The 72,089-nt window shown below is 37.8% G+C and overlaps 2 protein-coding genes and 1 pseudogene across 3 annotated transcripts; 2 read left to right on the top strand and 1 right to left on the bottom strand.

The window, feature by feature from the left end:
• Nucleotides 1–255: 255 nt before the first annotated feature.
• Nucleotides 256–4,229, bottom strand: LOC113727193 (basic leucine zipper 23-like). 2 transcript variants are annotated; one of them, XR_011839337.1, is made up of 2 exons: nucleotides 4,099–4,229; nucleotides 256–547 (listed from the first exon to the last, which is right to left on the bottom strand). XR_011839337.1 is itself a non-coding variant. In XM_072075733.1 (2 exons), exon 2 carries the CDS (start codon nucleotides 2,655–2,657, stop codon nucleotides 1,860–1,862), a length of 798 nt encoding a protein of 265 aa, XP_071931834.1. In that variant the 5' UTR covers nucleotides 2,658–3,207; nucleotides 4,099–4,224; the 3' UTR covers nucleotides 1,401–1,859. The 2 variants fall into 2 exon arrangements, 1 of the variants encoding a protein (XP_071931834.1); XM_072075733.1 differs by lacking the exon at nucleotides 256–547 and adding an exon at nucleotides 1,401–3,207 and having other exon boundaries at nucleotides 4,099–4,224.
• A 4,252-nt stretch (nucleotides 4,230–8,481) lies between these two features.
• Nucleotides 8,482–20,368, top strand: LOC140035614 (putative disease resistance RPP13-like protein 1; annotated as a pseudogene).
• Nucleotides 20,369–23,061: 2,693 nt separating this feature from the next.
• Nucleotides 23,062–23,586, top strand: LOC113728972 (protein FAR1-RELATED SEQUENCE 5-like). The gene has a single exon (XM_027253312.1). It carries the CDS (start codon nucleotides 23,062–23,064, stop codon nucleotides 23,584–23,586), a length of 525 nt encoding a protein of 174 aa, XP_027109113.1.
• Nucleotides 23,587–72,089: the final 48,503 nt, after the last annotated feature.

Raw genomic sequence — 72,089 nt, forward strand, 5'->3', positions numbered from 1 at the left:
CTATTTTAGATTTTCATTTTTCCAATTCAATATTGTTATTTCAATTATAAATGTTCCATTACTTTTTGCATATTGAAATCCATTGGGTGCAACATGAAAAATTCTTTCCCTTTTGAATTGGATGTGTACAACTTATGTAATTCATCCGAGTAATGTTTCTCAAATAGTTTCACTGTTTATAACCTTAAGGAGATGTTTCTTTCTAAATCAATATGGTATGATGCAATTTAGTGATCTTAATAATCAACCACTCTGTTCTACCAAGCCACCCACAATTAATATTATATAAAACTTTAACCACAAATTAAGAAGGGCACAATTGAAATAACAAAAACTAAAATCATAACAATGCTCACACTTACACTTCAAAATACCAATAGAATACACCTGGGCATGTTAATTGCTTTGATGCAATTTCAAGATCTTCCTTCAAGATTGAGGGGAAACAGAACTCCAATTGTTGTCAGAAGAGTCGCTGCCTCCTTTCCTCTGTGGCTGAAATCTAAGATCTACCACACTTGAAGACCCTCAAGTACACAGTAAAATCCTGCAAAAGAATTTATGGAATGACCTGACCATATGCTAACTGCATTCTGCACATATTTTTCTCATCATTCTTATGATTTATGTGACAGGCATGAAACCTTGAATTACACCAAGGAAACTTAGCAGGATGTTGTTGGCATGAATATTGCCCACATTCCGGTCCCTGCAATGCTCTCTATCTCGAAATAAGTCGTTGCATCGCCTAGTCCAGTCCACAGTTTTAATCAACTACTTTTCTCGACCTCTCTTCAACATTTGTCCAGAAGTACCAGATTTGATTTGTTCCTTGTATAATCTACACATCTTTTTTGTTAATGAAAATTGTTTACCTCAAAGGATTATCCATTTTGTAACCTCATGAACTTGTGCCATATAGACTCGAATGGGTCAAGATGGTTAAGATGGCATTGTACATTTTAAGTAAATATCTTGCGTTTAATCAACATCTATTATGGGGAAGGATTAAATGTTCAAGAATTCAGGCGTTCATTGACCTTCAAAATCTTCATGGAAAACTTACTTATCAGAAAAAAAAAATGTTGGAGTAATTAACCACCCTTGCAAGGAAAGGAAATGACCAATGAATACTCTGTCCTTAAATAATACTGACATTCAGCAAAGTGGAAAGATTTGGGATGCTTAACCCTATCCATCAAGCTTGTCATCTGTATGGTCTTCTAGAGATACAAATTTCCTAGTCTCATAACCTGCACCAATCTGTGCTACACAAAAACCCTTCTATAGATACAAATGTCCTAGTTTCATAACCAGCACCAATCTGTGCTAAAAGGAAACTTCAGATAGAAAGTTGCTAGTGTTAAGAAAAAGAGCTTCTACTTCAATTGGTACCTAAATTCCTAATCAAAGAATCTTTGCATAATACAATCAAATCACAATTACACCAACGTAGAGAAAAGATAACATCCATTAAGTATTCTGGTAGTGTACCGGAAATCCCACCACATAGAGAGCTACTCAGGGGTGCTATTATACAACCACCAAAATGTTGAAAACCGCACTAGTGAAATAGAGATTTATGTACATCAATCAGTGCTCTCATACATGGAGGATACCATATCCTATAGAGGTCATTTTTTCCCCTTTTGAGTACAAAAATATCTACAGGTTCATACTTCTCTATAGAACAAAGTGTTAACCTGATTTATGACTATATTCTTGGAATGTTCAGTACTTCAGATGTGTATTACCCCAGCCAACCTAGCATAGTTCTATCATAAATTTAACTAAAGCAGAAGTTCTATAAGACTTGACGATCGGGAAGGTCATAATTGATATCTTGCCTTGGCTCTTGATTACTCTGCTTGAGATGCAGATGAAAGCCTTGTTTCCACGGAGTCCATACCACTTCTTTCTGCAGGTCCATTAGCTTTACAAGCAACAGTTGCAGACTGGCAGTTTCCTTCCCAAGATGAAGCTCCCATTTTATCACATCCACCAAAACCACCATCCTCTATGGATGAATCCCCGTGAGGATGGAAGCAAGTTAAATCATTCTCACACTGAAGCTCCATTGCCAGACCAGAATATTGCATCCCTGACTCCCCTTCTTTAACTTTAGTGCTTGCAGTACACTGCTTTTGTAAGGGATAAGCACCCAATTCAGTATCAATCTTCCCTCTAACATCGAGCAAAAGGCTTCTAAGCCTCGAGATTTCTGCTTCAAGAATAGCTTGCCTCTGCACTTTCCTAATCAACTGTTGGTTTACCAGTCTCAGTTTCTTAGCTTCCTCTTCCAAGTAAGCTGTATGTGCCTTTTTCTTCTCCCTATATTTCCTAACAGCTTCTCTATTTCCAGAAGACCTCCTAGTCTTTGATGTTGACTTTCTACTATCACAAGGACCATCTACTTTCTCACTAGGATTGTCCACTTTCTCAGATGGAATGACTTGGGTATGAGTATGGTAACATGTGTGAGTATGTGCAGCATCAGGGCCAGGAGGGTTGCAAGTATGGGTGTGAGTACATGTTTGGCCATTTCTTAACAACTCATCAAGAAATGAATCCACAGAGATTGATGCTTGAACACTGCTAGATGAATCGAAATTAGGAACCAAGACATGGTGTGATAGCTCTACCTCTCTATCATCCATCCTATCTTATTTCCTCAACAAACAAAAAGACTAGGATGAACATGTAAAACACTACTAAGTTCAGCCATTGGCACAAAAAGATGAGATACGAGTCAAAACTCAACTAAACTACTACTTTGAGTCCATCACTTCACTGTCTAAGAAGGACAAAGGAAGTGCTGCAATGGCAGCAACTACGTAAAACTATGGCATGTAGCCATGGATAAGGCTGGATTTGGGGAAAATTTTGCTATCATAATAAGTCGAAGTGTGCAGGTGTCTTGACCTCTGAAAATCATCTTAATTACCTGAAACGGCAGCACCTCTTTGAAGAGGAAGAATCCAGCCAATCCAGAAGAGAGAAAGTTCATTGCAAAGTTTGTAACGGTAGCTTGGAGAGATGATAGAGCTTTTAGGCTATTTACATAACACCCCCACATTAAAGCATTCAGTACTATGACCAGGCCATACCTAACAAGCTATTATTACAACAAAAACAAGTCAGTTGAGTGATAATAGATTATAGATAGGTTTTATTTGTACTCCCGCAGCAAAGACATTTAGATATCTCCTGAGAAGAAAAGAGAGACACACTCAGATAACTTGTACACTTTCTTGTATCTCTGTTCCTCATGAACACATGCAGGCAAACGATAGATACTAGCAGAAAATTAAGATTTCTACAAATAATCAAGGTTGACTCCTTCCCTGCTAAATTCCATAAGCAGAATTTGGATCTGAATGGATACGCTCTCAGGTATGTAATGATAAACAGCAACTAATAACATAAGCAATATTATAAGTTTTAGCTGATCTCTAACTTTTGTTGATGAGTTTGAATTTGACATGGCATGTATAATGTGTTATGCTAATTACATTTCAATCTTCATATTGGGAGGGAAAATAAGTACTCTTTTGCTCAAGATTACTAGGCACTCAAACTAACACTGGTATTCCTTAACGTGACAACTTGCATACATGAGCTGATCCGAGTAGGAAGCAGGGCCTTCAAAGAAGGAATTCCAGCTCGAGGCAACTGAACATATAGTAGAAAATTTAGGCTTCTAGAATACACAAACCAGGAGTGCCTCTTATAAACTAGTTGAAATAAAACAGTATGCAGCCGAAATGGGATGACCAATTACCCAGATAACATTGATATTCACATTTATACTGGGGCTAAAGAGTTAAAACATATTAGATAGAACTGAAGAACAAATTTTCATTTCTCACTACAAATCAACAAGACATATCTCTTATCAGGAGATAAATAGACGTCAACCTAATCAGATTCTCATTCCAGATCAACATGGAAGTTAACAAACTTAAATATAAGACGAATTTCTTGATAATTAACCAAATTCAAGCCATTAATGCTGAATACATTTTCTATTAACAACTATTAACGCCTCTTCTTGCTGATATGATTTAGTTGATTATTGGAGGATATCTCAAGAATCACCTGGGAAGAAAAGTGCTTGGCGGCAATGGCAGTAAGAGCAGCATTGAATCCAGCCGAAACAGCCCATGCGTACCCTTTCATCATCTTCTTGTAGAAGTTGTAGTTCAGAAGTTGTCGTGTTTCTGTCCGATCTTTACAAAAAGCAAAAGAGGAAGAGATTTTCAACTTGTTGAACTGCCAGACGACGACGTCGTGTACATTTCTGAACATGGGTTGGGCTGATGGAATTCAAGAGACTGTGGGCCAACTATGATCCCGGAGGCCTCTAGAGCTGTGAGGTGTGAAAATGAATTCGTTAATAATAATGGACCCTGTTCCAGGCTTGGTACACTACTAAGTGTAGCCGAGTCGTGTTAGTTTTGCTTACTTGGTTGAGTTGGAGCCCGAGTTGAATCTCGTTAAAGTCGAATAGTGACCATAAAAGTACTAATATTCGTTAAATTCAAGTTTAGGCAAGTTACTTTAAAACTTTTAACTTATCAATGTGATATACAAATATTATTATAGTTCTTACTTTGAAGCTTATATCATAAAAGATACATGTATTTTGGTCAAGAATGTTTTGATGTAGTGGTTAGAATTGAAATCTTAGAAACTAGAAGTATTGAGTTTAAATCTCCATTTTTTTCTTTCTATTTCTTAAATTTCACACCCTTTTTACTTAAAAAATATTTTAAAAAACCTGAAATTTGTTTCCTTATCGCATCTATAAATTCCTCTATTAACAATGAAAATGACAATTTATTTCTAATTCATTTTGGCATTTCTAAGTTTAATCATTTCTGCCATACCTAAGCTTGAATATGTAGTGTGTGAGTTATTAGAAAGAAGCCCAATGAAAAAAAAAAGAGTTACTAGAAAGAAAAGGAAATGCTGTAGATCTCAAAATTTAGAATTCTAATATTAATATTTTGCATGATCACAGAATTGAAGGAATTTTATAATCAAATACTAATTATGTGGGATGGAATAAAGAAATCAAATCACAATAATTTTAGATCTAAAACAATGAAGAATGTCACATAAATTGTTATCAATAAGTCCTTTAAACTCTGACCAGTGTAGTCGGTCTAATAAACAAAGAAGGGCTCTTGGACTTTTTCTCATTATTAGATTCAAAATTTGAATCTTAAACCTAACACTTGAAAGTGTGAAGGGTGTAAGCAGAGATGAGAAAGATAAAAAAAAATCTCATAGAAAAATACTATAAAATAGCCTATTTATAACCCAGAAAGCAATCAAATACGCAATCACCTAATATCGCACCAATTGCTAAATTTAAATTAACGAAAGTCCTAAAATGTTTTTAAATTTGTCAACAAATACTAACAGCTACAATATGACAATCGTTGCCAAGCTTTATGCTGATACGAAGTCTTGATTTGTGGTTCATCGACTTAATAATGGACCCTGTTGTTTTATTTCATTGTCTTTTCCTTGTCGTTTCCGGATGTGGCTTTTATTTTGATATTTTTCTACGCAGTTTTCAAGATATTAGACGGATTGAAATTCCTCTGTTCACTTTGTCTTTTGAACTAGCTTTCAAATCATGTAAATTACACATTAATTCTTCAAATTACTCTTGGAAAGGCTCTATGTCTTTTCTTTTAAGCCAAAAAAAAAAAAATGAACAGCATTGCTTCATTGGTCAGTAATTCCAAAGTTTCACTAGATCTCCATGCTTTGGTAGATTAGTTAACTCCTCAAATTAATATATTGCAAAGTAAATAATACCCCAGCACTTCTTTTTTTGGCATATGACAACTCATCAGTTTAAGATAATTAACAAGCAAATGATTGCATGAACTTGAAAGGAAGATGAGCTGTGTACACTTTACTGTTTTGGTATAGGTTCAGCGGATAAACAAATTATATTCGTTAATAGGTTGAAAATGTCAAATTCGTTTGTAACTATGTGGGGACACTTTGGGTTAATTGCAAATTATCAAATTCAAATCCCACATTAAAGGTTTAAGAAAACCCTATAAGAATTTGGCTCCTCTCCAATGGATTCTCTCTTCATTTCTTGTAGTGCGCATCTGAATGCATGACATGTATCTTCATTTATTAGGGAGGGATATGATCATATTAACTTTGACTAATTTTAACCTTTGTTAATAAAAAAAATTGAAGAAATTATCATGGGGTTAATTCCACTTTGTATCATTTAATTATACCCAAGTTTTCACTTTGGTTCTTAAACTTTAAAATAGGGCACTTTAGTCCCTGAATTATAAAATGTTATACTTTAGTCCCTAAAATATATAACTTATTCATTTTAATCCCTAAAGTATGAAATTTATTCCAATTTAATCCCTAAAATATATCCACTTAGGTGTAAAATCTGTCTCACTTCCAATTTATGTTCAGAAAGCATTTCCCGGGGGTACAACTCGAATCGAGAACTTAGGGTAAAGACCGATCCTTAGCTGATTAGTTGGCAAAACAAAGCAACTCTCTTTATCTTTTCTTGAAAGAGTACTATAGGTCCTGTAGCCATTTTTTTTTTAAATTAATCTTCTCATGGGACAATTTCTTTTCGGTTTGTCCTTTTCTTCATCACCACCAAAGGGAATCATTGGTTACTTTCCCTACCACCCACCATTACTTTTCTTTTTCATATTTTCTTCTTTCTCTTTCTCTTTATTTTTTCCGTTTTGCCAGTTAGTTGGAAAAACTTGCATTCCTGTTCTGCTTTTGTTACTTTAATGCAGGGAAGGTACCTAAGGTTGGTTCTCAAATGGTTTATGTACCTGTTTCTCTTTCGTTGCTTTTTTCACTAAGAAAACTTGCATTTCAGAAGCTTGCTTTTTCTATAGTGATGTGATGATTTTTATGTAATTGTTATTGGATTATACACATGATTACAAAAAGTTAAACTAATAATAATAAGGATAAATTATTTTTTCCCTTCTTGTGGTTTCGTGATTTACCACATAACTCCCCTATGGTTTAAAAACATATATATATATATATATATATATATATATATATATATATATATAATCTCCTTATAATTTAGATTAAAATATCATAGTTTTTCCATTAAAACTGACGATCAATAGTAAAAAGTTAAATTCAAATTAATAAATTGACAAATTTATCCTTTCATTACCTTTTTCCCCTCCAAACATAAAAAAGGAGAAATTGAAATAAAAAATAGATAAATAAGAACTAGAAAATACCATTAAAGATTTGGTTTGAACACCTATAATGATATTTGCTGTGGAAAAAGATTTCATATTTTTTGTTTCTTATCTATTTGTTTTATATTTCCCTTCCATCTTTTTTGTTTCTTATTTATTTTTTTATTTCTCTTCCATCTCTTTCGTATTTGGAGAAAATTAAAATTTTGTAGGTTTTCAAAATCATCTCTTCATTTCCAAAAAAAAAAACAAAGAGAGACAAAGAAAAGGAAAAAAGAAAAAAAAGTAGTGTAAGGTTGAATTTGTCAATTTATTAGTTTGATTTTGGCTTTTTACTATTGACGGTGAAATTTTAATCCAAATCATGAGCGAATTAAATATAGGATTTTAAACCATAGCGGGTAATAATAATAATAATAATCACGAAAAGGTATGGGTGTAAATAAGTCCAATAAAGTCGAAGACTCTAGTATTCAAAGTTGTTTGATTATTTTAATAAGGTTAAAATTTTGTTAAAATTTAGTTTGTTTATTTGTTGAACTTGTTTTTTTTTATTGAATTTAAATGTTATGGAACATAAGATGCTATTCAAACTGGCTTGACTAATTAGTGAACTAAGTTTGAATGAACTCTTACCAATCCAATCTCGATTCGAGTATCGGGTAGATTAGTTCATCTTTCAACCTTACAAACTAAGAGGAAATTACTAGTAATAGTGTATTTCTTGCATTTTTTTTCTCCAATTTTCTTCTGCCTTCTATTGTTGCAAAAGTTTTGTGCTAACCATTCTCATTTTTTAAACCGTTTCATTTGGTCTTTAGTCCATTTAACAAGTTTTATACTGAGTTTAAAATTCATAAAAAATCTATGTCAATAAAGAAAATGTAAAAATATACGAAAAGAATATGTGAAAGGCAAAAAAAAAAAAAAGGTTCCCCGATGTCTGAAAGTTCATTTTCATTTAAATAGAGACTCAAAATGCTAAACTAAGCGTATTAATTGGCCCCAGAAAAATTGTAAAACTTTTGTCAACTTAAAACCCAACTTATGGCTGCCGCTTACTTTTTTACCAATTCATTATAATTAAACTAAAGCCACACCTAATGAACTGATGTTCATGTTCTTTCTTTGAGCTTGACTTTCCCAAACAAAATTGATTATCCTCATTTATTGCAGGTCTCTGTCTCTCGTTGTTTTCCTTGTGCAAGTTTCTTTCATTTTATCTTCGCCTGGAGATATGGCTGCTGCCTTAGTGGGGGGCTCACTCCTCTCCGCTTTCCTTCAAGTGCTATTTGATAGCATGGCCAGACCTGAATTCCTGAATTTGTTTCGTAATAGGACGGCTGATGATGATCTCCTCCGGAAGCTCAAGAGAAACTTACACACTGTTGGAGCTGTGCTTGATGATGCAGAGAACAAGGAAATACGGAACCAATCGGTCAAGAAATGGCTTGAAGAGCTTCATGACACATTTTATCAAGCAGAGGATTTACTGGACAGAATCAACGCTCAAACTCTGCGAATTAAGGTAGAAACTGAGTACCAAAGCACTACCAGCACTTGGAAAAGTGCCTTAAGAAGATTATGCTTTGAAAGGATTCTGCCTTGTACATCTTCGGGTGATAAGCTTCTTAGGAAGATCATGCCCGAGATAGAAACAATAGTGGAGGGCCTGGAGGGGTATATAGAACAAATTAATCCCTTGGGTTTGCAAGTCATTCAATCAAGAATACAATCACATCAACAACATGAAACCCCTTTGGTTGATGAGATTGCTATTTTTGGGAGAGATGCTGATAAAGAGAAGCTAACTCAAATGTTGCTATCTGAGGATGCAAATGGAGACAATATCATAGTGGTTCCAATAGTTGGAATGGGTGGGCTTTGCAAGACCACCTTGGCTCGAATAGTTTACAAAGATTTGAGGGTGGAAGTGAGTTTTCCCACTAGGGCATGGCTCAGCATATCAGAAGAATATGATGCTACCAGGATATCAAAAGAACTCCTAAGGGAACTCGATATTTCTTTTGTCGACAGTGATAACTTGTCCTCCCTTCAATGGAAGCTACGAGCTGGCCTAACTGAGAAAAAGTTCCTTCTTGTTTTGGATGATGTTTGGAATAGTAATTACAATCAGTGGGATAATTTAAGGAGCCCTTTCCACGGTGGATCACGTGGAAGTAAGATCATTGTTACAACACGGGATCAGAATGTTGGAAGAATGATGGGTAAAGAAAGGTCAATTTATCATTTGGATTTGATAGCAGAGGAGGATTTCCCGTCATTATTTAAGAAGCATGCATTGAAAATCGAGATGCCAATGAAAATGCAGAACTCGAATTGATATGAAACAAAATTGTGAAAAAGTGTGGAGGGTTGCCTTTGGCTGTGAAAACAGTTGCAGGTATTTTGCGCTCCAGAACAACCCCGGAAGAGTGGGAAAAAATTTTAATAAGTGAAGAGTGGACTCAAATGCATAATCAAAATGGCCCCACACCAGCATTGAGATTAAGCTACATTCATCTTCCTTCTCATCTTAAAAGGTGCTTTGCTTATTGTGCTGTGTTCCCCAAAGATTAGCAGTTTAGAAAAGAGGGAATAATTCAATTATGGCAAGCTAATGATCTTCTAGGGTATCCAGGAGAAGAAGTGCTTTCATGAGAAGTGGCAAGCTAAAAGGGTGAGAAGTGCTTTCATGAACTGATAATGAGATCATTATTTCATCAGTCAACTGACCATACTTTCTCCATGCATGACCTTGTCAACGATTTGGCTAGGTTTATTTTTGGGAAATGTTGCCTTGGGTTGGAAGATCATCAGGAAGGCAATGCTACAATAGCTGGTGCAAGACATTTTTCATACTATCCTAGTGTGTGTGACACTTTTCATAAATTTAATCTCGAGGGGGTCTAAGGATATAAGAACATTCTTGCCATTGAGAATGGATCAAGATTTGGATCGTACGTGTTTTCTAAGCAACAAATTCTTAGAGGATAGCTTGCCCCAATTCATGGCTTTAAGGGTTCTTTCTTTGTCCTATTATGAGAATATTGTGAAGTTACCAAACTCATGTAGTGGTTTGAAACAACTTCGATTTCTGGATCTCTCTTCTACAAAAATAAAAGAGCTACCGAAGTGGATATGTAGTTTCTATAATCTACAAACTTTGTTGTTGTCAAAGTGCAAAGAACTTGAAGAGTTGCAGGCAAATCTAGGAAAGTTGATTAACTTGTGTTGCCTGGATATTAGTGAAACTCCATTGAAGAAAATGCCACCCCAAATGGGTATGTTGAGTGTGTCTTTGTATCTCACATCGAAACTTTTATAAAGAAGTATCTCCTTTTTAATTGTGCTAAGGGCACCAGCCCGAGTGCCATGTGCATCAGTCCAAGAGAGTTTTGGGGGCCCACGCCCCAATCTGAGAGGAGTTTTAGTTTGGCATCAAACCAAAAGAGCAAGTCATGGGCTTTTGGGCCATTAAGCATTTAGTGCTATTTAGACTCTTTTGTGTTTTCAATTTTAGGTGTCTTTTGGACTTGGAAATTATTTCTTAGGGTTTTATACTCTCTCTTTTGTACTCTCTGTCTGTCATAGTAAATCTGCTATCCCTTCGCCCATCGACGTAGGTAAATTGGACCGAACCACGTAAATTTCGTGTTTTCTCTGTTTAATTTATTTATTTTCTTATTGTCATTATTGAGTTGGCAAGAACCCTATTGTTCTCATTAGTTAATTTCCTGGGACCAGTCTAACAAATTGGTATCAAAGTTTCAGGTTTTGGGTCATGTAAGGATCGAAGACAACCTAAGAGGGGGGGTGAATTAGGTTTTCAAAACAATTGCTAAGATGTAGTCCACTTTTTCACAGACTACCTTTCTTTTCTCAAATACCTCCCAATGACCGAGATAACACAAGAGCACAGGTATTCGTGAGATGAAGAGAAGAACAGTTTATGTAGAAAAGCAGTAAATGAAAGTAAAGAACCAAACCAGGCTTCAAACACAACTGAGATTTGAACACCACTTTTATATACCAAGTTACTTCAAGTTGAACAAGCTTGCAACCAATCTTCTGTGTACAAGGAAAGGATCACTTCCTTCTTGTCCCAAACCACACTTGGTCAAGCAAGGAAGTTTTACAAGCACTCGCAAACCCTCACTATGCCACACTATTGAAGAAGCTGTGTCACACTTGAAAAACTGCACGAAGATTGCACAAGCAAAGAGTACAAAAGATCCTTTTTAGTATTCTAGCACTAGAATCACTCACAATCTAATGTAGTCTTGTTGTACAAAGTTGTCTTGAAGTGGTTGACTTTGTTCTATTTATAGGAGACCAGAGAATTCTTCAATTAATGATGTCAACGGGTAGAAGGCAACTGAAGAGTCAACTAGCCGTTGGTGCTGTCGGACGTCCGATACTTGGTTTTTATGCGTCCGAGAGTAGGATGCATTCTTGGACTTTCTTCTTCAATTCCTTCAGACGGCCGATGCATCCTGAGTGATTCGTCCGAAGAGCAGCAATACTTGTCGGACGTCCGATACACATGTGTTGAGCGTCCGATCCTGATCAGTAAACAAGTAACTCCTGTCTTGTCTTCTTCGGACGTCCGAGTCTGAGTTCTTCATTCGTCCGAAGATACTCAAAGAATGTCGGACGTCCGATACACTCCTTTTGTGCATCCGACATCATCCTCAGCAGACTTCATTCTTTTTGATCTTCTTTTTCTGCTTTTAAATCCACAGACCTGTTTGGTTCATTTCTGAAAAGGATCTCTACAAAAAGGTATTAGAAACATCCAATTATTTTGTAATCATCAAAAGATATATATGAGTTGAGATAAACAATCTCCCCCTTTTTGATGATGACAAAACAATTGGATAGAACAAAAATATAATAGCCCCCCCTAACAAAGTGCATGAGCAGTATACAGAAAGAAACGCAATCCACATCATCAGTGCTGATCCAACTTAACTCCCCCTGAGACTGACTCCCCCTAACTAGTTACTCTATACCATCAGTGTTAAACCAAATCCAATTCCAATTCTCCCCCTTTTTGTCATCACAAGATTTCGAATCAGTTTTGGTACTAGCAATACATCTCATTAGAAACAATATCAGTATACACATTTACAATGTACATCACAGTTTGGAATCAATCATTGAGCAGATATCAATCAGAAACATTCATTCAACCAGCAGATTGCACAAACACATAACCAATTATATCACCCAAGAAAAATATTCATAACAAAATACTTAGTTATAACATTCATAAGCAGTAAAGAAAATATCCAATTGTACAGACCCTGTGTCCAGCACTTAATACAAAAGTGCAATGCAAAAGATAAACTATAGTCCTAGATAAAGGTGCAGTGACTTAGTAGTGCCTAGATGGTGATTTTAGATGATCCAGGCCTTCTCCTTGCCAGACGATACTGTGCAGAATCCTCTTCTTCCTCAGTTTCTTCATCACTATCTTCATCTGATTCCTCAGTTGCTGGAGCCTTGCCTTTATCCTTGGTTTGAGAACTGGAAGCTTGTGTAGTCTGAGCACCAGAAGTTGGTCCTTTGGGCTCAGTTCTTGGCTCATTTACATTGCTCTTAGGTATTGAGGGGACAAGAAGGTTTCTTTTTTCAATGAAAGAGGATTTTTGGTCAGAGGTCATGGTCATCATGAGATCTTCTTCAATAAGCAAGACATGCTGTTTGAGATCTTCAAGCAAGGAAATAACTTCAGAATTGGATGCGAAGGATCTGCTAGCAGACTTCCTAGGATGAATGGTGAAAGGAGAGACAAGGTCTGACTGATCACGAGGAGTCCTAGGAGTGACAGGGGTTTCATGAAAATTTTTCCTTCTAGACTCAGCAACAGTCTCCTTATAGCACCAATGGCCTTCAAAAAATTTTAAGTTCTTTCGTTCAAAATAAGCTTTTGAGAAGACGGATGAAGCACTGTCTTTGGGAGATTTTCCAGAAAAAGGAATTTCAAAATGGGCAAAGATAGGGGTCAGAAATTTGCCATAAGAAAGCTTCCTACGGCTGTCGGTGCTAATTTTGAGCAAAAACTTGCACATTACAAATCCAAAATCAATGCGAATTTTTTCAACAAAGCAGTAGAACAGATAGAGTTCTATTTTGTTTGCATCTGTTCTGTGACCATCAGTTGGCACTAACAGATTTGAAATGATGGTGAAGATGATCAGATTCTGAGGACTGAGATCATCCAATCTTGCCTCAGTAGGGGTGTTGAATTTGGTTTGAAAATAAGTTATGAGTTTAGCATTGTAAAAATGATGATAGGCAGAAGGAAATTCCTCATACGAAAAGAAATTTGTAATTTTTCCTTTGAAACCAGATTCAATACTAGTTTTCAGAATAGAATTCACACTGTCAGGAGTTAACAGGATGTCTACAGAGTTGACCCTAGAGATGAGTTCAGTATGTGATGTACCCTTTCTAAGATTCGCAAAAAATTGATAAAGCATGTCAGGATAAAAAACATTAGGAATGGTCAGAAGATGAGTCCATTTCTGGAATTCAAAAAGTTTGATGACAGGTTCAAGATCAAACTTACGAAATTCAAAGGGAATGATGAGCCTTTGGGTGATGAACCCTTTTTGAGAGACTAATTCAAATCTATCTCTGGCTTCATCATCGATGAACTTTGGTAGAGGAACGGGTTCAGGCTGAGATACTGGATTCTTCCCAGAACGTGTCCCTTTTGAAGTTTGAGTGGCAGATGCACCAACATTTTGAGTCTCAGTCCTTGTCCTTGGAGACTTCCTGATGGAGGGTTCAGGTGTTGGCTGACGCTCAGTAGTGTTTTCTTTATTCTGCTGATCAACAGAGGGATCAGCAGATTGCTTTTTCTTGGATTGGGGAGTCCTCTTCCCCTTTGCAGTCCTTTGTCTTTTACTAGAAGACCTTGTGACAGTTTCATCACCTTGGGTAGCCTGCTCTGGTTCGTCATTTCCACCAGCAATGTTCCCTTCAGAGATCTGCCATTCCATTTGTTCATCAGATGATTCATCAGATGGAGTAACTAATTTTCTTTAGGCAGTCTGCTTCACTTTGCCTCTACGGGTCACTTTCTTCTTTTTAGGTGCCACAGGAGGAGGATCAACAACTTCAATGTCTTCAACCCTAAGCCTAAAAGTCCGTCCGACACTAGTAGATGCTCCCCTAATTCTAACCATGATGCAATGTGGATATGATTTTTGATGCAGAATGTTGTGTATGGAAGGAAAAAAACAGTAAGAGCCAACAAGAGTGCACTAAAATGCCGCAAGGAGAGGGTTATATGAAAATAGGATTTCGTATATAAATTGGGAATTTTGGGGTAGTTGGGTGTTAGGAGTGCTTTTTATGAGTAGTTAATGAGCAAGAGAGGTGTAATAGAGTAATTGGAATTGGATTTGGTTTAGTCAATTCCTCGGAACTTGGTTTGAGGAGAGAGGAATTTGAATTTGAATTTTAGAGAAACTGAAAGGTCGCGTCCAAGACTTATGGAAGAAAATGAACTGAGAAGAATAGGTAACTGCCTTATAGGACACATTTTTTGAGTGTCGGACGTCCGAACGAAGTGATGCGTCCGACGCAACCGTCCGAACCAGGGTTTTTCTGGAACTTAGATGAAGAACACTGTCGGACGTCCGTTTCAATTCATCGGACGTCCGATAAAGATTGACTAGAGATAAGACTTAGAACATTTTTTCTAAAACACCCAATTTTGTCCTCAAAGACACAAATTGATCTAGCGGAAGAGCTTTTGTGAGGATATTAGCGATCTGTTCTTTAGAACAAACAAACTCAACACGGATTACCCCCTTTGAGACAAGATCGCGAATGAAATGATGCTTTATATCAATGTGCTTAGTCCTAGAGTGTTGAATGGGATTTTTTGTTAGATTGATTGCACTAGTATTGTCATAGTACATGGGTACACATTCATATACTAAACCGAAATCATTCAATGTGTTTTTCATCCATAACAATTGAGCACAGCAAGCACCAGCAGCAACATATTCAGCTTCAGTAGTGGACAGTGAGATAGCATTTTGTTTTTTACTAAACCAAGAGACCAAGCAATTTCCAGGAAAGTTGCATATGCCAGTAGTACTTTTTCTATCTATTTTACAACCACCAAAGTCAGCATCAGAGAATCCACACAAAGGAAGTTCATGATATTTTGGATACCACAAGCCAAAATTTAAGGTTCCTTTAAGATATCTTAAGATTCTTTTTACCGCATTCAAGTGTGATTCCTTCGGACAGGATTGAAAACGAGCACATAAACACACAGCAAACATGATGTCAGGCCGACTAGCAGTTAAATAAAGTAAACTTCCAATCATACCTCTGTACTTCTTCTCCTCAACTTTTGTACCTTCTTCATCCTTGTCAAGTTTGGTAGATGTGCACATAGGTGTCCCAACAGGCTTTGAATCCTCCATTCTGAACTTTTTCAGCAACTCCTTGGTGTATTTTGTTTGATTTATAAATGTTCCATCTTGGGTTTGAATCACTTGGAGTCCAAGGAAGAAGTTCAGTTCACCCATCATGCTCATTTCAAATTCTTTTTGCAAGATAATGGAGAAGTCCTTGCACAATTTTTCATTAGTAGCACCAAATATGATATCATCCACATATATTTGCACAATCAAAAGATCTCGTGAGCTTTATTTTGTAAAAAGTGTAGTGTTTACAATGCCTCTTTTAAAACTATTTTCAATCAGAAATCCACTCAGACGTTCATACCAAGCTCTTGGAGGTTGCTTTAATCCATATAGAGCTTTTGAAAGCTTAAACACGTGATCTGGATAAGATTCATTTTCAAAACCAGGAGGTTGGTCAACATAGATTTCTTGATCTATAAATCCATTTAAGAAGGCACTCTTAACATCCATTTGAAATAATTTAAAATTCTTGAAACATGCAAATGCTAAGAACATTCTTATGGATTCCAGCCTGGCTACCGGTGCAAAAGACTCATCAAAGTCTATTCCCTCTTCTTGAGTGTATCCCTTAGCCACCAGTCTAGCCTAATTTCTAATAGTCTCCCCTTTATCATTCATTTTGTTTCTAAACACCCATTTTGTGCCAATGATAGGATGGCCTTGTGGTCTGGCAACTAGAGTCCAAACTTTGTTTCTTTCAAATTGGATTAACTCTTCTTCCATAGCTAAAATCCAGTGCTCATCATTCAATGCATCAACAACATTTTTAGGTTCAATATGTGACACAAAAGCGAGATTATCTACCAAGTGTCTAGAGGAACGAGTTCTAACCTTTTCAGAAGGATCACCAATTATAAGCTCCTTGGGATGATTATGAGCAAATTTCCAGGCTCGTGAAAAATCATTAGGAGTAGTGGTATCTCTATTATTTACTACTTCAGCTGGACTGACCTGAGCATCAGTGTCCTTTGAATCAGTTTCTGGTGAGACAGAGTCATGATCACTTATTGCTAGTTTCTTCAGTTCTTCTTGAACACCTGTGTCATCATCTTCACCACAACTCATAGAAATGTCACCATTAGATTCATCAAAAGTAATGTGTATAACCTCCTCTATAATCAATGTTCTACGATTATAAACTCTGAAGCCTCTTTTGTTTTCACAGTAACCCAAGAAAATTCCCTCATCAGATTTCTTGTCAAACTTTCCAAAATGTTCCTTGATATTCAGAATAAAGCATTTACAACCAAATACCTTGAAGTAACCGACAACAGGCTTTTTGTCATACATGAGCTCATAGGAAGTTTTGTTCAAAATTGATCTTAGAAGAACTCTGTTCATGATATAACAGGCTGTGTTTATGGCTTCAGCCCAAAAATATTTTGATAAATTGCATTCACTAAGCATGGTTCTAGCAGCCTTTTGGAGAGTTCTATTTTTTCTTTCTACAACTCCATTTTGTTAAGGGACTCTAGCAATAGAGAATTCATGAGTAATACCATTATGATCACAAAATTCTGAAAAACCACAGAATTTGAATTCTGTCCCATTATCACTTCTAATCCTGACAATTTTCAAGCCAAGCAGATTTTGTATTTTAGCAAATAGTGAGGTAAAATTCTTAAAGGCATCATCTTTATGAGCAAGGAATATCACCCAAGTATATCTAGAATAGTCATCAACAATCACAAAACAGTATCTCTTACCACCAAGGCTTGCAGTCTGTGTAGGACCAAACAAATCAAGGTGCAGAAGTTCAAGTGGTTTTGAAGTAGAAACACATTTCTTAGGTTTAAAAGAAACCTTGACTTGTTTTCCAAATTGGCAAGCATCACAAACTCTGTCTTTTTCAAATCTAATTTTTGGAAGACCTCTAACAAGTTCCTTTTTAGAAATTTCTTTCAGCAAATCCATATTGAAATGACACAATCTTCTATGCCACAGCCATGGATCCTCATTTGCTACTTTGAGACATTTGAGATATGAGGAATCAATTTTTTCAAGAAAAACTACATAAACATCATTAACTCTTTTTCCTTTGAAAACAATGTTGAACTTTGAGTCAAATATGAGACATTCAAGCTTTTTGAACAATACAAACAGATTCCTATCACACAATTGGCTAACACTTAACAGATTGTAGCTTAAATTGTCAACAAGAAGAACATTGTGGATAAAAGTTTGATCATTCTTACCAACATCGCCAATACCAACAGTCTTGGCTTTGTTATCATCTCCAAACGTTACCTTTCCACTTGCTTTTTGCTTGAGTTTAATGAACTGTGATGCATCACCAGTCATATGTCTTGAGCATCTACTATCAATGAACCATTTTGATTTTTTAGCAATGTTATCCTGGTTCACCTACACACAAATCCACAAACCCTCGAGTGCCATGTGCATCAGTCCAAGAGAGTTTTGGGGGCCCACGCCCCAATCTGAGAGGAGTTTTGGTTTGGCATCAAACCAAAAGAGCAAGTCATGGGTCTTTGGACCATTAAACATTTAGTGCTATTTAGCCTCTTTTGTGTTTTCAATTTTAGGTGTCTTTTGGGCTTGGAAATTATTTTCTAGGGTTTTGTACTATCTCTTTTGTACTCTCTTTCTGTCATAATAAATCTGCTACCCCTTCGCATGTGGACGTAGGTAAATTAGACTGAACCACGTAAATTTCGTGTTTCTCTATTTGATTTATTTATTTTGTTATTGTCATTATTGAGTTGGCAAGAACCCTATTGTTCTCGTTAGTTAATTTTCTGGGACTAGACCTAACAGGGTAGACTAATAAACCTTCGAGTCTTGACTGCTTTTGTCATAGGTAAAGACAATGGTTTGACAATTAAGGAGTTAGGCAAGCTGCCTATGCTACGTGGTAAGCTATTCCTTTCTGGGCTGGAAAATATTTCTAGCGGTATGGATGCATCCTTAGCGAACATGGAAGGCAAGAAAAGCCTTGAAAAGTTAACTCTCAAGTGGAACGGTGATGCTAACAATTCACAAGTTGCAAGGGATGTCCTTGATAAACTACGACCTCATTCAAGCATTAAGTATCTTAAAATCGAAGGATACTGTGGGATAACATTTCCAAATTGGCTAGTCAACCCTTCATTAAGCCGTTTGGAATCCTTGAGTCTTTCTAGTTGTGAATATTGTCATTCCTTGCCTACACTTGGGCAGTTAAGGTTCTTGCAATCACTTGAAATTGTTGGAATGCATCGTATATCAGCCTCGACACAAGATTTTTATGGAGATGTCAGTGCAACCAAACCATTCTAATCTCTAAAAAAGTTGAGAATTAATAAGCTGCCAAAGTAGGAGAGATGGCACATACCAGAAGGTGAAGTTTTCAATAGACTCGAAGAGTTTAGTATAATTGATTATCCCAAACTAATTGGAGAACTTCCCCAACAACTTTCATTACTGCAAAGCTTTGAGATATCTAACTGCAGCAATCTTGAGAGTCCCGATGGTCGATTGAGCATTTTCAATGAAGAGATTCAACCAAAACTCTCATCTCTTTGTCAATTGAGGATTTCAGCGCTAAAAAATTTGAGAGCGTTGCCCCTACGACTCAACCAATTTTCTAGGCTTGAGAAATTGACAATTGATGATTGTGAGTCACTTTTACCCTTGCACGTGAGTAGACTACCTGCCTCACTTAAATCACTTGAATGTTACAATTACAATTTGGAATTAGAGAGTGAAAGCTCGGAGGAGGATGGGACCTTGGACTACTTGAGATTAGAAAATTGTGACTCTCTCAAAGTCGAGTGGCTTGGATCGTTTCCCAAGCTAAAAGGTCTTTCTATTATCGATTGCAAGAGTATTGAGGTGCTCTCAATTCCTGCTGCATCTGGGATCGTGCGTAGTACAACAAATTCTGCTAGTAGTGTGATGGCATCATTGCAATTTTTAGACATCATCAATTGCGATAATCTGTTGTCTTTTCTAGAGGGAGGATTGGCGGCCCCTAATCTAACGGAGATTTTTATCCAGGATTGTGAGAAGCTCAAGGTGCTGCCGCAACGGATGGAATCCCTCCTCCCATCTCTTCGATATCTGCATCTAGAAAATTGTCCAAAAATTGAGTGCTTTTGAGAAGGGGGCTTGCCCTCCAGCCTACAATCCCTTAAGATCTTGAGATGCAAAAAGCTCACGAGTCGCCAGAGAGAGTGGGGTCTGGAGAAACTCCCTTATCTCACAGACTTGTGGATTGTGGATATCAAGGATGGAGTAGAGTCATTTCCAGAGAAGGATTGGCCGCTGCCTTGCACACTTGAAGCTCTCTTGTTGCAGTCCCTTCAGAATCTAAAAGTGCTAAACTATTCAGGTCTTCGACACCTCACCTCCATCCAACACCTAGTAATCGGCTTCTGCCATAGACTCCAATCCCAACCAGAAGAGGGACTACCTGCCTCTCTCACCACACTAGATATCTCAGATTGCCCAATGTTGAAACCAAGGCTAGAATGGGATAAAGGACAAGACTGGCCCAAGATTGCTCACATCCCTTGCCTGGTAATCGATGACGAGCTAGTTCCTTGATAATGACACCGATTACAGGTGAGGGCTTGCCTCCAAAAGTTACAAGACCTTCATCATCATCTATTTATATAATTAAAGGTACATGTTTGTTTTTCAATTTTTTTCTTTCCTTCATATATATTATTCTCTCGGAATACTCCGAAACCTCAAAAGGCAAAATGACAAGTAATTAGCGCATCATTTGTTGTGATTGCAGTGTGTATTGCCTGCTGTGAATAACTAGGATGTGCTGAAAGGACAGTTGAGGCAATAGCCTTTACTAGTGTAACAATCTCATAATATATTACTTTCTAGCTACAGATTTCACCATTTGTATTACTTTTTCAGCTTTTTTTTTAAATAAGAGCCCATGCTTTTGGTTTATTTCTGCACCCTAGTCATGTACGCCACAAATTTAGGCAGACAAATGTTTTCCTTGGTAACTGCTGATGGAGAACGAAAATGGATATGGGGCAGGAGCGGTCGTCCTGACCGACCGCTCCTGAACGGTCCCCTCACAGGCAAAAACATGAGGAGAAAAAAGATCCACGTCAGAAAGGCTTAAGAAAGGGTAAAAACGATGCCGTTCAAAATTAAAAAATTTTGACTTCCAAACAGAATCAGACGGAGCAAACGGTGGAATTAAAATTTTGAAAAGCAAGTTGAAATTTTGAAATAGCCGCAGAAAACAAAATTGAGGGAAGAGTTTTGGCATGCTCCGTTTGAAGGTAGGGAGTTGACAGAAAACTCTTATCTCAGTTTTCCTTTCTTAGAAAACTCTTTTCTCAGTTTCTGTCCGAGAGGGTTACCGAGAAACGGAGAAGAGACTTCGGAGACTGGGTCAGCAAATGTTGTATCCATTTAAATGCTTACAAGGCAGGCGGCAAGGTAGAGGCAAACAGAGGAAATTCAGCATCTCATAAAACACCAGATTTTGTTCTTCAACTTAATAGTAGACGCAGCTGCGCTCTCTGAGTTTGGTGAAACGTAGAGCGTATTTACAATACCAAGGTAATGTGACTGAACCATGTAACTAACTGTGGCCAATTATTTGTCACCCAAATGCACATATGTTAAATGAAGGATGAAATTAGATTTACTAAAGACATCATATGAAGATGATAGAAGAATAGTAAAGTTGTACCGTATCTGTGTGTATGTGAGCATTCAGCTTTTTAGTGATGGATTATAATGAAATAGTAGTTATCGGAAGACCCAGAGGTATGTATTCAAGTAAAGCGGAATTATGGAAAGATGAGAAAAATAAAGTCACATTTAACAAGTGAATGAATGTACATCCTGTTGTAAATTAGTTACAGGTTATAGGCACTGTATTATAATTGATATGAATCATTGTGCATCCAGCAGTTGGTCCATGCTCATGACACAATCTTAGTTTGCCCCTCTCTCATAACCATGCGGTGTGTGTAAAATAGAGGTACAGAATTGAATGAGGTGAAGCAAAGGAAAAGACCGACCTATGTGAATAATAAATGGGTGTACTTGATATTGTAAGTAAATTACATGATGTAATAAATATAATACAATGAGTAGAAAATGCTTGTTTGGCCCTCAAAATATAGAAATAGTAGAAAATGCGGAGTTGGTTTCGGCGGTTGTCATTGACGAATGACATAAGGTCCAGTGAAACAAAGTATCTAGAACCTAAATATAATCACTCGAGTGGATGAACATACAGTTAAAATATACTTACATCATATGACCAACACATTACAGTACGTATAACCTAATGCACACGGAGTTGTATTGTACATACATAATGCCGTTGTCTTAAAGTATAATTGGATTTGGTATACGAGTATTTGTACAAGATTAATCATATCGATTGGGAGTAGTAATAGGATTTGGCATACAAGTAATGTGTGTAACATAACACATTATGAATGATAATATACACTTATGTTGTCGTTTATGTACATATTATTCATGAACTGTTGTAAATTATGGTGTTTGATACATAATTGGTAGGAGCAGAAGTAATGGATTGTAGCAAATTAGCAGAAGGTGGGACTCCTGAGTTAGGAATGGAGTTCAATAGTGAAGAAGATGCGTACAAGTTTTATAATAAACATGCCTTTAAAATGGATTTTAGTGTACGCAAAGACTATTTAAAATGGGTTCTAGAAGCAAAGTTGTAAATTAGTTACATGTTATAGGCACCGTATTACAATTGATATGAATCATTGTGCATGTAGTAGTTGGTTCATGCTCATGGGGCACTATTAGTTTGTCCCTCTCCTGACCATGCAGTGTGTATAAAATGGAGGCGTAGATCAGAATGAGGTGAAGCAGAGGAAAAGACATATATATGAATAATAAATAAGTGAACCTTGTGTTGTAAGTAAATTACATGATGTAAGAAATTTATTACAATGAGTAGAAAGTACTTGTTTGGCCCTCAAAATGTAGAAATAGTAGAAAATGTGGAATTAGCTTATGCGGTTGTCATTAACGAATGACATAAGGTTCAGTGAGCTAAAGAACCTAGAATAAAAATATAATCACCAGCATGGATGTACATACAATTAAAATAGACTTACATCGTGTGACCAATACATTACAGTCTGTATAAGTTAGTGTACATGGAGTTGTATTTGTACGTAGATAATGCCATTGTCTTAGAGTAAAAGTAAGGTGATGTGAATCATTAATCATATTGATAAGCATAATAATAGGATTTGGTATACGAGTAATGTGTGATTCATAACACATTATGAATGGTAATATACATTTATGTTGTCGTTTATGTACATACTATCCATGAAGTGTTGCAAATTAGGGTGTTTGATGCATAATTGGCAGGAGCAGAAGTAATGGATTGCAGCAAATTGACAGAAGATGGGACCCCTGAGTTAGGAATGGAGTTCAACAGTGAAGAGGATGCGTACAAGTTTTACAATAAGTATGCCTTTAAAATAGGTTTTAGTGTACGTAAAGACTATCTGAATAAAGACAAAGACGGCGTGACTACGTTTAGGAGATATAGTTGCTGCAAGAAAGGTGTGAAGCGCAAGTACGAAGGTGATGTGATGCCAAATAGGACACGAGTGCCAACAAAAACAAGATGTAGAGCTAAAATAGTTATCGTGTTGTTTAGAGGGACAATGAAATACCGTGTGCATGACCTTATTTTAGAGCATAATCATGAGTTGCACATTGCTCAATGTGCGCACATGATGCTATCACAAAGAAAAGTGAGTGTGGCTCAAGGATTCCAAGCTGAAATAAGCGAGGATGTTGGGCTTTCATTGAAACAGAGCCATGACCTTATGGGAAAGGAGGCGGGTGGAATGGGTAATGTGGGATATACTCGGGATGATCTTAAACGATATCTTTGAACGAGACGTGAAAGGAGCTTGAAATATGGAGAAGCAGGTAGCATGTTGAATTATTTTCAAGAGCAAACACTAGAGAATCCATCATTTTTTCATGCCGTACAGCTGGACTGTGAAGAACAGATAACGAATATCTTTTAGGCTGATGCAGGAATATTAATTGACTACAACTTTTTTGGAGACGTAGTCACATTCGACACAACCTACAAAACAAATAAAGAATACCAGCCACTTGGAATATTTGTGAGTTTTAACCAGCATAGGCAAATTGTGATATTTGGGACTGCCCTTATGTATGATGAGACGATAGATTCTTTCAATTGGGTGTTTGGTACATTTCTAGAAGCAATGTGCGAAAGGCGTCCAAGTACCATACTAACCGACCAAGATCACGCCATGGCAGCCGCTCTTTCAGTTGTCATGCCTGAAACATTTCACGGTCTCTGTACGTTTCACATAAGGCGTAATTTTATGAAATATTTTGGCAATCACTACAAGAAAAATAGTGATCTTTCATACATGTTTGGTGCCTGCATGTATGAGTTTGAAGAAGTGGAACAATTCAATAGGGTGTGGGAGGCGATGGTGAAGAAACACAATCTTGAAAATAATGAATGGCTCTCCGGGTTATATAGAATTCGTGATAAATGGGCAAGGTACATGATGAAAGAAAGATGGACCGCGGGAATGCGAAGCACCCAACTTAGCGAAAGCCTGCAGCAATTAAAAATCATTTGAAACTGGATCATGACCTTGTGCAATTCTTTAGACATTTCAATCGGGTGGTTGATGAAAAGAGACATAATGAACTGATCGCAGAATATGAAATGAGGCAAAAGCTGCCCATGGTAGGGTTAAGGCAAACACCTATGCTTGTGCATGCATCAGAGACGTATTCACCAACCATATTTGTTGCATTCCAAAATGAATACGGCGAGTCAACAGCTATGGTTATATTGAGACAACAAGATGCAGCGATGTTTGTGGAGTTTGCGGTCATGAGGTATGATGGAGGACATGAAAAAATAGTGGTATTCAATCGGAATGATCTAAGTGTGCGTTGTAGTTGCAAAAATACGAGAATGAAGGCATTTTATGTGGGCACGCGTTGAAGGTGTTTGATACCGTGGGCATAAAAATAATTCCTCTTGAATACGTTAAGAAGTGATGGACAAAAAGAACTCGAGCTGAAAACTGTTTTGATCAGCGAGGACGGGAAGTTGTGGCTGATCCTAAAGTAATGATTTCAACTCGTTATCGGGAGCTCACTCCAACCATGATTAAGGTCGCAACTCGAGCAGCAATGTCGGAGGACACCAGCAAAGTAGCAATCACTGTCATATCCGATTTGGGAAAGAGAGTTGACCTCCTCCTCTCATAAAGCGAAGAGCAACCTTTGCAAAATGAAAAAAATCTGAATATGGAGGAACGAGATAAAATTGAAATTGTAAATGAAATGGGGAAGGCAGTAGTCATAAGAGGCATTAAAAAATGAGGTGGTGGGAAGAAAAGTAGAGTGATGCTGTCGCGCCCCACTTTTTGAAGGTGTGAAAGTAGTGTGTGGGAATATGTATGTGAACGTGTGTGAAAGTGAAAATAAAAGGCCGTGGGATTGTGAAATGTGACGGTTTGGCCAAACAAAGGGTTTTAGATAAAAAAGGAGTCGCCATTTGGTATAGAGTTAGGGTGTACCAAATCACCCAAAAAAAGATTTTTTTTGGAAGGAAAAGTAAACAAACCCTTTTTAAAAAATTTTTAGGTCTACGTAACCAAAAAAAGGGATCGGGGGTCACATTTGATAAGGGAGAAGGCAAAGGCACAGCCTAAGGCACTCCGTTACCCTAGCCAAAGCTAGTTGCGTGACTCAACCCTTCTTTTCCTAATTCTTCTACCCAAAGTATGTGTTGCATGTTGGATATGACTAATGGATGCGGAAAAAAAATGCAATCCTAAATCTAAAATGTCTCTTATAAGGCCTTTTGGTCCCAATCACATGAATTGTGATGGCCAGTAAGGGAAACCCTTATAGAGGTTACGAATAATACAAATGAAGACTCAAGTAAATGTGCAAATGGAAGTAAAGTGCAAGTGTGCCAATTGAGAAAAATGAAGGTGTATGTGTGCAAGTGGACAAAATATGGTATAATGATAGTAAATATATAAGTGCGATTGGGTGCAATTTGTGAGGTAGAAAAATAAATAAGTGATAGGAAAAGAAGAAAAATGTGCAAACATGGCATGTGGATTGAGAAAAATATAAGTAGTGAGAGAATGTGGATAAAGAAAGTGAGGAAGTGATACGATAAAAATGAGAGTGTATGAACCTAGAGGAATGCATCAAGTCGGGTACGGGAATAATTCCTAATTTCACGATTTTAATTTTCCCTTTGATTAGAAGGAAGAACTAGCGTGCTAAGGCTATTTTGTAGCCACACTCGCTTGTTTCCCTTATCGAAAGGGGACTTTCAAGCAAATTTACCTTATAACTAGCATGAAAATGCAAAAGTCCTAAGATGAAGGGGAAAGGATTGGGGGAGCATACCAAATGCTAGAAAACTAAGAAAAATGCATGGAATGTAGTGAGACATACAAAAAATGCACTATCGAGAGGGACGGGTCTAATGGGTCTAGCATTGGACTAACCCTTCACTAAATGCTTTATCACAAGGGTTGGACTTGTGAGGGTTAAAAGGGAGGACCATGACTAGCATTGGACTAGCCATGGTATACGCATTCATCCATCACATTCATCTATGACTATAGAAAGCAAATATACATGCAAGTCACCTATAAACACGTAGCACGTAACACTTAGCATGCTCGACTAAAATGCAAGAACCTAATAAAGCAAATTAACACATAGCAACAAAAGCAAGTAACCAAGCTAATGAACCTATTACATTTGCTAGCTAGGCACACGTCTTCAATAGGTCTTCATCAAATGCTCTCCAAATCCTATCTATTACAAGCCAAGAGGTGTACACATACCCCATAAAAGAATAACATAATAAAAGCAAAAGTAAATGAAATAAATGAAAGAAATTAAGGAAAAGCATGGAAAGCAAAGTAGACACGCAATTCTCACTTAACACGTTGAATCACATAGAGAAGAGACCAAAAAGGATAAAAGAAGTTATACCTCTCCGTTTGTGATGTTAGTAAAGTGAACAAGACTTAACTTGGGCTAGAGTCACCAAAAAAAGAGGTAACTTGGGCTAAAATCATCAAAGCAAGGGATAAATGCACCACTTTAAAGATAAGTAGAATAAAAGGCAAAAAAAAAACTCAGAACACCTTAGAAACTTCAAAACGAGTATTAACAAACCACCAAATTCTTCCCTAATTGCGACTTAAATGACCAAATAAATGCACAATTTCCAAACAAGTAAATTATTGATCAAATTTCTTAAAATAGAAAACTACCAAGGATCTAATTGCAAATATTTACCAAGCATTCAAACCAATTAACACATTTTGGGGAACTTAAAGGGTCCAAGAGCAAAGAAAAGGCCAAGCAATGGTTCAAATTGTAATTACTTTAGGACCTAATTGCAAGAAATTAGAATCTAATTGGGCCACAGTAAGATAAAAGAAAACTTGAGGGCCAAAGTGCAATTTTTGAAACACTTTCCATGTAGATTTCATGCAACTACCGAAAACATTCTCTGCATCAAAAACTATTACTAACGAAATCTTTCTGCAATCAAACAAACTTCCGGCAAGGAATTTCATGCAACAATTTTCGATAGACTGATGAAGCTCTCACAAATTTCATATCATGCTTCAAACAAAAGAGAAACAGTTAAAACCAACTCTCAACCCCCTTAAGAACTAGACCCTTTAATTACCCCCAAACCAATCATAAACTACAAACCATTAAAGATCCAATGGATGACCAAAAGGAAACATATGCTGCGGCAGCAAAGAAGCACTAGCTTTGGGAGTTTTATAGATGAAACTTTGTCACCCAACGCAAAGGCCTATATGAGAATAACTCAAATGGATCCTATTACATCATTAATCGAATCCCTCAAGCAATAACTTCAATCTCATCCTTGTTACTATCAAGCAAATGCCTTTACTTCTTTCAAACAGACACAATCAGGCATATAAAATGCAGCAAAATGTTAAGAAGGAAGCTTACAACAAATATATACATGATGCACCAGTTCTGAACAAATAAAGACCCCCATCAGCCAAACAGTTGAAACGACCATTGCTGTGCAATTCTTCATACCAGTAACTAAGAGACGACTCAATGCATTTATACGCAAGAACATGAAATGCAGCAAGGTAATGGAACAAGCTTATCTATACTCAACCGAAGTTCGGCAGAATATGAACATCTACTTCTAACTCAAACACTTTCGAGAAAGCATATCAAGGTCCGGACATGTCAACAAAACAGAATCACTCAACAAACTCTCCACCCATTTATTTTATTAGCATTCGTGTAGCTCAGCTGAACCACACTCCAAGCAAACAACAAAACCAACCGAGTGTTCATGATCATTTTCCTTCATACGTAAAACATAGGCAAAACCATCTTCAAGTGGATTTTTAATTGTGCATTCTATCGAACACTAACCGGGCATAAAAAAATCAGTGATTCCTTTGCTTAATTGAAGTTATACCTAGCCCCCAAAGATGTCAGAAACACAAGACATTCAACCCAATCACATATAGAGCATTCATATTCGAAACTACCAAAATTGCAACAGGTTCACAAGAGACATGCTTGGGGTTGAGATTTTCAGCACTTGTTCTTGAAAGACAAACTGAAATTCGAAGGAAGAGTGGCTTAGGGTACTTTCTCTTGGTGAAATCCGCAGGCGGCAATGGATGTGGTAGAAGGCGACGGCGGCGTTTTCCCGGTAGTGGCGGCAGCGGCTGCGATGGTGTCGGTTTCTTGATGGGCTTTGCATGTCTCTCTTTCCGCTACAGCAGCAGCTGCAATTCTGGGGGAGGCAGACCATAAAATGAAGAAACGGCTACGGCTTCGGCTTCTTCAGGTCATTTGGTCCAGAGGGCAGAGTTGGTGGCGGCGTCGTTGACCTGAGCATCGGAGGGTTTGGGTTGGGGTGATTGGCGGCTGTCGGCATGGTCACGGTGGACTGATGATGAAGGTGGAGTGGCGCCAGATTGAAGGCTCCAGAGGCGGAGCTCGCCGTCCTAGGAGCCGGAGAGAGCGTAATGACCATCAAAGGAGAGGACGACGTCTTGGACGAAATGGGAGTCCCTGATGAGGCGGCGGTAGCACTGCTTTTTCTTTTGTCTCCTGCCTCACGAAGCTATCTTTTTCTCCAAAACCCTTCTCGGCTCTCCTGTCCTTTTTCACCTTCGGCTGAAGCTTTTTTCTCCGTCCTTGATTTTTCCTTTCTCCCTCCCCCGTTTAGTCGGCCATCCAATTCTCATCCGTGGCCTCCCCTGGTTTTCTTTCCTCTGTTTTTCCTTAATGCCCGAAGCCCTGTTTTTCTTTCTCCGTCGCCCAACTTCAGCTTCTCATCAGACGCCCCCCCTTTTTTTTAATCCCCTCTCGGCTCTTCTCTGTTTTTTTTCTTTTTTTTTTCCCGAAGCCTTCTTTTCCCTTTTTTATTCCATTTCCTTTTCAAACCTTGGGCCCACCAAAAATCTAACACCTAACCCCCCTTAAATGCCTTGTTGTCCAAAACTCAAGAGAGACACTTGTCCCAATGCATGCTTGTCACTTGTAATTTTTACTTTTCTTTCCTTTTGTTTTTCCTGGAATTTAATTATGACGACAAAAATAAACTAGAACAAAAATAAAAGAAATAACAATAATAAAATAAAATAAAATAAATAAACATAAATAAAATGATGATAATAATAATAAATGAAAACCCTAAAATTGAATCAAATAAAGCTAAAATTAAATTAATTAAACAAATAAAGTTAAAAGTCAAAATTTGGTGTCTACAGTTTGCCTCTCTTTGTCTGAGTTTTGAAAAAACTTGAGACATCAAATACTCACCTGCGTTGTTCGGCTGCGAATGATTCCAACGATTGCCGCTCTTGAAACGAGGACTGACCTATTTATCAAAATGTTGAAATGGGATTAACTCAAATAGAAAATTTAAAATCGGGACTGACCCGAACAGGAATTTAAATCGGGACTGACCCGAACAAGAAATTTAAACGGTACTGACCCGAACAGACATTTAAACGGGACTGACCCGAACAGAAATTTAAACGGGACTGACCCGAACAGGAATTTAAACGGGACTGATCCGAACAGAAATTTAAACGGGACTGACCCGAACAGAAATTTAAACGGCTGGTGGCGGTGCAAAATGAAATGCCTTGACAATTGGTCAGTGGGATAGAACCCGAGCCTGCCGTGATAAATCTTGATTTGATTTTTGATTTTGACCCCTTTTTTTTTTTAAGAAACTTTCCAAAAATAATTTGCCCCAGTATGATGAATTGGTCAGTGGGATTAAACCCGAGCCTGCCTTGATTATTGGTCGGTCAGTGGGATAAGACTCGAGCCTGCCTTGAAAATCGATCGGTCAGTGGGATCCCGGTCCTGCCGAGATATAAACGGTTAGCGGGATAAAATCCGAGCCTGCCGAGATTGGCGGGATAAAACCCGATCCCAATGTGATAGAAACGGTCAGCGGGATAAAATCCGATCTTGCCGAAATATAAACGGTCAGCGGGATTAAACCCGGTCCTGCCGAGATTGACGGGATAAAACCCGATCCCAATGTGATAGAAACGGTCAGCGGGATTAAACCCGGTCCTGCCGAGGTTGGAGGGATGAAACCCGGTCCCAACGAGATAAATGGTCAGCGAGATTAAATCCGGTCCTGCCGAGGTTGACGGGATAAAATCCGGTCCCAACGTGATCGAAACGGTCAGCCGGATAAAATCCGGTCCTGCCGAGATATAAACGGTTAGCGAAATTAAACCCGGTCCTGCCGAGATTGACGGGATAAAATCCGGTCCCAATGTGATAGAAACGGTCTGCGGGATTAAACCCGATCCTGCCGAGGTTGGCGGGATGAAATCCGGTCCCAACGAGATAAACGGTCAGTAGGATTAAACCCAGTTCTGCCGAGGTTGGCGGGATAAAATCCGGTCCCAATGTGATAGAAACGGTCAGCGGGATAAAACCCGGTCCTACCGAGATATAATCGGTCAGCGGGATTAAACCCGGTCCTGCCGAGGTTGGCGGGATAAAATCCGGTCCCAACGATATAGACTAAAAAACAATACACACGTTAGTGAGATAAACTCGATGCTAACGGTGGTTGAATAAAACACACACGTTAGTGAGATAGACTCGATGCTAACGGCGGTAGAATGAAAATGTCCACGTTAGTGAGATAGACTCGATGCTAACGGTGGTGGAATGAAACGCACACGTTAGTGAGATAGGCTCGATGCTAACGGTGGTGGAATGAAACGCACACGTTAGTGAGATAGGCTCGATACTAACGGTGGTGGAATGAAAACGCACACGTTAGTGAGATAGAATCGATGCTAACGGTAGTTGAAGTCAGTGAATTGAATGTGGTTGTCAAGAAAGGAGGTAGAAGGGTGCGCGGCGTACGCTGAGACATTACCAACAAGAATTTAATTTGATTTTTCAAGAAACAAGAAATTGAATTTGATTTTTCCTTGATCTTTCTGATTTTGATTTTTTTTTATTTTCCTTCTTTTCTTTTTTTTATTTTTCTTGATTTTTCTTTCTTTTCTTCTTCCTTTTGATCTTTTTGAGAAAATCTTTTCAACAAAAATTTGCCCCAGTGTAGGGTCTTTTCCTTCTTTCTTCTTGTTTCTCTTTTCCAGTATCGACCTTCCATATCATTGGATGCTTCTTCATTATGTTCAGTCATGAATACCTGCACAGGGGGATCACCAAAGTACAATATGCACTTAAATTTCTTATTTTGAGAATTAATGCAACTGTTACTTATGAAAAGAGCAGCGTGGGTGACTCGAAATTCTCAAATGTATTACCAAAAAATCTGCTCCAGTGTGGGCTTATTTTGCGAAATCTCACAAATGAAGATTTGCCCCAGTGTGGGCCCATTTCATTGCAAAAATATGTTTAGATGATTCCCCATTTATTTGAACAAAGAGAAATCGCACTTTCTAAAACTTAGCAAGTAATCATATATACAACGTGGAGAAATTTGAACGTTGAGTTTGAACTCATGCAGAAATTTCATGATGAATCTCTTGAAATCAAATTACAGAAGATTCCTTCTCCACTTTAGCATTGATGCTTAGGGCAATAGGTCACCACTCCTTGCTAGCTCGTCTTTCAGGACCAATCGAGTGGGTAAATGAGAAGTTAGGATCTGTCTTATTCTTGTGCCCAAATTGCATGTAATCCATTCAATATCACATCTTAGTGAAAGCAAATAGTTTGTCACCCTTATTCCTTAAGAAACTTAGTCAACATATAAGATTTACTAAGCTTGCAACGTATAGGCAGAAGCGATAGCTAAACATGTGAAAATAGGTTATAGCCTTATGATCACAAATGATTGATGGACTGCTTATGAGCACAATCCTTACTTTGAGTTGTCATAAAAGATAAGTCAACGATGGACTTTATGAGCTTGTAATGTGGTTTGAAAGCGATAGTTAAAGGAATAAGATTCTCAAGAACATTGCACTGAAGATCGTATTTTTTCAAAATCGCCCATATTTGAACTCAAAGATCTTAGATTTGGTGACTTTCATCATCGCTTAATGGGGACTTCACCTTCAAATCTTTTCCATGTCCTTTGCATTTAGTTTTTGCTTTTTCCTTTTCTTTTCTTTTCAAAGGTGCCCTGGCGGATTTCACATGATGAGCAGTGTCAACCTCATTTAATCAATTTAGAAATACATCTAAAAAACTTGCTGGCATCAGTATACGAGCATCACTTGCCACAGTGCAAATGAAAATTTCTTGACATAGATATTGTAAAGAACAGAAATCAGGACTTTCGGCTTTTGTAATGGGGTCAGGTGAGGTGTTTAGAAAGGTTAAGGCTTGAAAGCGGATTTCAAAAGCGGTTTGAATTATCTGTGTCGCGCCCCATTTTTTTTGATAAATAAATAAAATGGTTTGAGAAAGATGTTTTTGATTCAATTGTGATTGGAGAATGATTTTTGTGAGTTGAAAAGACATGGGTCTCAATGGGACTTGGGAAAAAGCGACGATTTGACCCAAAAAATAGTTTTTTAAAAGGGTTTTTGAATGAGAAATTGGAGTCGCCACTTGGTAATGATTAAGGTGTACCAAGTCACCTAAAAAATAATTTTTTAAAGACAAAGTAGTAAAAACCCTTTTAAAAACGACTTCTAGTCCACGTAAGCCAAAGAAAAAGGTTCGGGAGTCACGTTTGACAAAGGGGAAGGCAAGGATAGAATCCAAGGCACCCCTTTGACCTAGCCAAGGCTAGTTGCGCGACTTAACCTTACCTTTCCTAATTTTCTACCCAATGTATGTATTGCACGTTGGATATGACTATATGAATGCAAAACGGAAAGGAAAATGCAATCCTAAATTCTACGATGTCTCTTGTGAGGCTTTTGGTCCCAAACCACATGAATTGTGGCGGCCAACAAAGGAAAACCACATAGAGGTCGATTAATGCAAATGAGAGTTCAAATTTAAGTGTGCAAGTGTGAAAGTGTATGAAAGATGCAAGAAATGTAAGTGCAAGTGTGCGAATGTATAAAAAGGTGCATGTGTGAAATTGTATAAAATTCAAATGTTTTTTGTGTGCAAGTGTGTAAAAATAGAATAATAGATATATAAGGTAAGGTGGAATTCCATTTGTGAGGTGAAATTGAGCACGTGATGAGAAAAATGTAGTGAGAAAGTATGGTTTAAGAAATGTGAAAAAATGTGGTTAAAATAGTATGTAGGTGATAAAAAATGAAAGTATGACCCTAGAGGAATGCAACAAGTCGGGTACGGGGGTTGACTCCTAACTTCTCGACTTCGATTTTCCCTTTGATTAGAAGGCGAAACTAGCGTGCTAAGGCTATCGAGTAGCCACACTCGCTCGTTTCCCTTATCGGAAGGGATTTTCACGCAAATGAACCCTAACTAGCATGAGATGCAAGTCCTAAAATGAAGGGGAAGGGGTTTGAGGAACATACCAAATGACAAACTAAGGAAAAATGCGTGATATGTGGTGATCATGCACTTAATGAAAAAAGGAAAAAAAGAACCTATTGGGTCTAGCATTGGACTAGCCCATTCTATGAATTCCGACTAGCGTTGGACTAGTGGAAACGATAAAAGAAGCCACAACTAGCGTTGGACTAGTGTGGTGACGTACATTCATCCATTCCATTCATCTATACTACAAAAAGCGAGTAGACATGCGAATCACTTATAAACACGTAGCACATAACACTTAGCATGCTTGACTAGATGCAAAATCCTAATAAAGCATTTAACATATAACACATAGGCATGCAACCATTACATTTGCTAACTAAAACAAAGGGGAAAGGGGAAATGGACCAAATTACTTGCTACGCCCTATCTATTACAAGCCAAGAGGTGTACACATACCCCATTAATAAAAATCAAAAGTAAATGGAATAATTGAAAGGAAATAAGGAGAGGCTAGGAAAGCAAATAGACATGCATATTCACATAACACGTAGGAACACGTAGGGTCAAATAAAGTGCAAATGAGGGATAGAGTGTACCTCCCTTGCAATGCTAAGCAAATGAAGGAGAAATGGCTTATTTATCCTCCAAAATAAAAGAAATGGTCAAGGTACCAATTTATTTGGAAAATTAAAGAAAATGTGCAACACAAAGCCGCTTGGTCACAAAGCCCTTAAATTCATGTATGAAGTGCAATTAAAACAAAGCAAGGTGGCTAGTTGGAATCAAACAACAATGAAGTTGCAAAAATTAAAACTACCAAGGACCAAATTGCAAACGTTAACCATTCGAATTCAATCAAAACATTTAAGAACTTCAAAGGTCCCAAGAGCCAAGGAAAGATCAAGTAATGGTTCAAATGCAAATATTTAGGACTTAATTGCAAGAAATTGAAATATAATTGGGCACAATGTAACCCAAGGAGACTTAGGGGACCAAATTGAAATTTTAGAAAATAGTTTCATGCAACTTTCATGCAAAAGACGTAAGAACTCATTCAGCAACAATCATTCATTTTTCTTTCCGAAAGCTTTCTGCAGTCCAAGACATATTGCTACTTTCATTTTTCACAAACATGTGTGAACTTTAACACAAACTTGATTAAAATTCTTTCAACCAAACATCCAAAAAACATGTCAACAACTTCAACATTCAATCAAACCAAAGCATAAAAGAAAAATCATGCAAATGCCAGGAAGAGAAATTCTGCAATAACAACTTCACAGCTTCAGGAAAGATCTTTCCTTCCACAACCATTCTCATGCAATTTATTCATGCACTTAGACGTATTCATGCAAACAAACCCAGAAGAAATATGATTGAATTGTCATCTAGATAGAATACTAGCTTTGGAACCGAAATGAAAGAGTAAACAAAACTGAAATTGTAAAACATAAGGTTCGGCAGGTTGATGTGCATTTTCCAGCAATGTTTGGACATGATTCAAATATTCTAAACGCCAATCATACAAACTCAACACCAAACCTCTCATTTCCTTCCCTTTAACATTAGATTAAACTAACAAAAGATGGCTGAAATCAGTTTCGTGAGTTGCAAAAGGAAACAGCAAAGTGTGAGGATAATGTGCGGCTTCCTACACTATTCCAGCCGTAGCTTGTTTTTCAATTGTGGTATTCATTCAAAACACAATTTTTCACCCCAAACATAGTTAAAATCCCAGCCCAACAAAATATCGATATCAACCGAACACCAAAGATAACATAAGATGTAAAACCAAAACTCGAACCAACAAAGAAAAGAAAGAAAATCATGGCTGCCACAGGTTTCAGCTACTTGTTACCATCCAGCTACTTGTTACCACTTAACGGACTCGAAAGGACGGCAAACATATACATAAGATACCAGGGAGCAACAAGCAAAACCCAAGAGGTAGCTTAAACCATTCTGGAAAATTTTTGACAACCGAAAAGATTGTGTTTCATCTAAGTTGCTATGATGAACCCGAAAACTACAAGATTGTTAAAACAAAAATTACTCTACACTTAAATGTCAGCCCAAGGCACTCTAAGCTCAAACCATGATATCAACAAGTATTGTTTTCAATTCTCAACATAGCTACTAGGATTCAAACATCCACAAGGAACCAAAACGCAACTCACGCACAGCCACAAGACTTAATTTTTCACTCACAATCAAAAACCCAAAATCTCATAGAACATGAGGCAAAAAGGGCGTAGGAGCAAAGAACAAAACAGTACTGGAAAGATGCCCTGAAACACATGCTCCGAAAGATATCCATGTCTTTGAAGAAATACTGGAATTTCAAGAAGAAAAACAACTTACAGTGCTCGTGCTTTCTTGATGGAGATCCGCAACTGCTGGTGGCGTGAAGGTTGGCAATTCCAGTGGCTCTCCTTGCTCTGCCGACTGAGACAAACTCCTGATTCTCCTGGCTTCCCGCTCGGCCCAAAGCCTTTCCTCACCCGTAAACCAAAACCCCAGCAATCTTCCTTTTTTCCTCTCAAACCCACGACTTCTTTAGCGTAGTTTTCTAGCCGATCCCAATTTTCAACCGTCCTCTCTCTTTTCTCTCTCTGATTTCCGCCCCCCCTTTTTATTTTTCTTTGTTGCTTTTTGTGTAAAGAAACTAGCCGGCATCAGACCCAAAACCTCACGGCTGAAACCTCTTCTTCCTCACCTCTCTTTTCCAATTTCTCCGCCGTTTCTTTTTTCTTTCTTTTTGCCGTCCCCCGTAACCTCCCTCTGTCATCCCCCTTGCGGCTGATGCTTTTCTTTTCTCTTTTATATCCCCTTCCAAATCTCCTAAACCCTTCCTTGAATGGACAGGATGAAAGCCAGCCTCTGCCTTCATCTTGCCCTTCGATGGCACGTACGAAGCTAACCCTTTGCAAGCTGCCAAAAATGCAGCTTGCAGGCCGCGACCCCTTTTTTTTTTTTTTTTTTTCAAGAAAATTAATTGATTAACATTGATAACTAATTTAACAAAATACATAATAATAAAAGAAAACTAATGAAGAAAGCTAAATTAAAATGAAATGCTAACGCAAATTATTCTTGTTTTCTTTTCTTTTCTTTTTCTCTTGTTTTTTTTTTCAAATTAATAGATGAAATGGTAAAATAAAGTAAAAAAAAAGTAATTTAATTAATCGTCAAGTAAAAATGAATAAACTAAAAATAAAAAGCGGCAAAACTGCTATTTTCTACTTTTCGCTTTCATTTTTATTTTCCACTTTCATTTTTGTTCTTTGCTTTTTTTTCTTCTTTTTTTTCCTTTTCAAGAAAGCTTTGAATAAAACAAAATGACTAAAATGGTTTTTCTTTTCTTTCTAAAACTCTATAAACTTAAAAACTAAAAAACTAAAAAACTAAAAACTAAAATCTAAAACTTAAAAGTGATTAAAACCTGAAATGACAAAATAAAAATGAATAGACAAACTAAAAGGGCAAAATGAATAAAACTAAAATAAAATAACAACTAAAAATGCAAAACACTCAACAATGAACTAAATGCAAGCGATCTAAAATAAAAATCGTGAAGTAGAAGCCACATACAAATTATTCAAAATTTGGTGTCTACAGTTTGCCCCTCTTTGTCTGAGTTTTGAAAAAACTTGAGACAAAGAAGTGGACACCAAACACTTACCTGTGTTATTGGGCTGCAAAAGATTCCAATGAACAAGAATTCTAATACGGGACTGACCCGAACATGAAAAATAAGACGGGACTGACCCGAACAGGAGTTTAAACGGGACTGACCCGAACAGGAATTTAAACGGGGCTGACCCGAACAGAAATTTAAACGGGACTGATCCGAACAGAATTTGGAAGGGACTGACCCGAACAGAAATTTAAACGGGACTGACCCGAACAGAATTTAAACGGGACTGACCCGAACAGAATTTTAAACGGGACTGACTCGAACAGAATTTAAACGGGACTGACCCGAACAGGAATTTAAACGGGACTGACCCGAACAGAAATTAAACGGGACTGACCCGAACAGAATTTGGAAGGGACTGACCCGAACAGAAATTTAAACGGGACTGACCCGAACAGAATTTAAACGGGACTGACCCGAACAGAATTTTAAACGGGACTGACCCGAACAGGAATTTAAACGGGACTGACCCGAACAGAAATTAAACGGGACTGACCCGAACAGAAATTTAAACGGGACTGACCCGAACAGAAATTAAACGGGACTGACCCGAACAGAAATTAAAACGGGACTGACCCGAACAGGAATTTAAAACGGGACTGACCCGAACAGAAATTTAAATGGGATAGACTCACGGGATAGACCCGGACAGAAATGTAAAATTGGGATAGACCCACGGCTAGTGGCTAAGTAAAATGAAAGGCTCACTAGCGGGACTAACCCATGTTTAGTGGCAAAAAAAAATGAAATGCACACTGACGGGACTAACCCATGTTTCAGTGGCGGTGAAAATGAAAATGCTCACTGGCGGGACTGACCCACGTTCCAGTAGCGATGTAAGTGAAATGCTCGCTGGCGGGACTCACCTCATGCTCCAGTGGCTGTAAAAATGAAATGCACGCTAGTGGGACTAACCCATGTTTAGCGGCAACGGAATATGAAATGCACGTTAGTGGGACTGACCCATATTTAACGGCAATGAGAATGAAACGCGCGCTAGTGGGACTGACCCATGTTTAGCAGCGAAGAAAACAAAATGCACACTAGTGGGACTAACCCATGTTTAGTGGCAAAATACAAGAAATGCACGTTAGTGGGACTGACCCATGTTTAACGGCAATGAGAATGAAACGCGCGCTAGTGGGACTGACCCATGTTTAGCGGCGAAGAAAACAAAATGCACACTAGTGGGACTAACCCATGTTTAGCGGCAACGGAATATGAAATGCACGTTAGTGGGACTGACCCATGTTTAACGGCAATGAGAATGAAACGCGCGCTAGTGGGACTGACCCATGTTTAGCAGCGAAGAAAACAAAATGCACACTAGTGGGACTAACCCATGTTTAGTGGCAAAATACAAGAAATGCACGTTAGTGGGACTGACCCATGTTTAACGGCAATGAGAATGAAACGCGCGCTAGTGGGACTGACCCATGTTTAGCAGCGAAGAAAACAAAATGCACACTAGTGGGACTAACCCATGTTTAGTGGCAAAATACAAGAAATGCACGTTAGTGGGACTGACCCATGTCTAACGGCAATGAGAATGAAACGCGCGCTAGTGGGACTGACCCATGTTTAGCAGCGAAGAAAACAAAATGCACACTAGTGGGACTAACCCATGTTTAGTGGCAACGGAATATGAAATGCAAGACGGGATATTCCCGTATACTCACCTAAAAACCAACCAAATTTTTGCCCCAGTAGGAATTAGGTTTTGCCTTTGAACCAATAGTTGATTCTGCTTTGCCATGTTGTTGCACCATTTGATCAAACTGGCTTGCGACGTATTTCAGTACACCTTTACTCATTTGGAGAACACCTTTTGATACCGACTTCAGTGCGAGGTGTAATTGCTTTTATCTATGCATGGAACTTTTCTGCAAAAGAGAAAATACAAAGAAATTGTCCTCATCATTTGATCCGTTTGCTTTTGAGGATCGTGTAAACATGAGTTTTTCTCCTTTTCCTTCCATTTTCGCCAATTTTCGCTGCGGCATCTGATTGAGTTAGATTTCTCATTCCAAAACTTTTCCGAATTCTCAAACTGACCAGGCATGTGTTTTGCCATACTGTGAAGGTTGCGTGGCTGGCTTTGCTGAACCTCAACTGTTTCAAAAGGACGACTGAATCCAAGCATTCTTTTGAAATAAACCCCGGGGATTGTTATTTACCAAAATTCAAGAAGTTAAAATAAAATGAGGTATGCAATAAAAATTCACATGCTATGAAGGGATGAATATGCACGAGAATGCAAAACATAACCATCTGTGCCTACATAATGCCATAAATGCAGGCGCTTTGGAAGAAATGAGTTTCCTAAAAATGTACTTACGAAAGAATATTTAGTTTACAAAATGACACAATTTTCGGCCCACAGACGTCATGTTTAATCCCCTGGATATCTTTGTTCTGGAATTCAACACTGGCAGAAGTATTCCAAATGAAGGGAGATCCAAACGAACCAAGTCACCAGCTATTCCTCCTTGTGCTTACAAAACTCACCTTGGCGCCCCTTTGGGTTTTCACCAAGGTTGCCCCCACCCCTTTTGTTTTGTTTTGTTTTTGTTTTTGTTTTTCTTTTTTTCTTTTCTTTCTCCTTTTCTTTCGAGGTGCCCTTTCGGGTTTTCACCTAAGGAACAATGGAAAAAACTCAACCATAATCGACTCAGGAGTATGAACTGAAGATTGCTGACATCAGTAAAATGCGCTTCCCTGGTAAGATTAGGCGAAGGCATTATGGACATCACTTGCCAGTTGATTAGCAAATTTCCCAATAGAAATGCAGCAAGTGACGAAAGCCAGGACTTTGGGCTTTTGAAATGAAGTCAGGTGGGGTGTTTTTCAAGAAAAGTTGAGGTTTGAAAGCAAATTTTGATGAGAGGGGTGTGAAATAGCCTGAGATTGCATCATTTTGAAATTATTTCCAATTTTGAACGAAACTGAGAAAAATTTTGCCCCAGTTTGATTGGATTTTCTTCTTTTTTTTTTGTTCATCGCATTTTCCTCACTTTTGCATTTTTCTTCAAAAACTAGATTTGCCCCAGTGTGGGGTTCTTTCTTCCTTTTCTTTTCCTTTCTCTTTTAAAATAAATTTGCCCCAGTGTGGGGTTCTTTCTTTTCCTCAGACCTCTTTCAAAGATACATTTGCCCCAGTGTGGGGTTTTTCCTTCCTTTCTGATCATTTTTCAAAAATGAATTTGCCCCGGTGTGGGGTTTGCAAATCTCAGGGGTTGCCAAACGAAAATTATTGTTCTGATAGCTCAAAGGGGATGACTAGGGATGAAATATTTTGATTGGAAAGGAAGATGGCCTGACTTGTGCCTCGTCCCTTGCGCGATTTCCGAAAAGAAATTTGCATAATCAAATAAAGAACTTCTTACACATGTCCGAGTTGATAAGTTGAGGGAATGTCTGTCCTTCCCTTTCTTCCAAAATGAATGCCCCGCCAGGTAACACTTTTAAACAACGAATGGCCCTGGCCAACTTGGAGCAAATTCGCCTTTGGCTTAATCTTGCATTGGCGAAACTCACTTTAACTCTTTGCCCTCCTTCTCTAAAGGACCGGTGGCGGACATAGGTCAAGCTTTATGACATTCAGCTGTTTTTCATCAATTAGAATCAATCATTGGTAACCCTACTCTAACCAATCAGCTTCGAGCTTGGCAGGGGAGGAATTTCTATCAATGAAGGGATTTTTTAAATGAAGGAATTTTGGCCTTTTCCATGAAGGTTTTTCCAAGGAATGGATTTTCAATGGAGGGATTTCAATGAAGCAAGTTTTATATGAAGGGATTTCTGAATGAAGGAATTCTTCAATGAAAGCTTTTTCAAGGAAGGGAGTTTCAATGCAGGGATTTTTCAATGAAGGGATTCTTCAATGAAAGCTTTTTCAAGGAAGGGAGTTTTAATGCAGGGATTTTTCAATGAAGGGATTTTCAATGTGCGGCCTCATCGAATTCCAGAACAGTGATATTCAGAGGGTCAAATGATTTCACCTTTGGCCATCTTAAAAGAATTTAAAAGAATCAAGACAATAATCAAATCAAACAAATTATGCACTTCATGCAACTCCAAATCAAAGTGGAAACAAGATAAACTCAATTGCAAAAGATGCTTCCATTAAACTATTCACATATGCAAGAAACAGTTTTTGTGAAATTTAGTAAATAACAACCCCTAGATTTACCAAAATTTCCTTCGAAAGGGAAAATACTCGGCCATCCAAATTGTGCAACGTGCCTTCAAGATTCTCAGATTTCGTCACTGGAGGTGGATGCCTCTAAAGTGTCCTCATGTTTGGGAAAGGGGTTTGTGCTTACACTTGGTCCTTGTCCACCCTTTCCTCTTAGCACTATTTCCCCAGCCTCGATCATGTCTTGGATCTGGTGTCTAAGTACCTTGCAATTGGCGGTTGAATGGCCAGGTGCTTCTGAATGATAAGCGCAAGTGTACTGTGGATTGTATCCGCCAGGGATGCCATGAGGGTAAGGCGGAGGGGGAATGACATCGATTTTACCAGCGGCTTTCAATTGTTCATACAATTGGTCCAGAGGCCTGCCAAGATTAGTAAAAGTGCGATGGCGATTTTGCCTTTGCGGTTCAGTGGGTTGAGGGTAGTTGTAGGTGAGTCCTTTTGGTGGAGGAAGTTGTTGATTGTAAGGGGGTCGGGGTCGAACTTGTTGGAAGTGAGATTGAGATATTTGAAAAGGGACTACAGGTGGATTAGGGTAGCTTGGGCGAGGTCGAGGGTGGTGGATATTGGCGTGATAAACAGGATGAGAGTTTGGATAATGGGGGTAAGGGTTGGAGTAGGTAGGGTATCGTCGAAATCTGAGTTTTGGGGTAGGGTTTTGATCCCAGACAAAAGCAGTTTCCCCCTCTTGCTTTTTGAATTGTTGCTTCTTCCCATTGCTACTTTGACTTTGCAAAACTTCCACTTGAGTTTTCAGGGCAGACACATTAACAATCTTTCCAGCTTTCACGAAGTTATCATATTCTTCAAGCTTGTTGACGATAGCAGCAAATGAGCATCCAGTCATGCGAAAGATTTCCTCAAAATACGGGGGATCGTGTGCTTTAATGAAGGTGCGAATGATTTCATCTTCAGTCATTGGTGGCTCGACTTTTGCAGCTATTTTCCTCCACCTTTTGGCATATGTCTTGTGGTCCTCAAAGGGTTTTCTTTTTGTCCCTTCCAACGTGGTTCGTGTAGGAGCCAGCTCGCAATTATATTCGTATTGCCTTACAAAAGCTTTGGACAAGTCAATCCAAGTTTTCACTTCTTCGAGCTTCAGGTTGGAGTACCAATCAAGTGCATCCCCTTCCAGACTTTCAGGGAATAACCTTAAAGGCAAATTCTCGTTGTCTACAGGCTTTCCCAACTTGTTAGCAAACAGCCGGAGATGTGTTTTGGGATTACCAGTTCCATCATATTTGTTAAATTTAGGGGTTTTGAACCCCTCAGGTAACTGCACATTCGGGAAAAGGCAAAGCTCGTCGTAATCCAGAACTCCTTGCTTGTTCAACCCTTGACTTTTCTTCATAAATTCATCAAAACGATCAAGGCGCTTAAGCAGCTTTATATCAACGGGAGCAGAGGATTCCCCCATTTCTGGCTTAGCTTGAACAGTATAGACTGGTAGGAATGGCTCAGCAGCAGTGTGATAAAAGGTATGTGGCTCAGGTGGTATGTTTGAGGTGATTTGCGGTTGGGGACCTTGCATGTGAGTAGGAAAGAACGAAGAGTTAGGAGGGTAAGTGTATGGCAAATGTATGGTAGGATAGGTGAAAGTTCCTTCAGGTGGAATGATGAAGGGAGGAGTAAAAGTAGTTTGGGTCGTGGGCATGACCAATGACTCTGGCCCCGATTGACTGATGAGTACAGACTCAGGTTGAACTCTGCTACTGATAAGCTCATCGATTAATTTCTTTTGAGCGGCCATTTCTGACGCCATTTCCCCAAATTTTGTGAGTAACTCTGTCAACTGAACCCCAGGACTTGCAGCTTCCGGCTGGGTAGTTGCAACGGCCGTATCGGATGATTTTGGTTGAGTACTCATGTCTACACGATTCCTCTGGGCTTGACTACGGGATCACGTTATGATGGGGCTTCGACGAGAAGCTATATTTAAATATTACCTGAGAATTTTGAAAGGAATTGTCTTTAGATTGAACCCTTGCTTAGATACTCCAATAAAAATAAAGAAAAGGAAAAGAAAAAGGCAAGAGTTAGTAACTATCCGAAAAATTCGGATGCATGTCCTATTGGGGAGCCCTTTTATGCCAAGGGTAGGCCTAGCATGAAAATGCGATCCTCTAGGGTAAGCACTATACCATACCTGACGGATCTGATCAACTCATTGAGTGAAAAATAATTTGAAAAATTTGGCCATTGGAGTGACGAGAGATTTGTCAAAATGAGGACAACGTCCGAATGGATGGATCACTTTTGATCGGTACAAGATTTTGCAAAAACGCACGGGTTTGACCTTGACGAACTTCCTATCAAAGAGATTGGAATTCGTTGATAAAATTTCTCAGTGAATTACGGGTCAAAACCCTAATTGATCAAGTGATTGGATGCAATGGACGGTTTTCTTCAAAAGTGACTAGATTTCCCAATTTGGAATTTGACAATGAAACCCTAATAGGGCAAATGGGTTGAATGAAATTGACCATTTATTTAAAATTGACCAAATTACCCTAAAAAGGGAAACAGGTCAAATGAATTGAATGAAATTTATCCCAAATTAATCAGATCACCCTAAAAAAGGGTAAATTGATCAAACAGATTGAACGAAACTTGATTTATTCAAAATCGGCTCGGTTGCGCTAAAAATGGGTAAATTGGTCAAATGAATTGATAATTTATTCAAAAGCGACCGAATGACCCTAAAAAGGGTAAATTGGTCAAATGAATTGATGATTTGTTCAAAAATCGACCAGGTGACCCTAAAAAGGGTAAATTGGTCAAATGAATTGACGACTTATTCAAAATCGACCAGGTGACCCTAAAAGGGTAAATTGACCCTAAAAAGGGTAAATTGGTCAAATGAATGGAAAGACTTATTCAAAATCGACCAGGTGACCCTAAAAAGGGTAAATTGGTCAAATGAATGATTTATTGAACGAATTGGCAAAATGGATTGGTTGAATTGTCCGGCTATTAGTGATTTCAGAAAATTAGTCTATGAGCCTTCTAAAATCAAGATTTAGCCTCCATATTTATCATCTCAACCATGAGGAATCACTTGTGAATTTTCTTCAAATTAATGTCCTTCACGCAAGGGATTTTTACAAATTTTTGATAAAACGGCCAAAAAGTGATTATTAGATGCTCATATTCCAAGGATCACTTTATGAAAATGATCGGATCTTTACCTTACCTTGTGCACTACCCCTTCGGATGGTACGAGAAAGGTAAACGTGCAAGTCTCATTTGGATTATATATCCGAGACATGGGGTGGTTCATTCCTAACACGGGATTCCCTATGTGGCATTCCCTTTCTATGGTTTATGCATGATGCCATTTATTAAAGCGATGTAAATATGTGACAAACATGAAATGTGAGCTATAGGACATAAATAATGCAACGGGGGGAAAAGGTCTAAACATGAAATGTATTTACCGAAAAGTAAGTGCAAAGACTGAAATATAGACATGTGAGCTATCTAGTGGGTAAGTCACTAAAAGAGTGCCAATAAGGCCTCTTATTGCTAAGGCACATGAATGCAGTCCAAGAAAACAAAAGAATGGTTAGTGCAATTGATAGTACACATAACACATTGGGAGCAATTAAGAAAAGAAATACGATAAAAGCCAATAAAAGGGGTGGAACCCCTTCCCTCGTGCCTAATTGTGCTTAAAAAGGGTGAGGCTGACTCTAACTTAGGCAAATTCTAACATGGATGCATGAGGTTTGGTTCATTAATGCCTAGACTCGATAAAGCTTCGGCTCCCAAGCCTTCAGACCTAAAGGCGAAGGGTCATCACTCCCAGGGCCTTTGATCGGTGGCTCGAGTGATCCCTTAGGTAGCGCTATGGGCGCAGAGCACACCAGCCGCCTACCCAAGGCAATCGGTCCTAGTCCTACAAGGCGGTGTGGGATGGCGCCCACAAAAATAAAATAAAATGGGATAAAGCAAGTAAATATGCACGTATGAAGTGTTCCCCTATTTTGAGGGAAGGGGTTGAGAACCACGCGAGGCTCTAAAGGTGACACACACCCCCCCAAGTGCAATGCAAGCGCAAGATAACAAGTAAACATTCATTCATACATTCATGAGTCGAGGGATTGGTTTGATTACGTACATAAGACAAAAGGTCCTAAAAATGAAAAATGCAATCCTAATATCCACATGCTATGCATAAAAAGGGTAGAAAAAGGAAACGAATGGTTAAGTCAAAATGCTTGGACCCACTTAGGAAGTCCCCAGTGGAGTCGCCAACTGTCGCGCCCCATTTTTTTTGATAAATAAATAAAATGGTTTGAGAAAGATGTTTTTGATTCAATTGTGATTGGAGAATGATTTTTGTGAGTTGAAAAGACATTGGTCTCAATGGGACTTGGGAAAAAGCGACGATTTGACCCAAAAAATAGTTTTTTAAAAGGGTTTTTGAATGAGAAATTGGAGTCGCCACTTGGTAATGATTAAGGTGTACCAAGTCACCTAAAAAATAATTTTTTAAAGACAAAGTAGTAAAAACCCTTTTAAAAACGACTCCTAGTCCACGTAAGCCAAAGAAAAAGGTTCGAGAGTCACGTTTGACAAAGGGGAAGGCAAGGATAGAATCCAAGGCACCCCTTTGACCTAGCCAAGGCTAGTTGCGCGACTTAACCTTACCTTTCCTAATTTTCTACCCAATGTATGTATTGCACGTTGGATATGACTATATGAATGCAAAACGGAAAGGAAAATGCAATCCTAAATTCTACGATGTCTCTTGTGAGGCTTTTGGTCCCAAACCACATGAATTGTGGCGGCCAACAAAGGAAAACCACATAGAGGTCGATTAATACAAATGAGAGTTCAAATTTAAGTGTGCAAGTGTGAAAGTGTATGAAAGATGCAAGAAATGTAAGTGCAAGTGTGCGAATGTATAAAAAGGTGCATGTGTGAAATTGTATAAAATTCAAATGTTTTTTGTGTGCAAGTGTGTAAAAATAGAATAATAGATATATAAGGTAAGGTGGAATTCCATTTGTGAGGTGAAATTGAGCACGTGATGAGAAAAATGTAGTGAGAAAGTATGGTTTAAGAAATGTGAAAAAATGTGGTTAAAATAGTATGTAGGTGATAAAAAATGAAAGTATGACCCTAGAGGAATGCAACAAGTCGGGTACGGGGGTTGACTCCTAACTTCTCGACTTCGATTTTCCCTTTGATTAGAAGGCGAAACTAGCGTGCTAAGGCTATCGAGTAGCCACACTCGCTCGTTTCCCTTATCGGAAGGGATTTTCACGCAAATGAACCCTAACTAGCATGAGATGCAAGTCCTAAAATGAAGGGGAAGGGGTTTGAGGAACATACCAAATGACAAACTAAGGAAAAATGCGTGATATGTGGTGATCATGCACTTAATGAAAAAATGAAAAAAAGAACCTATTGGGTCTAGCATTGGACTAGCCCATTCTATGAATTCCGACTAGCGTTGGACTAGTGGAAACGATAAAAGAAGCCACAACTAGCGTTGGACTAGTGTGGTGACGTACATTCATCCATTCCATTCATCTATACTACAAAAAGCGAGTAGACATGCGAATCACTTATAAACACGTAGCACATAACACTTAGCATGCTTGACTAGATGCAAAATCCTAATAAAGCATTTAACATATAACACATAGGCATGCAACCATTACATTTGCTAACTAAAACAAAGGGGAAAGGGGAAATGGACCAAATTACTTGCTACGCCCTATCTATTACAAGCCAAGAGGTGTACACATACCCCATTAATAAAAATCAAAAGTAAATGGAATAATTGAAAGGAAATAAGGAGAGGCTAGGAAAGCAAATAGACATGCATATTCACATAACACGTAGGAACACGTAGGGTCAAATAAAGTGCAAATGAGGGATAGAGTGTACCTCCCTTGCAATGCTAAGCAAATGAAGGAGAAATGGCTTATTTATCCTCCAAAATAAAAGAAATGGTCAAGGTACCAATTTATTTGGAAAATTAAAGAAAATGTGCAACACAAAGCCGCTTGGTCACAAAGCCCTTAAATTCATGTATGAAGTGCAATTAAAACAAAGCAAGGTGGCTAGTTGGAATCAAACAACAATGAAGTTGCAAAAATTAAAACTACCAAGGACCAAATTGCAAACGTTAACCATTCGAATTCAATCAAAACATTTAAGAACTTCAAAGGTCCCAAGAGCCAAGGAAAGATCAAGTAATGGTTCAAATGCAAATATTTAGGACTTAATTGCAAGAAATTGAAATATAATTGGGCACAATGTAACCCAAGGAGACTTAGGGGACCAAATTGAAATTTTAGAAAATAGTTTCATGCAACTTTCATGCAAAAGACGTAAGAACTCATTCAGCAACAATCATTCATTTTTCTTTCCGAAAGCTTTCTGCAGTCCAAGACATATTGCTACTTTCATTTTTCACAAACATGTGTGAACTTTAACACAAACTTGATTAAAATTCTTTCAACCAAACATCCAAAAAACATGTCAACAACTTCAACATTCAATCAAACCAAAGCATAAAAGAAAAATCATGCAAATGCCAGGAAGAGAAATTCTGCAATAACAACTTCACAGCTTCAGGAAAGATCTTTCCTTCCACAACCATTCTCATGCAATTTATTCATGCACTTAGACGTATTCATGCAAACAAACCCAGAAGAAATATGATTGAATTGTCATCTAGATAGAATACTAGCTTTGGAACCGAAATGAAAGAGTAAACAAAACTGAAATTGTAAAACATAAGGTTCGGCAGGTTGATGTGCATTTTCCAGCAATGTTTGGACATGATTCAAATATTCTAAACGCCAATCATACAAACTCAACACCAAACCTCTCATTTCCTTCCCTTTAACATTAGATTAAACTAACAAAAGATGGCTGAAATCAGTTTCGTGAGTTGCAAAAGGAAACAGCAAAGTGTGAGGATAATGTGCGGCTTCCTACACTATTCCAGCCGTAGCTTGTTTTTCAATTGTGGTATTCATTCAAAACACAATTTTTCACCCCAAACATAGTTAAAATCCCAGCCCAACAAAATATCGATATCAACCGAACACCAAAGATAACATAAGATGTAAAACCAAAACTCGAACCAACAAAGAAAAGAAAGAAAATCATGGCTGCCACAGGTTTCAGCTACTTGTTACCATCCAGCTACTTGTTACCACTTAACGGACTCGAAAGGACGGCAAACATATACATAAGATACCAGGGAGCAACAAGCAAAACCCAAGAGGTAGCTTAAACCATTCTGGAAAATTTTTGACAACCGAAAAGATTGTGTTTCATCTAAGTTGCTATGATGAACCCGAAAACTACAAGATTGTTAAAACAAAAATTACTCTACACTTAAATGTCAGCCCAAGGCACTCTAAGCTCAAACCATGATATCAACAAGTATTGTTTTCAATTCTCAACATAGCTACTAGGATTCAAACATCCACAAGGAACCAAAACGCAACTCACGCACAGCCACAAGACTTAATTTTTCACTCACAATCAAAAACCCAAAATCTCGTAGAACATGAGGCAAAAAGGGCGTAGGAGCAAAGAACAAAACAGTACTGGAAAGATGCCCTGAAACACATGCTCCGAAAGATATCCATGTCTTTGAAGAAATACTGGAATTTCAAGAAGAAAAACAACTTACAGTGCTCGTGCTTTCTTGATGGAGATCCGCAACTGCTGGTGGCGTGAAGGTTGGCAATTCCAGTGGCTCTCCTTGCTCTGCCGACTGAGACAAACTCCTGATTCTCCTGGCTTCCCGCTCGGCCCAAAGCCTTTCCTCACCCGTAAACCAAAACCCCAGCAATCTTCCTTTTTTCCTCTCAAACCCACGACTTCTTTAGCGTAGTTTTCTAGCCGATCCCAATTTTCAACCGTCCTCTCTCTTTTCTCTCTCTGATTTCCGCCCCCCCTTTTTATTTTTCTTTGTTGCTTTTTGTGTAAAGAAACTAGCCGGCATCAGACCCAAAACCTCACGGCTGAAACCTCTTCTTCCTCACCTCTCTTTTCCAATTTCTCCGCCGTTTCTTTTTTCTTTCTTTTTGCCGTCCCCCGTAACCTCCCTCTGTCATCCCCCTTGCGGCTGATGCTTTTCTTTTCTCTTTTATATCCCCTTCCAAATCTCCTAAACCCTTCCTTGAATGGACAGGATGAAAGCCAGCCTCTGCCTTCATCTTGCCCTTCGATGGCACGTACGAAGCTAACCCTTTGCAAGCTGCCAAAAATGCAGCTTGCAGGCCGCGACCCCCTTTTTTTTTTTTTTTCAAGAAAATTAATTGATTAACATTGATAACTAATTTAACAAAATACATAATAATAAAAGAAAACTAATGAAGAAAGCTAAATTAAAATGAAATGCTAACGCTAATTATTCTTGTTTTCTTTTCTTTTCTTTTTCTCTTGTTTTTTTTTTCAAATTAATAGATGAAATGGTAAAATAAAGTAAAAAAAAAGTAATTTAATTAATCGTCAAGTAAAAATGAATAAACTAAAAATAAAAAGCGGCAAAACTGCTATTTTCTACTTTTCGCTTTCATTTTTATTTTCCACTTTCATTTTTGTTCTTTGCTTTTTTTTCTTCTTTTTTTTCCTTTTCAAGAAAGCCTTGAATAAAACAAAATGACTAAAATGGTTTTTCTTTTCTTTCTAAAACTCTATAAACTTAAAAACTAAAAAACTAAAAAACTAAAAACTAAAATCTAAAACTTAAAAGTGATTAAAACCTGAAATGACAAAATAAAAATGAATAGACAAACTAAAAGGGCAAAATGAATAAAACTAAAATAAAATAACAACTAAAAATGCAAAACACTCAACAATGAACTAAATGCAAGCGATCTAAAATAAAAATCGTGAAGTAGAAGCCACATACAAATTATTCAAAATTTGGTGTCTACAATCTGAAATCGCATTATTGCGCCAACCCTATTTTAGGGTTAAATCAGAACTTGCCCCAATTTATTCTCAATTGAGACTCTTTTCTCTTTTATTTTGTTCTCTTTTTGGCCTTCTGCCATTCTTTTGAACTTTTCCAAAAATTTGCCCTAGTTTATGCTCAACCGAGCTTCTCTTTTCTTTCTCTTCTCTTTCGATTTTGTTGCCTTATCACTTTTCACCTTTTGGGACTTTTTCTTTTTCAACGCAAACTTGCCCCAGTGTGGGGTTTGCGATTCTCAAGGGTTGCCAAATGAAATATTTTATTCTGAAGGCTCAAAAGGGATAACTAGGAATAGAATATTTGATTGGAAAAGAAGAGGGCCTGACTTTTATTCCGTTCCTGACATTAACTCTGAAAGGAAACTTTCATTAATGCGAAATTTCTTGCATGCATCTGAATTAATTGATTGAGGAAGACTCCTGTTCGTCCATATCTGTGAAGCATAGGTGATCTGCCGGACACTCTTCCTTTTCTTGTTCTTCTTCTTTTTTTTTCTTTGCTTTTTCCAAAATTAAAGCCCAGATATCGATGGTAGAATCAAATTTTCACCATTTGGGGTTCTCTCTCTTCTTTTTTTTTAATTTTAGCATTTTTTGCTTTTTCTACCCCTTTTCACAAAATTCTCCAATCTCCTTCCTCAATGTGGGGTGCGATCATAGGTGTTTTGAAAAGAACCACCCATTTTAGCTCAAATGAGGATGCAAGGGATAAAACAGTGTTTAGGTTGTAGAAACAATGGCCAAAGTATCATTCTTATGCTTCATGACAACCAAAGTGACGAAATGCTCATTGAGAAACCATTCCCTTTTGATATTTAAGAATTTTCCAATGTAGGGTAGTGATCATCAAGGCGCTTCTTTGAAACGAAATTATTCTTTTAAAGGCTCAAATGGGAGAGCAAATGATAAAATCTGTATAGGTAGAGAAACGAATGCTCGAAGTATCATTCCAAATTTTCAAAACAAACAAGAATAATGCACATTTTTGCTTTCACTTAGATGTGAATTGAATATAATTAAACACAGTGGACATTTTCAAGCAAAGATTGCCCCAATTTGCAATTTATCTATCAGTGTGACTGATTTTATTTTGGGGTGCTTTTGTGAAGGAGAAAAGGTATTTCATTGGGGCTTTTGAGTGACCTATCAATTTGAGTGGCTTCTTTTAATTCCGGGCACTCTTATTGTACAGTTTGGATCACTAATCTTGTGAACGTAAAGATTTTGGAAGGCATACACTCGTGAATTTTTCAGGCTGGGGGTTGAAGAAATCTCGATTTAGTCTTATTTCTTAGAATTTATCATGAAATCTCCAATGAACTAAATAAAGAATGAAATGTACATGAATATACACAAAACAACAATTGTCCAAAACTTTATTGCTGAAAATGTTTAAAACAAAATTTCTCGTTCCATTATAATACAAAGGAGAAGAGAAAACTTCTACAAAACCCCACATATACACTTTTGTCTCCCTTTCTTTTGGAAAAAATGTATTAACAAAATCAAATAAACAGAATTTTTCTTTGAAAAATAATTACAAAATCTCTCAGAGACTTTAGCCTAGAGCCTTCAGATGGATCTTCCATGTTTTCATTGTAGGATCTGTCCAAGAATCAAATAATACTTGTAGTTCTCAAATTTTAGCAAACATAGAAAAATATTTTCAACTTATTAAAGCATTTTTATGAATGCAGGGGAGGAGGAAAACAAAAGAAAAATACCCCGAGTTAGTAGGCAAAACTACAAAATCGATATGCATGTCCTATGGGGGGACCCTTTTATGCCAAGGGTAGGCTTAGCATGAAAATGCAATCCTTTAGGGTAAGCACCATACAATACCTGATGAATCCGATCAACTGATTCAGTAAAAAAGATTTGAAAAATTTGGCCAATTGGAGTAAGAAGAGACATTTGTCTGAAAAAATGAGGACAAAGTTGGAATGGATTGCTTGCTTTGACCAACATATGATATGTGAAAGAGAACTTACTCTTGAAAGGATGGCAATGTCTTGACCAATTTATTCAGTGAACCTTAAACTTAAACCCTAAAAGGAATAAACAAGTCAAATGGATAGGATGAAATTGATGATTTATTCAAAATTGACTAGATTACCTTAAAAAGGGTAAAATGGTCAAATGAAATGAATGAAAATGATGATTTATTCAAAAATCGACCGGATCACCCAAAAAGGGTAAATTGGTCAAATGAATTGAATGAAACTTGATTTATTCAAAATCGGTTCGATTGCCCTAAAAATGGGTGAATTGGGCCAAATAAATGAAATTAAATTGGTGATCTATTCAAAATCGACTAGATTACCCTAGGAATTGGTAAACTAGTGAAATGATTCCAAAATCGACTATGTTGCCCTAAAAAATGAACAAATTGATGAAATGAACTGGACGATATTGACGAATAAAATGGTCCAATGGATTGAATGGAATTGATGGCTTATTTGAAAATCAATCTAACCATTGGTAGTTTCAAAAATTATTTGCGATGCCTTAGTCTATGAGCCATCTAAAATCAAACTTTGACCACAATTTATTTATCATTTCAATAGTGGGGAGCTATTTGTAAATTTCTCCAAATTAATGTCCTTTAAGCAAGGGATTTTTACCAATTTTGATAAAATGGCCAAAAGGTGATTGTTAGACGCTCATATTCCAAAGATCACTCTTGAAAATGATCGGATCCTACCTTACCTCGTGCACTACCCCTTCGGATGGTACAAAATGTAAACGTGCAAGTCTCCTTGGATTAAGTATCCGAGACACGAGCTGGTTTATTCCTAATACGGAATCCCCTAAATGGCATTCCCTTTCTAGGGTTTATGCATGATGCCAGTTTATTAAAGCGATTTAAATATGTAACAAATATGGCCTAAAGGGCATAAATAATGCATCGGGGGAAAGGGTCTAAGAATGAAATGTACTTATTGAAAATTAAATGTAATGACTGAAATTTAAACATGTGAGTTATCTAGTGGGTAAGTCACTAAAAAAAATGCCAAAGAGGCCTTTTATTGCTAAGGCACATGAATGCAAGTCAAGAAAACAATGAAATGGTTAGTGCAATTGATAGTACACATAACATATTAGGAGCAATTAAGAAAAAAAATACAATAAAAGCAAGTAAAAGGGGTGGAACCCCTTCCCTCGTGCCAAATGTGCTTAAAAAAGGGTGAGACTGACTCTAACCTAGGAAAACTCTAACATGGATGCATGAGACTGGGGCTCACTAATGCAACTAGACTTGATAAGGTTTAAAAAGGTCCCCAAGCCTTCAGACCTAAGGGAATGGGTCATCAATTCCAAGACCCTCGGTCGGTGGCTCGAGCGATCCCCTAGGTACTGCTATGGGCGCAGAGCACACCATCCACATACCTAGAGAAACCATTCCTAGTACTACAAGGCGGTGTGGGAAAGAACCCACGAAAAATAAAATAAAATGGGATAATAGTAAATAAACGTGCACGTATGACGTGTTCCCTACTTTGAGGGAAAGGGTTGAGATCCAACGCGAGGCTCTAAAGGTGACACACCCCCCCCAAATGCAATGCAAAGTGCGAGATACAACAAGTAAAACATACATCCAATCAACCAATCATACATACGTGAGTGAGGGAGTAGTTTGATACGCGCGCGAGGCAAAAGGTCCTAAAACGGAAAATGCAACCCTAATATCCAAATGCTATACATAACAAGGGTAGAAAACGAAAAAAAATAGCTAAATCAAATGCTTGGACCCACTTAGGAGTCCCCAGTGGAGTCGCCAAGCTGTCGCGCCCCACTTTTTGAAGGTGTGAAAGTAGTGTGTGGGAATATGTATGTGAACGTGTGTGAAAGTGAAAATAAAAGGGCGTGGGATTGTGAAATGCGACGGTTTGGCCAAACAAAGGGTTTTAGATAAAAAAAGAGTCGCCACTTGGTATAGAGTTAGGGTGTACCAAGTCACCCAAAAAGTGATTTTTTTTGGAAAGAAAAGTAAACAAACCCTTTTTAAAAAATTTTTAGGTCTACGTAACCAAAGAAAGGGATCGGGGGTCACATTTGATATGGGAGAAGGCAAAGGCAAAGCCTAAGGCACTCCCTTACCCTAGCCAAAGCTAGTTGCGTGACTCAGCCCTTCTTTTCCTAATTCTTCTACCCAAAGTATGTGTTGCATGTTGGATATGACTAATGGATGCGAAAAAAAAATGCAATCCTAAATCTAAAATGTCTCTTATAAGGCCTTTTGGTCCCAATCACATGAATTGTGATGGCCAGTAAGGGAAGCCCTTATAGAGGTTACGAATAATGCAAATGAAGACTCAAGTAAGTGTGCAAATGGAAGTAAAGTGCAAGTGTGCCAATTGAGAAAAATGAAGGTGTATGTGTGCAAGTGGACAAAATATGGTATAATGATAGTAAATATATAAGTGCGATTGGGTGCAATTTGTGAGGTAGAAAAATAAATAAGTGATAGGAAAAGAAGAAAAATGTGCAAACATGGCATGTGGATTGAGAAAAATATAAGTAGTGAGAGAATGTGGATGAAGAAAGTGAGGAAGTGATATGATAAAAATGAGAGTGTATGAACCTAGAGGAATGCATCAAGTCGGGTACGGGAATGACTCCTAACTTCACGATTTTAATTGTCCCTTTGATTAGAAGGAAGAACTGGCGTGCTAAGGCTATTTTGTAGCCACACTCGCTTGTTTCCCTTACCGAAAGGGGACTCTCAAGCAAATGTACCCTATAACTAGCATGAAGATGCAAAAGTCCTAAGATGAAGGGGAAAGGATTGGGGGAGCATGCCAAATGCTAGGAAACTAAGAAAAATGCATGGAATGTAGTGAGACATACAAAAAATGCACTATCGAGAGGGACGGGTCTAATGGGTCTAGCATTGGACTAACCCTTCACTAAATGTTTTATCACAAGCGTTGGACTTGTGAGGGTTAAAAGGGAGGACCATGACTAGCATTGGACTAGCCATGGTATACGCATTCATCCATCACATTCATCTATGACTATAGAAAGCAAGTAGACATGCAAGTCACCTATAAACACGTAGCACATAACACTTAGCATGCTCGACTAAAATGCAAGAACCTAATAAAGCAAATTAACACATAGCAACAAAAGCAAGTAACCAAGCTAATGAACCTATTACATTTGCTAGCTAGGCACACGTCTTCAATAGGTCTTCATCAAATGCTCTCCAAGCCCTATCTATTACAAGCCAAGAGGTGTACACATACCCCATAAAAGAATAACTTAATAAAAGCAAAAGTAAATGAAATAAATGAAAGAAATTAAGGAAAGGCAGGGAAAGCAAAGTAGACATGCAATTCTCACTTAGCACGTTGAATCACATAGAGGAGAGACCAAAAAGGATGAAAGAAGTTATACCTCCCCGTTTGTGATGTTAGTAAAGTGAACAAGACTTAACTTGGGCTAGAGTCACCAAAGAAAGAGGTAACTTGGGCTAAAATCATCAAAGCAAGGGATTAATGCACCACTTTAAAGATAAGTAGAATAAAAGGCAAAAAAGAAACTCAGAACACCTTAGAAACTTCAAAAGGGGTATTAACAAACCACCAAATTCTTCCCTAATTGCGACTTAAATGACCAAATAAATGCACAATTTCTAAACAAGTAAATTATTGATCAAATTTCTTAAAATAGAAAACTACCAAGGATCTAATTGCAAATATTTACCAAGCATTCAAACCAATTAACACATTTTGGGGAACTTAAAGGGTCCAAGAGCAAAGAAAAGGCCAAGCAATGGTTCAAATTGTAATTACTTTAGGACCTAATTGCAAGAAATTAGAATCTAATTGGGTCACAGTAAGATAAAAGGAAACTTGGGGGCCAAAGTGCAATTTTTGAAACACTTTCCATGCAGATTTCCTGCAACTACCGAAAACATTCTCTTCATCAAAAACTATTACTAACGAAATCTTTCTGCAATCAAACAAACTTCCGGCAAGGAATTTCATGCAACAACTTTCGACAGACTGATGAAGCTCTCACAAATTTCATATCATGCTTCAAACAAAAGAGAAACAGTTAAAACCAACTCTCAACCCCCTTAAGAACTAGACCCTTTAATTACCCCCAAACCAATCATAAACTACAAACCATTAAAGATCCAATGGATGACCAAAAGGAAACATATGCTGCGGCAGCAAAGAAGCACTAGCTTTGGGAGTTTTATAGATGAAACTTTGTCACCCAACGCAAAGGCCTATATGAGAATAACTCAAATGGATCCTATTACATCATTAATCAAATCCCTCAAGCAATAACTTCAATCTCATCCTTGTTACTATCAAGCAAATGCCTTTACTTCTTTCAAACAGACACAATCAGGCATATAAAATGCAGCAAAATGTTAAGAAGGAAGCTTACAACAAATATATACATGATGCACCAATTCTGAACAAATAAAGACTCCCATCAGCCAAACAGTTGAAACGACCATTGCTGTGTAATTCTTCATACCAGTAACTAAGAGACGACTCAATGCATTTATACGCAAGAACATGAAATGCAGCAAGGTAATGGAACAAGCTTATCTATACTCAACCGAAGTTCGGCAGAATATGAACATCTACTTCTAACTCAAACACTTTCGAGAAAGCATATCAAGGTCCGGACATGTCAACAAAACAGAATCACTCAACAAACTCTCCACCCATTTATTTTATTAGCATTCGTGTAGCTCAGCTGAACCACACTCCAAGCAAACAACAAAACCAACCAAGTGTTCATGATCATTTTCCTTCATACGTAAAACATAGGCAAAACCATCTTCAAGTGGATTTTTAATTGTGCATTCTATCGAACACTAACTGGGCATAAAAAAATCAGTGATTCCTTTGCTTAATTGAAGTTATACCTAGCCCCCAAAGATGTCAGAAACACAAGACATTCAACCCAATCACATATAGAGCATTCATATTCGAAACTGCCAAAATTGCAACAGGTTCACAAGAGACATGCTTGGGGTTGAGATTTTCAGCACTTGTGCTTGAAAGACAAACTGAAATTCGAAGGAAGAGTGGCTTAGGGTACTTTCCCTTGGTGAAATCCGCAGGCGGCAATGGATGTGGTAGAAGGCGACGGCGGAGTTTTCCCGACAGTGGCGGCAGCGGCTGCGATGGTGTCGGTTTCTTGATGGGCTTTGCATGTCTCTCTTTCCGCTACAGCAGCAGCTGCAATTCTGGGGGAGGCAGACCATAAAATGAAGAAACGGCTTCGGCTTCTTCAGGTCATTTGGTCCAGAGGGCAGAGTTGGTGGCGGCGTCGTTGACCTGAGCATCGGAGGGTTTGGGTTGGGGTGATTGGCGGCTGTCGGCATGGTCACGGTGGACTGATGATGAAGGTGGAGTGGCGCCAGATTGAAGGCTCCAGAGGCGGAGCTCGCCGTCCTAGGAGCCGGAGAGAGCGTAATGACCATCAAAGGAGAGGATGACGTCTTGGACGAAATGGGAGTCCCTGATGAGGCGGCGGTAGCACTGCTTTTTCTTTTGTCTCCTGCCTCACGAAGCTATCTTTTTCTCCAAAACCCTTCTCGGCTCTCCTGTCCTTTTTCACCTTCGGCTGAAGCTTTTTTCTCCGTCCTTGATTTTTCCTTTCTCCCCCCCCCTTTTAGTCGGCCATCCAATTCTCATCCGTGGCCTCCTCTGGTTTTCTTTCCTCTGTTTTTCCTTAATGCCCGAAGCCCTGTTTTTCTTTCTCCGCCACCCAACTTCAGCTTCTCATCAGACGCCCCCCTTTTTTTTTAATCCCCTCTCGGCTCTTCTCTGTATTTTTTTTTCCCGAAGCCTTCTTTTCCCTTTTTTATTTCATTTCCTTTTCAAACCTTGGGCCCACCAAAAATCTAACACCTAACCCCCCTTAAATGCCTTGTTGTCCAAAACTCAAGAGAGACACTTGTCCCAATGCATGCTTGTCACTTGTAATTTTTACTTTTCTTTCCTTTTGTTTTTCCTGGAATTTAATTATGACGACAAAAATAAGCTAGAACAAAAATAAAATAAATAACAATAATAAAATAAAATAAACATAAATAAAATGATGATAATAATAATAAATGAAAACCCTAAAATTGAATCAAATAAAGCTAAAATTAAATTAATTAAACAAATAAAGTTAAAAGTCAAAAATTTGGTGTCTACAGATGCGAAATTGGGTCGATAAATTTGATAGAGTAAAAAGAAAATATAGATTATCAAGGACTACACAGACTACAGTATGGATCAAAATTTAGTACTTGGGGAACATTTATGCTAAAACTAAGTTATCATTTACTATTAACTAAAGTTTAGGTACCATTCATTATTAAATAATATTATTGCTGTGTCAATACTGTAGGTCTCAGAATCGGGGCCGACATCGATTTCATTTGAAGAATACATGTTTATGGGATGGCGTTCATCTACTGATTTTGTTTCGGTTAGTATAAAATGGACATGAGTCTTGCTTTTATTTGGATGTTTCTAACAGCATAAATAGTTACATTGATGTTACATTGTGTGATAATATTGTTACAGCCGCCATCCCTCCTGATATACCTATTTTGTTTGTCTTATACAATGATTTGGCCCATAGGAAACTCGTAGACGCATTCAATGAGCCAGACAGTGAATGACCCTCCAAACGCTGTTGCTTCCGATATCGATGAAAGTGAAACGGTATGCATATATTTAGTAGTTAAAATAAAGACCTTCTTGTTCGTGTAGTAGAGCTACATTTTTTTCTTTAATTGTAATGGTGGGCACCCGAACGTTGTCGAATTATGCAAATTATGTAGTTAACGTATGCTCGCTTTAATAATGTATTATTTTTTATTATTCGAAGGTCCACTGTTTGGCTAATCAGGGGTCTCCTACAAGTGTCCCTACAGAATGGATGCATCCCAGATTTTCTATTTTTTCCAAGCATAACTCCATCAGAGATGTTTTAATGGTCTGATATATCATTTTTGTTATAATATCTAGTCCAATTTAACTTTATAAGTGAGCAATATAGGCACTGGTAATGATTTGTTGACAGTTGATTACTTATACTATGTAATATAGGAGGAGCGTGTGACAATTTCAACACACTGTGATGTTGATGCATATCATATATTTGCACCATCACCCCAGGTGACAAACTTTTATCATTACAGCACATATTTATGTAATATTTTTAATTGGAGACTTGGACATTGTATATCATTAATCGTATGTTTCATTAATAATATTTGCTGATTTGCCATTGTTACGCATTTTAGAGAAGGAATAATACCCAGGGATTGCAACTACGCGTTGACCTCGCCTCCCCCGAGAATGAGGTTGATGAATGATGTGTAACTATACTTTTTAAACGAGACATTAAGTGGTTGTCCCAACCTGAAAATGCTACATATGTACGTTACAAGCAGTTAATAAGCTGTTACAATTTATTGAAGAGGTTGTACAGGCACCATTGATGTTTCATTCTTTTCAAATTTAGACAACTGGATTACAATTGTAATAACATCCAGTGTTGGTAGTCATCAATTGTTTGTATTGGGTTGTCTAAAATTGTTAGGAAATTATAAAGTTGGTAGAAAATTGAAGTAACAATTTTACAATAGAATTGAACGTGTTTTTTGTGATCAGATATTTTTCACTAAATCGACCATAACAGTTGAATGGCTGTCGTGATATGTATACCATTCTACTACATTCAATTGCATACCTTAATAACATATTTATTGGCATAGATCGCACCGCGAAAGGTACGATGTATAAGATAACACAATCTAAAGTATAAATTATCTTGATTTTGTTACGATGCTAAATTCGAATTATTATTGGGCTATTTTTATAAAAATATTATCATTTAGGCCATTTGTTTTGCATCACTTGACGAATTTAGCTCACCATTGACATGATGTATCACAGGCACATCAATTGGTATTACAAGTTTTTAGGTTAACTGAATTATGGTCAAGCCAGGTCACGACCACATGTTGGTAATAGGTGCACATAAGAAAATGATTCCTTGAAGAACTAATGTGTAACGTTAAAACGAAGTTTTACAATACAACAAAAAGGAAGAACGAACAATACACAATGAGTTACAACCAGTTAGGGATATGTTACTGTTGCGTTACAACTAGTTACGACTTTTTAACAGGCATGATTAATATCCAAATATGGTAAGCAATTTGTTTGAGTAGAGATTATAATGAGTATAGTTTTATCGTTACCCTGACGAGCGTTGGACTACATCCCTTGTTATCAGTTGTATCCCATAAACACCTGGGAACGCCGTCATGCATTAGACAATGGGGTTTGGACCTTTGAAAGTCATCGTCGCTTGATTCAGTAAAGTCAGATAAGTCCGGATCGGATATAAGCATGGGATCTGCTAAAATGTGCTGAACATCAAAATGTTTCCCAATACCATTAAACAATGGGGTTTGGACCTTTGAAAGTCATCGTCGCTTGATTCAGTAAAGTCAGATAAGTCCGGATCGGATATAAGCGTGGGATCTGCTAAAATGTGCTGAACATCAAAATGTTTTCCAATACCATGTCTTTTTGCGGCCTGGATCTCGTGGAACCTGTGAAGCCTACGCTCCATCTGCATAATTTCCCGTTGTAGCCTATGTAATACGCTAGCATCATTCACTTCTGGTCCTATAACAAGCTCCGCTGAACGTGTTCTCGGGACGCGGAGGCTATGCCAGCGACAAAATACTTCTAATTCCATTCTTCGTTCACGAATAGACTCCCATATGGGTTCATGTTCCAGAATATAATTGCCAGAGGGTAGGTGCTCGTGGATGCTATCTTTGAAAATGTGGCTGGCTAGTCCCAGAGAGTTGTTGGTGTTAAGTGGAGCGTTCCTGAAATCGCGTTTGACACCATATAAAATCCTCCCATCTGGTGTTTCGTACCTCCTTAGAGCATTGGTTGGACCCGATAATACTTTCCGTCTTTTTTGCTGAACCTTTGGTCGTGAGCTTGTATGCGATCCTTCGAAATTTGATTGCATGACTATGCTAAGACCTACTGTGTTTTGGTTTGATGAAAGGAACGATGGTCTGCCAAAGTATTGGAAGGAGGAGGAGATATAAAAGAGGTATAAATTTGGATGGTAGATGGTAGTTAGAACCTTTATATGTGTATGTATGTAAACATATTTAGTTATTATGTGATATAAATAGCATCACATTTATATTTAGTTATTGTGTGATATCAAAGCAGATGTTCGTGCCATGCATAGTACACATTTAATTTGAACACATTTAACAATTGTTAGTGTCTGTCATTTCATCCTGTTGTCCACGAATTAGGCCCGAGTGTTAGCTATGTCTTCGATCTCAAACTTTGAACGTTGTAACTAAGAACGTACAGAGTTGTAACCAATAACGTATGCATTATAACTAGATATGAACAGTTTGTGATATTACAACTAGTGATATTAAAACCTGTGATATTACAACTTGTGATATTACAATGTGCTACAACAACTGATATAATAACTTTTTAAAATCCGATGAACCTTTGTCATTCTATTGTTTGTGCCATTGCACTTGGCCCAAACAATAATAACTCTCCCCGACAATGCTAATTTCGTAGACACTTTATTAAGTGTCTACTGAGAATATAGAGATGATTGTTACGAACCCCAAAATATTTGATGTAGCGAGGCCTTCTCGAACATCTCATTAAATTAGCGAGATCTTTTCGAACATCATTCAACCCATTAGCTGCTATTTGGCTTCCAATAACTTGGTTTCTGTGAATCTATTGATGATGCTGCAAGTGAAGTTTGAGGGGATGGAAGACTACTAATAATAAATTTCGTATTCGGGTTCATTGTCACCCTTCAGTAGGATGAAATGGGAAGTGTGAAGCGGAATATAATGGAAAGTGTAAACGATATTGAAAGGGGGACGAACAAACTTTTGTTGTTATGGGATATAAAACTGCAACCGTGCCCTTTTATAGGCCGCAGGACCCTCCTAATGTCCTAAAATATCAGGGGCCAACATGGTAGTTACTAACAATTTCATCACGACAGTGGAAGCTGTAGAGTCACATGCAGCTGGTGAACTATGTCATGATTTATTTTAGACAATAAAACAAATTTGACAGCTCTTATCATGAAATGACCTGTACACCAACATTAAGGATCACGTGGATACAGAGTTACACATCAGTAACTTGTACGTTTCACTATGTGCATACACAATTACACTCTGTACACGTAAGTAAGAAACCCCAAAACAACAGTTTTTTGGCCAAGATTCATAGGTGTAGCACTCTATGCCCTTGGTTCCGTATTGTAAGCTTGTTTTAATTCACAATTAGACAATTAATTAGTGCTTGTTGACTGTAACTCTAAAATTACTTCAGACATTAGGTGTCTAGTTGAAGATTTACAGTGTGTAGCACTAGAATTTTCAGACATTTGATGTCTAGCACAAGATTTGCGGTGTATTTGGACGAACAAGATCACTGAATGCAGCCTTGTCGAAAATACCAGGAAATGCCGCATATGTATGTCACAACCTTTTAATAAATTGTTACAACTTATTCATGTGCTTGTACAGGCACCTTGTCATGTTCCTGTATGTTAAAACTTAGACAATTGGTTTACAAAATGGTATTAACGATGAGTAATACAGATAAACTTTCAGGCACTTTAATAGGTATTACTCCTTTAGAATGGAAATGAAATTACAACTGGCGGCTCGGCTTGGCTCCACACGATCATATAATAAGTAATGGTTTGGTAGATGAACATGATAGATGAAATTACAACGGTTGCTAAAAATTTCTTAGTCTTTTTTGTACTAAAATGAGAAAGTGAATAAAGAAAAGATTTTTAAGCTTTTAGTTAATCCATTTTTTTTTACTAATGGGCATGTTGTGATCAAGTGACGCTATCCCATTCAAATTGTTTGACAATCTACCAATTGTCCTTAATTAGCCAAATTTAGGAAGTTATGAGGATGGAATGTGTTTTTATCAACTTGAAGGATGAAATTAATCAAAATTATAAAGTTACAAGGATAAAATGTGTTGTGCATGAAACTTTAGGGATGAAATTGGTTAACACCTTAAACATTAGGGTTGAAAAGTGCATTTTTGCTGACGATATAAACTAGCAAAGATGCTTCTCAGAAATTAGCAAGCATGAAATAAGTAACAAGTAGTTGACGTGGCTTTACACCTTATTCAAAGAAGTGTTACGTTTGAGCAAGTGTGGTAGTTACTGACAATAAATGGTACCCGAATCAAATTGTTCGGGTAAGCACATATTTAGTTACGGGATTGTCCTATATAATGCAGGTTTGGTCCTGCTTCAACAATAAGAAACATTATGCATGCACTATTGTGGAAATTTAGAAGCAAATATCCTATTGGGAGGCGCCTATGTATTAAAAGAGTAGCTGATGAAAATGTAACATGTAGTAAATCAGTCGTGTCGGGCTGATGGCCAAAATTGTGTAAATTTGATGTAATTGTCCTGAATATTTGGGGTTCAATAATGTTGATAATTTTTGTATTACACGGATACAGATGACAAAGCCTCCAAACTTTAATGCTTGTGGTCGGTATTACAAGTTCTTAGCATATAGTTGCGCTTTGTTTTTATAAAAATACTTGTAGAATGGAGGTTATTAGTGACAATAAATGGTGTCTTTAGTCCATATAATAGGCAGATTTGGAAGGGCAGCGTCCTTCCCACCAGGTTTGGACTTCAAGGATGCATTTTAATACTTTGAAAATGTAACTGATTTGCACGCTTGGACAACATCTGTAGGACAAATGCAACGTTGCATTATTTACTAACTTGTTCACATGTCAATTATTTACTGACAAGTTACATCCACTTGCATAATGAAAAAATAGTGGTACAATTGGGCGCTTGTTCTACAGTTACACATTGTTGAAGGTAAGTTCCAGTATGTGCATACAGAGTTACACTCCGTGCATTTTGCACAAAACTTACTTGATTGAAGGTAACTATGGTCAAGTGAATGGTGTGTAACACTCTGCCTTCGTAAAAGGGCATGTCATTAATGCCTATATTTTTTTAGGGTTTTCAAGTAATTGGTCTTCATTGTCCATACTCTTCATCGTGCCACAATCTAAATGGCATTGGTGCCATGGGTCTTCATTGTTGATACTCTTCATAGTGCCCGTATTACAAGTAGTTGGCATAAAGTTACGGCAAATACATATAAATATACATGTTCGGCTAATATGGCCAGGTCGAAAAAACTACGGTTTCAACAACATCCTTTGGTACTATACAAAAACAGTCCTGAATTTACACCCTTTAATTATGATGATCTTGCAACCTTTTACTATTTACTCCCAACCGTGGCGGCAATAATGTCCTGAAACTTTGTATTATGCTCCGAACTACAAAGGCGCGCGGTGTACATAATTCGATATTTCGCAACATTTTCCTGCACAAATTCACCTCTTGTATTAGTAACCCCTAGGATTGAAGTATTTATTAACCGTTTTATTGCCACAAGTAGAAAAAACAGATAGTTATAGAATATTATCACACCTCAGTAATTCGCACAGCCAATCTTCCACTCCAGTGTTCAAGAAAGGTCATCGTGAAAACTCCACTATCGAACCTGTACAGATCAACATATTGTGACTCAGAAATATGAACAATATACTAAAGTGATAGTAGTACGCATTGCAATATTAAGGTATTGGAGTCGTATTAAAAGATCCCATATTTTACATGTGATCAGGTGACACATGAGGTACATCAACAACTAAGAGTTTGAAAGTTGCAAAGTCAAGTTCCATCCCAAATTTAGCTGCCATTATCAGTCCGAGGGCACGTTGCTGCATGAAACAGAGTCAAGTAACTATTTGTATGATAAAAATTAATGAGCAACTCTTATAAACAATCATACCAAGCGCTTTAGAACTGTAATATCTTTGCTCTTTGCTTGTTGTGGGTCAGGGTCTAGCAGATGCACTATGCATTGTGAGACATGGAAGGAGTACACAAACCAGCAGCTGTCTACGAGGATAGGAACAAGAATCTGCAGCATAAAAGAAAATTTTCATCAGCACGAGCATAATAGAGTAGTTTACCAATAACTTGCCAATATATACAAACTCATCAATAGTTACGATAAGGTTATATCCATACCAACTGACACTTAGATGGATCAGCCGCTTTATCAGGGTCGCGGATCTTGAACAACTTCATAAGCTTAGCAGTTAGGATGTCATCGGATTGTGATTCGAGTTTTCGAAGATTCAAAATGCCATCCTGTTAGGAATCAGTACAAGGGAATATAGATGTTTAGGGTGAATTTCACGGACTCGGGTACTAGATTGGTACATGCATTTGTGGGAAATTTTGATAATATTTTATTGAATGGTAGCCATTATCTAACAACAATTTTAATGCTTACAACTGTTATAGGCTCGACAATATAGCGTTTGACTCTACTGGTTGTGCTAGTCTCCCCACCCCAGTTTATAAGCCGGGCAAATATGTCCATGACCTGCGTAGAGTTACAGCCAAGTAACAGAATTGGTTTAGTTACTGCCATTTGAAAAATGTATCGCTTTACCTTACCAAACCAACACAATGTATTATTTCTCGGGCTGAAAAAATATGCCTAACCCGAGTCGAGACATGCATGCCATCAGAAAGAGTCCTGAGGTTATCTCGTGTTAGAGCAAGTTGGAACATTTGAATGAGTGTCTCCCTGTCATTACGCGAGACAAAGAGGTACTTTTAAAATTGGCAGTTGTTAGCAACTATGTTGTACAAAAAAGTAAATGCTTTATCATAAAGTTACATTCAGCTTCAGCCAACAAATACTAGCGCTAATTATGGTTACAATTGATACCATGTTAGCCTAAATTTAATTCCAATTGGAAGAGCATAAAAATGCATGAATTGATTACGAATACACTAGAGGGATGTACTTAACAAATAGTGGCACCAATAAATCCTTAAGTGCCTGTATCATAACCTCGTAATCGTATTATAAATATATAGGAACCTTACTTGGGATTCTTATCTACCTCCCATGCGAATGCAGCGATCCTTTTGTCGTAAATGCTGATTGTCACGTGCGAAGGCAGAAGGTACTCGACTGACCGTAGCATGCTGCTTTTCTTCGTTGTCCGAACTGGCCTGTGCTCATTCTCAGCTTCAACAACTGCTGCAGATATCAATACATCAGAAAATCGAGATGTTTTTTAGTTCACACTGACAGAATAATGATTAGGTATGCGTGTTATACAAAAATTTAATGGGACAGCATATTGCAATAACGTTTAACCGATCAACCAAGCATTCTTCAATTGATATGCAAACTCAAATGTGTTGATCATAATTCAGACTGAATACTATCAAGGTTTCCATCCTCTGGACACAACATAATAAAACAAATTTGTGAGTGCTTCTACATCAAATTCAAGACACTATTTTTTTGGTCACTAACCTTTCCTTTTGCGACTATAAGACCGCAACTTTCTCGGTGTGTGTGGCAGATCCAAAGGATGCTCAATTCGAACAGGACCTGTTGAGTCATCTTGGATGATTGTTAGGGTATCATTTGACTTGTACACACTGTCTAAAATGTCCTTCCCATCACTTATGTTGCCAACATTTTCTGCCTCCTTCCCATCACTGACTCTCCCATTTTGCTCTTTTTCAACCGTCTTCTGCCCCATCGAATGTCGGTTTGTTGGTTCAGTCTCATCTATTGATCTGGTTGGGGTCCCAATGTTATCATCATTACCACCTGCATCTTGTTCTTTTTCACTATCACCATCATCGCCATCGTTGGAGTCCTTTCCGGCTTGTGCCGATTCATATTCCGAATGATCTTCACTTTCCATATCAAGATGTATTTGCCCTGAATCAGACATCCTCTGTTTCTGTTTTTCTTTCGAAACGACCTCTGTTGCTGTTGCTTTGGCCCTAGGATGAGAACACAGCAATTCTGCAATGTTTGATATTCTTCTTTGGCAACTCACTGTCATACTGTACACTTCTGAAAGCTCAACCTGCTTATACATTAACAAACCACAATGAATATCCTGTTTTGACTTAATTCGAACAGATTAATTCATATTATGCATTGATGTGTATTACTTCCTCATAGACCTCACGAAAACTGCCTTTTCGCTTTCAGGTGGTGAAATATTTTTCAAGAAGAATTATGTACACCAGAAATAGTAGAAAATAACTTAAGGTGTATTTGGCACTCGAATCGCATGAAGTATACAATTAACTTTGTATTTTGCATGAATAATATTCGAGACTTTTTTTCTCTCTCGTTTTTACCATAAAATATGAAAATAGCGGCAGGAGCTGACTACGTTTCAAATGTAGTTAGATTATAGCTGAACACTAATGTTATTTGTGATCGGCATTTGAAAAATCTTGCCACCTTTTTAGAAAGCTTAACTACTTCTTTGTCCCATACTCCATTTACAACTAACTTTCCTGATTTTGTATGTCAAGCATAGCAAACGCAAGATGATTGTATGCTGTGCGTCAACACTTAATGATTGTATTTGACAAGATTACTTTCCTAAGTTACATAGGTGTGGCTGCTTACAAATGCTTGTTCAAATCATAAAAAATGTATAACTTTTAGTTAAGCAACAATAGCGCATAATGAAGTATCAGTTTAAACAGTTAGGCAGCTTACAGCGATATCATGATGCCCGCTGTCCATCATTATTCCAACTAGCTCAGGGGGTAGTTCATTTATCTGTGCACCAGATTCAGCCTCTTCCTCTTCATGCGCCCAAATCTACGAAAACAAAATCAAACCATCACTTCATAAGTACATGGTATGTGTGGCCTATACATACAAACTAGTAAGTTACAATCCAACCAAAAAAAAATTATCACTGTTACTAGTTTTCCTTTTCCATAACCTCCGAAATTATCGATCTCCAATGCATCCCGCTCTGAAATTAAAGCATCTGTCCATGCCTTTGCTCTTGGTGTAACTCGAGCCACTCTGTGCTTCAGTATTGTCACTCGATCAAGGTAATGCACCTGCAATTCAATTGAAGACTGACACATCAATTATATCACCTGCAATTCAAGTACTATGCATAAACAACCTTCATGTGCCTACTTAAAATTTGTTTTCGTTGCATCCCCTACTACTTAGATCACTTACTAACTTTCAACATTAAGTAACTAAACTTACCAGTAGGACAAACATGCAACCCCCAACATATTGGTGCTGCTTTTCGCTTTTCTTCTGTACTTCTAATATCCTATTGCATAGTACATTTCTAACGTACTCTGCCCAATTTAATGAGGGCACCTCAGTAACCACCTTCGTGCAACCCCATAGCCGGATTTTATGCTCAGCCCGTGTAGTTGGAGCTAATAGACATCCACAAGCAAATGCAACAAATAGTCGCTTGAACTCGTCCCCACCGCTCATGCTTACTAACTCTTCGGGCAGCTCTTTCCATTTGTATGTTCGGCGACTTGATCCAGAATCTCCACCCTCACTGCTATCAGTATCTTCAACTGGTAAGGGGCCATCATTTGGGATTCCAAGGATTAAACTGATGTCTTTTGCTGTTAAGGGTAGCACACCATCTCTATGTAGCTAAAAGCTACTTAGTGTAGGATTAAAATTGTCTACCAGCCAGGTTCCTATGCCGTTCGGAATGGAGCGACACTTTATTTCCAGCAGCCCTCCAAATCTCATATCTCTGATTTGCTATTTTTTTGTTTCATCAATGTTCGATGCTAACCAAACCATCTGATTTGGTGAACAACGAATGGTGTACTTCGGATTCTATAATCAAGTTCAAGCAGAAAAACTAGTTAGACATACACAGATTATCATGTAACAACCAAAATCAGCAGCCATGCTTTGTGCTTACCTTAATCTGCTGTTTTCGCGGTATAGTCTTTCCAAACCGCGCCATTTCTCTCTTGTACTATTCTTTCTCTTTCCGATAGTTCTTTTTTCGATTCTGGACTTCTTCCTCGCTCAACTGATCATATGCTGCTTTTGCCATTTTATTATACTGCATTGGATGCATTTAATCGCGAATCATGTTATATGTAAACCAGCATTTTCTAACACAGATTAATATCAGAAACCTCCTCTAATGTTTATTCTAATCACATCTACCACCCCCCAAGTTTTTCAAATCACACATACCACTTCCGGCAGTAGGATGTGACAGGTTCTCCGAATCAAAAGGTGAGAAATTATCCAAAAATCACCAACATCTATCCCATGCCACAAACAACCTTAACTCGTTCAAAGACAAAAAGAAATTCGAATAAGTAATGTTATACCGTAATCAAAGTTGAACGGCCATAATTGAAAAACAATCGATGCAGCATACGGAGACCAATACTCCACTACAAGAACTAAGAAGAAAACTGCATGCCAAAAAAGATTAAAAAAATTCAAAAATTTCTTTTGGCAAACTGCTGATAACTGTTCTGAATTATGTAATATTCTTTGTACAAAATGTAACTCTAATTGAACTATCTGTAAAACTTATCAACACAAATACGATTATTACATACTGGACCCATATCTACACTAACAACTTATCACACTTCTTTTGCAAGGATGTACAAGAAGTTTACACAAAATTACAAAATGATCAATAAATGTTACACTATTTAGGGATGATTGATCTAACAACTGTTCCTATCCCCCTCCCTAATATTAATTAGTCATGGCGTTTCTAGTAATTTTAATTTTTGGCAATGGACATAGTGCTATTGCCAAAATCGCAATTCGTAACTGCATAATAACACAATCTAAAAGTAGTTCAAAGATGATGGGAATTCATGAGTACATACCTCAAGCGAGCCATTTCTACTATACTATGGGGTATCGCAATTCATATGTTTCCAAAACACCGTCTACAAGCAATAATCTAGACACTGAGAATTGCAATATTAATAATTTACAAACTCCATTCGACTAGAATGCAGAAAAAAGCTATTTATATGCCCGCATTTTTTCAAATATGGAAGAGCAAGTTTATTTACAACTACAACCACATTCTGAAACTATTGCTGCCATTATGAGAATCCATACTTATATTTTTTATCTCCGTTCGGATCAATGTAACATTTTTTAAACAATGTGTAACTCTACGTGAATTATTTAGTAGAGACGCAATCTATTGTAAAGATATACAAGAAACTTACATAAAATTACAGAATGTTCAAAACGTGTTACACTATTCAAGGATGATTGATCTAACAACCTTCCCTACCTCGCATCCCTCCAAACGATACATATCATCATACTCCATGGTGTATGAAAATATGTAATTGTGTTACAACCCTAATGGATCCTATTATTTATTAGATGATCATTTACATATACTAAAAAACAAGATTTACACCTGTTTTGTTACTACGAAATAAACTCGTTTTGGGCTATGGGTACAGATGGAACAAAAATAAAGCCTCTATCCTACAATTCATTTTTTTTTCTATCATTTTGAAATAGATGGGCTGACAATGAGACCAAAGTTGTCATTGCAGGGGTGCTAAGTGTGAATTCGAACACATGGAGGGTGCTAGGTGTGATTAGAAGAAACCTCGAGGGAGGTTTCCGATATTAACCCTTTTCTAATTGTGTTTTTTACTTTTACCGCGCAACAACTTTCCTCATTAATGCTTTATTTAGTTCTTAATGCATACCTCTGTTATCTTAATGCCTTTTGCTGGAACGATGCTTTGATACTCCTTCCTACACACATTAAATATTAACTAATTAGCTGTGCATTCTACTCATGATTATTATTTTCAATAAACATCAATATTACCTAAACTTCATCCACGCATTCAACGGTGGAACTGGTTGTCTGACTTCACTTGTTCCCGCTGCCTCTATTCCTTCATTTTCGCCTAAACTCTTGTTTCGTCTTTCGCTTCTTTTCCATGCCATCCTGTTCATGCATAACAACAAATACAATAAACATATACCGCCAAAGTCTCAAATACGACATACCAGTTACACGCTAACATTTCTACTCTGTTTCTTCTATGTACTTGTTAATCCACACCATGTAACATTTATCCAACATTGTATTCATGCACAATAACTAATACAATCTAACATACATCAATGCAGTCCCAAATACGACATTCCAATTTCAATGTAACAATTCTCTTCTCTTTCTGGAAGGTACCTGCTAATCCACAGCATATAACATTTATCCAACACCATGTACCACTTATCCATCACTTTGTTCATGCACAAGAACTAACACAACAAACATACATCAATGTAGTCCCAAGTACGACATTCAAATTTTAATCTAACATTTCTCTTCTCTTTCTGAGCGGTACCTGCTAATACACACCATGTAACAGTTATCCAACACTAGGTAGCATCTATCCAACATTTTGTTCATGCACAACAATTAATACAATAAACATACATCAATGCAATCCCAAATACGCCATTCAAATTTCAGTCTTAACATTTCTCTTTTCTTTCTGTCATGTACCTATTAAGCCACATCATGTAACATTTATCCAAC

Source organism: Coffea arabica, chromosome 2c (assembly GCF_036785885.1).
Source record: "Coffea arabica cultivar ET-39 chromosome 2c, Coffea Arabica ET-39 HiFi, whole genome shotgun sequence".
In the NCBI taxonomy this organism is placed as follows: Eukaryota; Viridiplantae; Streptophyta; class Magnoliopsida; order Gentianales; family Rubiaceae; genus Coffea; species Coffea arabica.

Coding starts and splice junctions, on each gene's coding strand:
- LOC113727193 (XM_072075733.1), bottom strand. CDS start 2,657: ATGGATGATAGAGAGGTAGAGCTATCACACCATGTCTTGGTTCCTAAT.
- LOC113728972 (XM_027253312.1), top strand. CDS start 23,062: ATGGATTGCAGCAAATTGACAGAAGATGGGACCCCTGAGTTAGGAATG.